This window comes from Leiobunum rupestre, chromosome 8 (assembly GCF_980474605.1).
Source record: "Leiobunum rupestre chromosome 8, qqLeiRupe1.1.hap1, whole genome shotgun sequence".
Classification (NCBI taxonomy): domain Eukaryota; kingdom Metazoa; phylum Arthropoda; class Arachnida; order Opiliones; family Sclerosomatidae; genus Leiobunum; species Leiobunum rupestre.
The window spans coordinates 60,696,701-60,768,789 of record NC_143391.1 but is presented as its reverse complement, the minus strand read 5'-3'; the positions used below and the strand labels follow the sequence as shown (position 1 = coordinate 60,768,789).

The window sequence follows — 72,089 nt, the reverse complement described above, 5'->3', positions numbered from 1 at the left end:
CAGCTAGTGTGAAATCCAGTAGTAGTTTGTCAACACTGCATTGCGGGATGAATTGCTTAATAGTATTAGTATTGAGTGGGTGACGTGTGTCACTATTCGGCAGCCGGACCGCTGGTGAGGGACCGGATGGAATATCTTTGTTGCTGCATTCTTTGTCACTGCGCATTGAAGATTGTTGTAGGAGATTATCTTCCATTTCATGAATATACTCAATTCTCCTTCCAGAAGCACTGAACCATCTTTAGCTTTGACTCCTTTAAATTTTGATGCTACTGTATACTATGTCCTTGGTTTCTTAATTTCTTAATATACGCCCAAATTTTCCTTCCCTGCACCTTGAATTTCCCTTTCAATTTTTTTACTAAAAGCTTTTGATTTAATATTAATAATAATAATAAATTTTACAGGTTTAAAAATGGCGGATGAAATTGAAATACGGGCGCGAAAGCGGGCTCTCCTATTAAATGAATTAGTTAATGACGATGATTAAGAAGATATTTTGGAAATAGGAATAAATTCACCTTCTAGATTTAAAGTAAAAAAAGAGCTGTAGTCGTTGGGAGAATGGCATGGTCCCTTTTTTAGAGTGCAAAAATGTAAAAAAACGCCTAATAGATTAACATGCTACATAGATAATGTTGTACCCAATTACACATTGAGTGACTTTAAATCCCATTTTAGATTAACTAGACAAGCTGCAGATGTAACATTAACATAGCTATTAGCGTTTTCCTTTTCCTCAGAGCGCTCATTCTTCGATTTTGTTCCCCTCGGGGGGAGCGATATTAAATTATTCAATATCAACACTAATAATATTCGCAAGGTAAAATTTACCTAGATTACAGGTTTCTCCATTTCACATCAATTTCATCTGCGCTAAACTTGTGCCCTTTTTTTGTAAAGCTTTAGAAATTTTCTTCCACACATCTTTCCTTCTAATCGTTCTTTCCATTTCTTCTTTAAATTCGTGGAACCATGAAATAAGTAAGATTACGGCTCGATCATTCCACCTTGAGCCTTTAAAATAATAAATTTATTATTATTAATATACAAGCAATTTTTCAAATATAACATAATCACTTTCTATGGGATCAATGGGTTCGATAGGTCTAACGGGCTCAATGGATTCAACGCCTCGTTCAACAGATTCTTTTGCATCATTTTCATTACCAAGTACTCCTATTTCTTCTTCATCGGGCTAAATACCCATCTCAATTGCCTGATTTATACAGGACATGCAAAATTCTTCATTTATGAAAGCAGTCTTTCCTTTAAATATCTTATTATTATAAGTATGCAAGTAGATAATTACCATTTAAACATCTTTCATAATCATTCCTTAAAACGCACGCAGTATAAGAGTTGCCATCATTGGCAATTAATTTGACACAAACTACATCGTTATTATCTAAAGATGCCATTGATATTGTCCAGCAGAATGATGTGTCAAAATGGAAGCTGAAATTAGAGCAGAAGCTTTCGTTGCAGTTTCAAACAAAATTAAGCGAAATAATCAGCCCTCGGAGACGATGAGTCCGATTACTCAGCGCTGACAATCGTGACGTCAGAACCGGAAGTTACAAAAGTCGTTCAACAACGTTTTTCGGCTCAGCGCTGTAAGCGCTGACTCTTTTTTAGAACTTACTGAACGCAGCCTTTATATCCTGTTATTCTTCACGCACTGCATTCCTCAATTTTATTTTATTGTCGCCATGACAGGGTGGCATCCATGGTTCATTGACAAAGAATCATGACAGGGAAAACTTCATTTCTTCGCTAGCGGATTAATCATTTATCATCTCGAGGTGATCTAAAGTCCAAGCAGAGGGAGCACGTAAACAATCGCGCTTGATAATTTTATTTTTTCTCGCGCGCAAAAATTGAACACGGCCTATATAACAATTAAAAGTAGGAGGCCACCAACGGTCAATATATAAGAATTAAACGACAAAACTGGTAATTTTAATTTTTCAAATCTTAGTCTTCTTTCAAATCTTGTACCGCCTTGAAGGCATATTTTGCCGAAGTACTGCGATTTATTTTTATTAAATATACGGTCTTTTTTACCAGTTTTGTCGTTTAATTCCTATATAACAATTAGCTAGTGGAGTTTTCCTTTGATATCGCTTTGGTGTATTACCTTTTTTGAATATAGTCAATAACCTCGTTTGTGTAACTTTACACTTTTCATGTTCATCCCTTTGGAAAATTTATATCATTTTTATTTAGATTTAGGAATATTTAATCCAATGTCATCTTTCATTTTGTTAACGAAAGAGGGGCTTTTCATTTTCATTTTTATTTTTATTTTATTTCTATTTCCGCCATGTTATCCATTTATTCATTTTAACTCTTACCATTTTATTTGGTAGGTATTCTTATCATAATTGGCCGGTTTCAGTTCATATTTGTTTAGGTTTCTTAATTGGTCATATTTGAGTTTACATTTGCTCAGGTTTCTATTCAAAATTGCTGGGACTATGTTCAAAGTAGATCACTTTTCCGTTCAATTTGGTGGGTTTAATGTTGAAAACGGGCACTAAAGTTGGTTTGTGTAATGTGCAAAGTTGAAAATTTAAATTTCTGTGCAAGTTAGCCCAAGTTAATAACTGTGCAGAATAGGTTTTGCGCAAAGTTGTAAAGTTTTTTTTAAGTGTGTACATAATTTACAATCAGCACTCCCCGTTACGGACACTTGGTTACGGAACACTCGTCATTTCGCAGGGACGTAAGTGCAGTATTTGCAAGCAGGGGGGGAAGGTATCCCTCTCATATTACCACCACTAGGGCTTCTAACGATGATCTGAATAAGTTAATCTGATTACTATTTATCATATAAGATATATCGCCGATAAAAAACCTGAATTCACTGGCTACCTGTTCCTTTTTTAATCTGACCTGCGGCAATCTAGTTTTGTTATCTCGTTTCGGTAACCGACGAGGCCACAGATATAGAAATCAGTTATTTTATCTGATAAGCGCGTAGATATCTGTCTGTATGATGTCTACTTTCCGACATCTAGTTGAATGTTTTTTATTCTTTTAAATTTTTGTATTGCAACAATAAAAATGGCTTAGTTCCAAGAAGTCAATATAAAGATATACTAAAAAAGTATATCCGCCGTTATCGCGGGTTAAAGATACAATTTAAAAAACAGATCAACCCGTGAGAGTCATTTAAGCTTGTCAGACAAGCGCAAAAGCGTATCCGCGTACTGCCGTTAGAGTAAAAAATCTGTTATCCGCTAAAGATATCGGATTAAAAATAATCCAGTTCATCTGCGAAAGCATCAGACACCAGATCAGCGTTAGAAGCCCTAGTTGAACTTGTACGCTCTCCCCTGGGAGTCTGTCTACAAACTCGAACTAGATCGCAAATGCTTTAGTTTGTAAATTTTAACCACCACTGCTTAGCAACTAATATAGTAAGCAGTGGTGGCATTCGAACGAACTCCTTCGCACTACCCGTTATGGAGCAGTCGCCATTTCGCAGGCACCCAGGCCCCGTATTTGCAGGTGGGGGGACTCCCTCTCATATTACCACCACTGCTTAGTAACTAATAAAGTAAGGTAGAAGGCGTTGGAAATAACAAAGTAGATAAACATTATTTATACAATTGATTATTAAATAGTATTAAAAACAAATTTCACGATAACAGAATGATCGGCCCACGTTAATAATTTTTACTTACCACATATCAAACAAATATTTTATAAATTGTGCATTTGTGAGTGATAACTTGTTTTTCTCCGTTGACCATCTCTCAAATCCTTCTCCTCCTATATATACCTTCCATTGTTTACTGTACTTCTTATTTGCCGCTACCAGGCATTAATGTATACCGGAGCTACCGCATTAAAAGTGAATTCACGCTCACTTCTTATTTAACACTTTTTTCTTTATTCAATATTCATTCAAGAATATGTAACAAAAACTCCAAAATATTCGCAATTTCCGCCCCTTCCTTAGAAGAATGCAGTGGCAATAGGATTAAAATTGTTTTTCTACCATTCACAGACCACGTGGAAGCAGCTGGTCAGTATAGAAGTACATTTTGAAATTTGTGGTGGCCAGTGTTTTGTTGAAACCCCCCCCCTCCCTAAAACATAAATGGACTCTACTATCTTATCTACGTATATTACATTACTAACCAGGTGCGAACAAAACTCTAAAAGGACCGTTTCTATACAGGCGCCATCTATTTAAAAAAATCAAACATCTAATTTTTTATATTGGTCGCGATATAGTGCCTTTAAGGCTTCACACGTTAAAAGAACTTTACGTGCTCATCAAATAAATGCTAGCGCTTTATTCATTTTAAGAAAACAAGACTTAGAAGAACGTCAAAATGCGAATGAGTTTTATTTATCGAAGTCCTTTGAAAAGTGGTGCAATTTGTGAGCTGACGCTCCTCCACAGTTTCATATTCGCAATTGACTTTAGATAAAGAAGTCAATTTTTTCATGGGATATTGTGGTGGTCGAAGGTTAGTAGAGTAGAACTAAATATGAACATGTAAATCCAAGTTGGCCGCCAAGATGGCCGCCATAACCCCCCCCCCCCCCAAACACCCCCCAAAATATTTTCCAAAAACAAAATTGTTGTCCTTGGAAAAATCGAAAAACATATTTTTGTTTTCAATCTCAAATTTCACCTTGAAGATGACCCTTGACCTCGACGTTCGAGCACTGTCTACCACCCCTAAGCCTCGGTCTATCACCCCAACAAGTTGGGACACGATCGGACAAGGTCGGCCCGAGATATCGGCGGTAATATGTGACCCCCCCGATTACGTCAACTTATTCACTTTTGGTGTCACTTTTTTCGTTTTTTTCGTTTTTTCGCCATTTGAAATGCTAATTAGTTATTTGCGAGATGGGGAAACCTTCGCTTTATAGCTTTGGCAACGTTTGGCCACACCCAATCACGTAATATCCAACTTACCCCTGTTGAAAGTTAAACTTTATTTACTTTTTGGAAATAAATAAATAAACAATCAATACACAGTTTGCATCCCTACGTCATCAATGACGCAGTTCCAAGTATAGATATAAGAACCAAGAAAAAATATTTAATTTGAGCTAGAATGAACGATTCTATGCCGCCATTTTGCCGGTGTAGATTTCTTAGTAAAACGGGAGGGTTAACAGTTTCAATCGTCTGTTTGCGGATTTTAATTATTTTCAAATGATTAAGAAATTAGTTTCACGTTAAAAATGGTTATCTGCCTGGTTAAAAATTGTTCGAGTAGTTCAATTACCAAGGGAGAGCGAAAATTGTTTATTTTATTTGATAGCGAAGGTAATTGTAAAAAAGATGACTGCAAAGGCCTAACTTTGATAAGCTTTGTCAACTTCTTTTCGTAGATATTTCTGTCGTAATTTGAAATTTTATTTAAATAACCCGACCTTAGAATCTTATCTGACTTTGTTTAGGGCCCGTTTAAAATTTGAAAGCATAAATCTAATTTTCGTGTGGTATGATCCTTGACCTCGAATTTTCTCTGACTATACACAGTGAACGAACGGGTGTTTAACGGTGACTAAATTAAAACAACATTAAGTTTAATAATTTTAATTATTTTTCAAATAAAATAATACTTACTTTAATTGATTTATAAGTTTATTTTTCTGATGAACAACGTTACCAGAAACACGCAAAGCCATCGTACAAGACACGGTATATGAAATTCTGCCGGATTGCGAGCTATATCTTTAAATTCATAAATTATAATTACATCTAGGATATAACTGGTTCAACATTCTATTGTATTAGCCTTGTAAAACTGATTTTATAACCACACCCTAATTATCGTCATGCGTAGAATTTATCAACTCATTACAACCTTGTAAAACTAGTTTGGATTTTATAACCATTGACTGTCACATTTTCAAACGCAAAAATCTTCATAAAAATCGATTTTACCCTTATCTTGTCAAATACATTGTAACACATCTCCGCGGTAAAACGATAAAATTATAAACACAGATCACGTTTGGCCAGGAGACATTCAACAGAGCCAGTGAGAAGAAAAAACTGGTTTTTACAAACAACCGCTAGATATTAATAAAATATCAATTAATAAATCCTCTAATTTGAAAAAAAATTGTAAATAAAAATGAATGGTTTTAAAAACAAAGCTTATTGACAATTTACTTTTTGAAGATACAATCGTTTATAATACTTTACAACTATTGATAATAATAATAATAATAATAATACTTCTTTCGCAAAAGACTAAATGTATTGGTTACCAGGATATTGCAATAAATAAGATAAAAGAATTTACACCAATAAAATTATTTTTTAAACAATTGCAAATTAAATTATATAAACAATAAAGATTAACAAAACAATCTCAAAATATGTACAAAATAGCCTATTTAATTAAGAGATAATTAGTAATATGAAAAAAATTAAAGGTTGTAAATATAGAAATATAAAAAACAAATTATAAGGACACAAATAAATATAGTTATATTTACCTGAATTCGTAGAAGATATTTCTTTACTACGAAATTAGGTATCAGGTTTGAAATTCGGGCTTAAACTTGTAATTGTTAATTAGTATATTAAATAAATATAATTATAAATATTAACTAACAAATTATTTGATTTTATGCTATTGTAATGTGTTTACGTTGATAAAAGAGCGGTTTTTATGCTGAATTCCCCTACACATTTGAACAACAGCATCATTGCTAATAATGGAATGGATTTGGTTTTGAATATAAAAATGTTTTTAAATTTTATTATTAAAAACGTAAAAATAAATAAAAACAGTATCATTTTTGTATTTTTATATTGAAAGCGTAGTTTCTATAAATCAATTATCTGTAAAAGTTTTTATTATAAATTAAGATAAAAAATATAAGAATCATTATTAAGATTTCACTAGAATAAAGTGAATTTTCTCAAAAATACTTTTATCTTATATTAATAAATAATAAGTGTAACCTGGTACACTATCGAATGTTAATTATAAAACAATTTAATTTTATCGTATATGTTTTTATATAGAGGGAATTATTTACGTGTTTAAACAGGCAACGTAATTTGTTGAACTTGTGTTCTTTTTCGAACGTACGGGCGCAACGATCTTAGGTTTTGTTATTCTAATAAAAAGATAAAAACTAAACATTAATTAACACAAATTATATTCTGTTTTCAATCCAAGGTATCAGATTATGAACAATTTAGCTTAAATTATTATTTACTAATTATACGACATGTTCTACAAACTGTATCATATAACTGTTTGATTTATGGAAACAGCTGACCAGTTATCGTATTCCAAATCACAAAGACAATTCAACTGATAAGTACACGTTTTTTAATTTTACATTAACTGTGGAATTCAAAATAGAAATATTAATTGCAGAAACATGTTCCTTAAAAAAGAGGATATTTAAATCGATTATTTTTTAATTTTAAACCTTAATTACCGTGTCATTATTAATTCTGTTACATTCACAATGCGCTTCTGATTTCACCTGTCTGTTATTAAAATTTAAATATTCGGTTTTTATGTTTGCAGAGCGAATTTTACATTTTCAACTAATGTTAAATATGTTAGGAATTCTATTTATAAAAATATTTTAAAAATTAATTTAAATTTTATTTTTAATATTTGTTAAAAAAAATTCAAAACAACCATTTACTTTCATTGAAGATATTCAATAATAATTATAATTTATATTAACCAAAACGAACTTTGCAGATAAAAAAAGGATGTTTATATATGTTGGTAAACAAGACAGCACAAACAAATATACTAAATTAATATTGAGTTAATTAAAAAATTAAATTAAATTAAACCAAAAACAAAAATAAGAATAATAATTTAATAGAAAAAATAATCAAAAGATTCATTAAAAATAAGTTTGAGCTCTAATTAAAGAAAAATTAATTAGTTTATAACAATTTAAATAACAATGTTATAACTTCCTCTATCCGTACATAATATTTGTATCTGTTGTCAAATAGTTGAGATTTAAATTAAAAAAAAATAAGTTTGATATTTTGAAACAAATGTTAGGTTCATGTTCTAAATAAAATAGCCTTTGTTGAATATTTCAATTTGAATTGATTATGATTTTCTTGTTTTTGATGTATAAAAATCATTGAACAATCGCTTATAAACCCAATATCATTTTTCTTTATATATGTGCACGGTAACTTTCCAACAACTATTTTAATTTCTATTACAAACATTGAAGATTTAAACAACATTAGCAATTGGTGGCTCAAGGTTTTAACATAAATAAATAATAATCAGCTAGGCTAATACCCAAGGTACCACCCTAGGCCTAAGTCATAGAGCGACTTTTAAAGCCTTTAATTCAGGTGGCCGGGTTACAATGCGTAGGAGGGTGGTGTCCCGCCCTTCACGCGAGCCAACAGCTCCCTACACTAACTATTACCGTTAACCTCAACATTACAACCATTTTTCGTTCCGAATACAAGATCTTTACGACGTTCTAATTCTATAATAAAGAAAATCTACAATTAACGTGGAAATTGTAGATATCCTTTCCAGTACCAAGATCCACATTTGGAAAAATTATAATTTTATTTAAAATCTATTTTTTTGGACAAATATTTCCGTCATAGTCCTACAAAACTGTTAAATGTACACATAAGACAAGAAAATTTACACTTATACGAAATGTGTATTATATTTTCTACAAAAGCATGTTTGGATGTATTATGTAATAATCGTATGATTAAATCTTATAAGAATTATCGCGATGTTTAGTGTTATTTAAAACTTTGAATGCTTGAATTAGTAAAATATTTCAAACCAGGCAAGAATAAGTTCCACTTAACCGAGAGAAGAGTATATGAATCGCAAAACACATTCTAGCCGGGGGCCACACTATTAATGGATAGGTAATTAACTTCTAGTCGTTTTACCTGTGGGCAAAAGTGATGAAAATGGAGTCAATCGAACCTGTAGTAAAACTGGGGTGTTATCATGTTGCCGAGCTTGTTCACCTTGGTATTAGGTATTATTTTTACGGTCTGTTATTGAACGTTCACAATTCACTTCTCTGTGATTCAATAGGATTTATTGACCATCGCCTTGATTAATGTGTATTGTATGTTACAATTATTACAATCAGTTTAATTTATTCCGATAGTTGGATTTACCACATACTATACAAATAATCCTTTAAAGTTGATCATAGCAAATTTAACATATTAATAATGGTGTCCTAGGTAAAATATTTACATGCCAAAAGAACATTATTAGATAAATAGACCAAGCTTAAAGACCATTTTCAATATAATAATATATCAAATGGGCTTTGAATTTTAAAATGTAAAATATATTATAACAGATTTGACATACTATGAATTACATTATTTTTGCGGTATTTATGAAGATTATAGTAGAATATCGCATTAGGATACATTTTCATAATTTTAGTTTTAATGTAGTATGCAATTGTCAATTTAAAAGTAACAGTCGCATCAGTTTGATATTTAAGAACATTTTGCAAATTATGTGATTATTAAATTTTAGAGTCATTCCAGGTGAGATAATATTAAATTATTTTAGAATAAAGTCTTTATCTTTCAAGATTTACTGGTTCTATTAAATAACATGGAACAATGACAACATTTTTATCATCAGAGTAAATCAATCCTATTTCTTTTGAAAGAAATTGTGCACCGTTTTTGCAAAATAGCGCAAATTAATGTATCTTTTGTTGCGATAAATTCTATATTATTAGTGATTTGAAGAAAAAACCCATGGGCAATTTCATATAAAATGGGTAAATTTGAATACATTTCGGCTAAATCAAATTAAATTGGGTAAGTTCTTATATTATTGGATTAACTGAAATTATTATGATTGACTTGATAATAAATTGAAAACTTTCGAATACATTTTGGTAAATGCTTGTATCTTGGGTTAATTGAAATAAATAAATTTAGTAGAAACAACATTGTCTACATTTATATAAATTTTAAGAAATTCAAATGTTATTTTTTATTTGAATAATTTTTGGTAAATTCCAATGATATTGCGTAATTAATATCATTTTGTTTAGTTTTTTAATTTTGACTAAGTTCAATTTACTAAGTGTAAAGTTCATTTACCATTGGGTGGTGCCTCAGGTATTAACTTAGGTGATTATTATTATTAATGGGAATAATATCGATACATTTATTATCTAATTAAAATAAATATTGGGTAAATTTATGTAATGTTTTTGTAAATAGATGAGTGCTTGCAACGAACAAATAGACCGAATTATTGAAGAAAAACTACGGATTTTATCGGAACATGAGGTATTTGGTGGCAGGTGTTTTGAAAACAAATGGCATAATTAAGAACTAGCTCAAAAACAGGTAGCTGATTTAAACAGCCCTATATTATTACAAATCTTTGTAAAACTTTAGTTTTGGGAAATACCGCTAGAAGACGCTAGTCACATTTAACCATCATGTGATACGAGTGACTACAGCAACTTTTTCTTGATTTTTATAATCATCCAGCATTTATCAACGAATCTTTTCCGATGACTGACAGTCAGTAAAATACGTATGAAATGCATTTTGAAAGTAAAAAGATAGAGTTTCAACTCAAATTTTAAGGCAACCCTTTTTAAATGTAAAAGAGTTGGCAGTTGTAGAAAGGGTGATCATCCTTTACTAATTCATATACAGCGGTATCCGAATTGCAAATTTGTTCAGGATGAATCTACAGAAAATGTTCCCGTGCTACGCATAACGAACAATCCTTGGAATTTAAGCCCAATGCGATCTGAATTGGTACGAATACAATCGTTTAAAAATTTTCCGATCGATCACATAGACGTAAGAGATTTGGCACAAGCCGGTTTTTACTACACAGATTTCAAAGATTGTGTGAAATGTTTCTCCTGCAATGGAAAGCTGCTATGCTGGAAAAAGAACGATATTCCTTTCGAAGAACATGCAAAATATTACCCGAGATGTAAATTTGTTTTAAAGCAGAACTGTGGTAATATACCGTGCGAGTATCGTTCAAATCAAAAACCCTATTCTAGCTTAAGCGATAAGGTTTTGGTCTATTGTTTAATTAATAATTTAATCAACAGTCTAGATCGAAAGAAATCTAAACCATTTTGTAGCATTTTATAATTAATTTTTTAGCAAAATATCGGTCGATCGAGTACTATAAAAAATATTATTTAGTTAACATTTAAATTAAAACAAAAGATAAAATAAATATTAAATTGTTTGTAATTTAGACTAAAAATATTACGTTGAATAATAAAAAAGTTAGTATGAGTTTGAAAGACTTTTATTTTTGAACATGTTTTCAATACTTATAATTGTGTCTAAAAGAAAAGTTAACTACCGAAAAACTCCTAAAATTAAAACAGTAAAAATGTTTCAAAGTTAAAAAACCAATGTTTCAAACTTTAAAAAAATGTGTGTGGAATATATAAACCTTACGAACCACCATACAAGTTACAAGCAAGTGTTTTGATAGGTCACAAAACGTCAAACATCAAAGAAATTGGTAAATTATATAAACGGCAAAACTGACAATCAAATATAGAATTATACAAATAATTTCAATCCTTATGTGCAAAGATTTATTGAAAAGTTACTCCATCGGATGATATTACTGAAAGCACCCGAATCCAATTTCTACAGGGTTATCATCCAAGGAAAAATTGTACGAATTTTTTACACAACGCTATCAACATAATGAAAAATTGAAATTATTTAGAAGTTTGTAACCTTTTGAAATTACTTTGAATTAATTTTTTTTTAAACCTTATCAAGCTGGCTTATTTCATATTTACTAAACATTTTGGCTGAGGCAAGGAGGTTTGTACTTTTTTACAAACAAAAATACATTTAAAAAATCGAGATTGTTAATTTTGTGCGACATTATCATTCGTCTAACTTGTTTTCCTCGAGAACGGTGTAAATGACTAAAAACTATGCAAAATTGGTGGTTTGAAATGTTTTTCGTGACAGTGTGCTCAATTTGTGTAAGACTGTTTTATAAAACTTGAAACTATTGCGAAAATATAAAATTTGTTAAGTAGTAAATTTACGAAATTTTCTTTTAATAAATATTTATTTAAATGTGATGACAGAGAATACATTATTTATTTACAAACTGAAAACACTTTTTAAATATTGTACGTCAAATGGGCAATAACCTATAAATTGATCCAAAAAATCTTCTTCCACTTGATAATCCTGTGAAATACGAAAGGCAGCGTATATTTCTACGAAATCACAGAGTGCTTCTCGCTATTATAAATCAAACAAATTAACGATGTTTCGAGTAATGAAATTGATTTCTTACTATTTTGTATGATCGCTTAAATGTATCGGCTCTTTCCGAAAAATTGATACTGTTACAACTAGTCGACTGTCCGACCTAAATTTTAAAGATACTACAACAACAAAAAACAATTTTAAAACAATATAAAATATTTTAAAAATACAAGTTTTAACGTACCCTTTTTAAAAACCATTGTGTATTTAATGAATTCTTCAAGATAAATAGAACCAAAAAATCCACTTTTTTGTGATCAAAATACACAATTTTTGCCGAGTTAATTAGAAATTCAACGTAACGGCTATAAAACACAGTAAATTTAGTTCTAGCTAGATCGAATAAAACGTGCAGGAATGTTTTAATAGAGCGCGGCGCGTTTCTCACCGTTCTTCCTTATCGTAAGGCTTTTTCTCCCGGTATACCCTGGAGTTGGTGAGCGTAACGTTTTCCCTCACGCTAAGATAGCCCGCCGGCTAAGACAGTTGGGGAAACTCCGCCATGATGAGGGTTGTTTTATCTGAGCGTTTAGTATGTAATAGTATTATGTAAATTTATAACGCTACCAAGTAAAAACGGTTTTAAATGTGCGGTAGATGGCCAAGTCAAATAGCGATTTAAAATACTCCTGTATTCATCCATACAACATATTATAAATATAACTATTAAAATATAACTTAACATTTTTAAAGACAATACAAAAGTAAATTAATTAAAATTTAAAAAATGCAGCCGATACATTTAAGCGATCGTACAAAATAGTAAGAAATCGATTACACGAAACATCGTTAATTTGTTTGATTTATAATACATTTTTAGACTCGCTTTTACTGTCTGCTACGTTTTACAGTCTGTGCGGTTGATATGTTAATTTTTGGGTTTTAGTTCTTAAACAATTAATCTAGTTTACATCTAAAAAGACTAACATATACCGCCAATGTCTTGCTTATTTGAATAAAATTGATAATAGAACTTTTTTTGCAAAACTTTATTTTTAACATAAAACTCAAAAATGAATAATACAATGTTATAAAATAATTTTCAACTCTGAACCTGAAATTAAATATGTTTGTAAAAAATTGTTATAATTTGTTTTTAAATTATCTTACATCCTTCTAGCTATCACACTCTGAAATAAAAACTCTGATTTAAAATTTAAAACTTTTATTAATATTTTACAACATTTTTTGTTGACACAAAGGAACTATCGTTAATAACATTTAACACGGTATCTATAAAAACCACTAAATCGTCTATCGCCTTTAAGAACCCAGTTTTTGGGGCTCCTTCCAAAAGCATTTCGTGAGAATTATGCTCTTTTTGAAAATATATCATTCTTTGCGCAATTAAATCCATTTTCAAGATTTCGATTCAGTTTTTTCAATTCTTTATTTAAATGTTTAATCAGTTCATAGTCCTTAAACGGTTCCTTATTTTCTTTATAAGTCATTATTCGCCAACAAAAATCAGAGCGAAACTAGTTTGTATAGAAAGCGATGTGGTTTGTTTTTTCTAACAGACCACGTAATATAAACTACATTAACAACCCGATTTTAAACAGGTTACACAAAAATATTTTATCGTTACACCTTGAAATAAAAATTATAAATAAAAATTTTTTTAAACTTTTTTTGTGATATTATTTTACATTTCCAATTTGGTAAGAATAAATGGACACAAATGAATCTGATTACCGTGAACTATTAATGGTACATTACAATCTTTCCGTCTTTCAACAATTAAACCGTAGAAAGGGCGAAAAAAGCCCCAGGTGGATAATTCATCTTAACTCAATAATCTTTTTTCTTCCGAAATCCTTTGCAAATATTCGTTAGATAGGTTCCTTTTGTATGAAAGGTAACAAACTTTTTAATGAGTATTCTCTCTGCTATATATTCCGCTTGAAGTTTTCGTTTCTGTTTTTTCAATTCTATAATTGTATGCTGTAGTGACAACAATTCATTATCATTACACAATTCTTTATTTTGTTCAGCACTCATTTTTTTCGACTGTCGTCAACAGATTTTATTCTGTTATGTGTCAAAAGTAATGAAATAGGCAAAAATCCATAAAAATCAAACTTTTTGGTATTTGTTCATAGAGTACCGGTTTTAAATAAAATTATTTTTTTAATCATCACACTAACATCATTATCGAAAGCACGTGCCAGTCCTATTATTCCCGCCCATTATTTCGTTTTCCATGAAACCTAACGATCGTTTTGTCGTTATAAAATACCAACTAGCTTGTGAAAATGATAATTTGACTAATCTAAGTTATATATATTATATTTGCTGTTGCCAATAACTAAGTCTTTAAATCAATCTTGTGACGTATACGCTAAAATGTAAAATAATAATAGATGGCTGTATGTATTAAAAATGCAATACATACATACATTTTTGTAACGAAATTTTCCATTATTTAATATTTGTACACAATTAAATTAATTATAAATATAATTAAAATGAAGCATAAGCAAGCGACAATAAAAACCATTGACTGTTCGTTTAATAAAGAAACCATTCAAATTAAAAATACAGCCCTCTAGAAATTATAATAGTGGTAATAATAAATGTAATTATAAATGTATTTCTTAGTTTACACATAATATAGGTTGTTTACATTAAAAGACGGGAGATAAATAACTACATATGTCATCTTCAAAACTTATTGTAGCCTATTGAACCAGAAAACGTACAAATACAATAAACAGACTAAGATACGATAAGAACGATTTATTCTTAATTTGTTACGTTTATTCGATACACGAAGAGAAACGTTCACGAATGCAAATTTTTTCACGCGGACAAATACATGAAATTAAGTTTTAATACGCTTATAGTACTTAAGATGCCTAAAATTTCCAGATAATAAGACGTACGTAAACTCTGGTACCTTACAATATTCATTTACCTAATTTTAAGTTTAATTTACGCTTAGATTTATCTTTGTTGTCAACTCATTTCAGAAAATTCAAACTGATCCCAGTTTTTTACAAACTCAGTGAAATATTTCATGCTTCACATTTATAATTTTTAAAGCTTTTAAATAATTTTGTGTGGCAATATAAATTTAGTTTGAGGTTGGTGCTATCAATTGTTAATAAAAATTATGCGTTATTGAGTTTTTATTACTAAACTTGGAGAGACTTATTTTATCAATAATTATATTCATCAAACAATCATAGTAGGGATGATCTGATTTAGAAAGAATTTGTCATATATACCCAGTTAATTTTTTAATCGGAATTGTATTTATACATTGTGGTTTTCTTGTAATAATATTATATTAACTCTATCTTAACAAATTCTATATATAATCATATATACCAATATTTGTTTATATAAAAATTAAATAAAACATTTTTTAACTGTTGGTTAAATATTTATTTAATTATTTTACATAAATTAAATTATAAATATTAAGTTGTGTTAGTTGGTTGAACCGAACCCATGACATCCTCTTTCCGTTTCTTTAAATTTCTGTTTAATAACAAGAAATAGTATATTATGTCAAAACTTTAGGTAAAGTCTTGGTTAAACATACTTCACACTCTACTACTGATGGATAAAATATTCTCTCACAAATCAATTGCGCTATTTTATCACCTCTTAAAATTTTATAATCAACTTTCCCATGATTGATTAAAACAATACCAATTGGTCCAGTATAGTCTATGTCAATAACTCCGGCTGAAACATCAATTCCGTAATGAAGGGCCAAACCACTGCGAGGAGCTTTTTAAACATGGTAAATTAAGAACTGATTTCTGAAATTTTTACAACATTATGAAAAATTTTACCAATACGACCATAGGTGTTTTCGGGAAGTAAATTTTTTAAATCTGTTTCTATTAACAATATGGCTTCAGAAACCAATATATAATCATATGCAGATTTTAAATCTAAGCCTGCTGAAAATTTGGTTGCGCGAACTGGATCGAAAGCATTCTTTGATATTTTCACAAATTTTATTTCCATTTAAATCTAGTTCACTTTTATGTAAGAAAAATGTTCAAACACTTGTCTTATTTGAACTACGTCCCCGGAACGAAACAAATTTGTCAGTCAGTGTGCTTTCCTACCATGGAAATGTCACCTTTTTATACAGAATGTGACTGTATGTGTAATACTATTAACCGTAATTTTTTTAATCTGACAACGCCCTATTTTTATACAAAAGAATACGCATATCTAAAAAAGATAATTAACATTTAACTATACTTAATGTATAATATATCCAAGGTTAGGTTTATAATTTAAAAAATAAGTATAGTTCATTTTTGTTTTAAATTTGAAATCACCCTTTTAATATGTTTAAAGGATATGTATTTACGAGAATGATGTATTATAATTTACGTTTGATATTAAGTTAGAAGGTTACACCTATTATTTATAATTATAATTAATTATTTTTGAGACATAGTTATTTGATTAATCATTTCTAGAAATGTTTTTTTAAATGTGACAGTATTAAAAAACTGTACCTTGACACAAATTTGATCAATATTTTTAACTCTCAGCATTCTAATTTAAATTCTTTACTAATTTATATATTTATATTGATCTCACAAAATAAATAAAAACTTGATAATTTATCTTCAATTAGTTAATAGCAAGATATTTTTGGTTAAAACAGTTAAGTAAATAGATATATTACCTCATTTGTAGTTAAGAAGAAAAACTTCTACGAAATAATGTAATTATAAATATTTTTAATTATATCGTTATAATATTTCTAGTTTTTTACAACCATTATTTTTATTCCTAATAATATCTTTATTGGATGGTTTATTTTGTAAAGATTTTTGGAATTGAATTATTTTTTTAAATCTTTATGAATTGTATAATTTATTTTCTAATTCTTCGCAAAAATGATTTTATTCGAGTAAAATTTTATTTATTTTAATCTTATTAAGTGGTTTGTACTAGGATGATATTCGTTACATATAGACTTTCTGTGGTCGCCTACAAATTTTGTCTTTGGCAAAATAAATATTATAAAAAATTGTATCTTCAAAAGTAAATTGTTATTGAATTTTACAAGTTTTTTCAAGATTTTGCAATACTTCAATAGAAGTTTCCGCATTGTTGGGGATTAAAATTTGATTATTTTTACAATATTCTTCAAAATAAATAAGAGCTTCCAGCTGATTATCGCTCGGCATTTTCAAATCGTTTGTAAGTACAGGGTTAGACTCCATTAAAGAATTCAACGTTTCTTCAGCCATGTTAAGAATATTCGAATCTATACTTTCTTCTTTACTAGTTGGTTCAACATTTGAGTTCGAAGGTTGAATCTTACCGTCGATTACTAAATCATCGTACCATTCTTGATTTTTTACGTTAAACTCGTTCAAATAATCAATAATTTGATCGTCTAATAGTTCATCTTCGAGTGTGTATTTCTGGTGTTTTGAATTTAAACAATCACACACTCTTTTATTAGTGAGTGTTTTATTCGAAAAACTACATGTTAAATGGTTCATTAAATGTTGCTTAAAAATTATCCTGTCTAGAAATAGATCTTGACAAATCCAACATTTTTCCTTAAAGGTAAATCCCTCCATACTTTGAAACGCGTGTTTTCGACATGTCATGTCCAAATAACACGAATTATCAACGAGTGAATCGCATTTAAATTCTGGTTTCCCCATAAATAACTTCATTTTTTTAACTTTTAAAGAGGGCGATTTTTGAGACATCTTGCGTTTTCCCATTTCAACTGTGATATAATAAAAAAAATTTACTCGCAATTAGGTTTTACAGTGATATTATACAGCTCAATCGGGCCCACTACCTGTTGAAAAAACAAGGTCAACAAATAACTTATATTTTGAAAAATATTAAATTCCTCAAGGTTAGCAGGTTTGTGTATTGATGGGGGAAAGCACATTCCAACAATACGAACACCCCTTTTAATATATAAAAAGTACATGTATTTACGATAAATTTGTATTATAATTAACGTTTAATAAGGATGAAAATAATTACAAAATATAAATTATTTTTAAGACATAATTATTTGATTAATCATTTCTAAAGGTGATTTTAAATATACTATATTATGAAAAAGATTTTACCTTGACTTATTTTTATATAACCTGAAATCTTCGGGGTTTTTAATTTATGATAATACTAATATCTACACATACATAATTTTGTATAAAAAACTAGAATTATACCTTTAATCATTAGAAATATATTCGCCGTGTAAACGAGAGAGTTGAATATTAAGAAATACAGTTTTTCTTCAATTTTGGAGATAAAACTATGTTATTTAGTAATTTTAATATTCTTTAATTATATTTTTTTAATTATTTCTTCATTTTATACAGTGGACGAGACTTCTTGCAAAATTTTGTTAGAAAGAGGTTCTGTTAAAGTACAAAAAGATGGTTTTAATTGTTGTCCTTATTGTTTTGGATATACTGAGTCGTTAGAAACCTATGGTGGACTCCTATATTATTGTTGGAAAAAACAATGTCGATTTTACTACCAACCTGTTGTGTTTAGACAAGGCAATTGTTTATCAATGAGAATTCCATCGGATGCATTATTAATCTTTCCTCAACATTTAATTTGTATAATATGTGGTATAAGAGGAAATAGAAGACGTTCGAGAGATACAGATTGTATAGAATCCGAATATAGTTCGGTATGTATTTATCCTCAATCTAAAAAAACACTGTGTATAAAATGAAATAAATCTTTTTTTATAAATATTTCTTGTATTATATAGAGAAAAGTTACATAAACAACAGAGCAATACAAAATAAAATTGAATTTTTAAAAAAAAACCGTTTTTTAATTCACATTAAATATATACAACGTTTGTTAGAGCAACCAGTTTTTTCTCTCTTTATAACGGGGCTCTGTGGAATGTCTCCTGGCAAAACGTGATCTGTGTTTATAATTTTATTGATTAATTCAATCTGGCGCGGAGATGCGAAAGTTGGGAAAAAATAGAGTAGGATCAATGATGCCAGATGTTAATAAACATTTTTGCGTTTATATGATATAATTAGTCAATTGTTGAAAAATCCAAACTAGTTTTACAAGGCTGTAACTGTAGTTGATAACGTTTACACGTGACGATAATTAAGGGTGGGTATCAAATTACTTCTACAAGGATAATGCAATTGAACCTGTTCTATCCTAGAGGTAATTTTTTAATTTATGAATTTAAAGATATATAGATATTTTTTATAGTTCACAATGCGGCAGAATTTCATAGAGCGTGCTTCAGGTAACGCTGTTCAGCAGAAAAATAAACTTATAAATCAAAGTAAGTAATGTTTAATTTTGAAAATAATTCAAATTAATAAACTTAATTTTGTTTTAATTTAGCCACCGTTAAACACCCGTTCGTTCACTGTGTATAGTCAGAGAAAATTCTATCTACAATGTTGCTATTTTTAATTTAAAAAAGTTAATTATTTTTTATTTATTTTAAATAAATGGTTTTGGAATTCTTATTGATTATGTAATTTAAAAATGTTTTTCCAACTTTAGAATATATTATTTTACTATTAAAAATTAACCAGACATCTATTTGGGTAAAATTATAGTCTTTCGAGTTGCAAAAGTTAGTGCTCGGCAGTCGATTAATTTTTTTCTATGAATAAAATAAGCTCGGCTATATTTCAATATTTATTTAAATAACTAATAGTTTAATAAAAATTTCAAAATGTTTAAATAATTGAAAGTGAATAAGCCTATTTTTTAAATAAAACAAACAATTACTTAAATAAATACCGCTTTTATTCATTGTAATTTGTTGTGTTTTTAAAATATGTATTGATTGTTTATTATGTCGTTATTGTATTATTTATTTATCTCCAAAAATAAATAAAGTTTCATTTCAACAGGGGTAAAACATAAGTTATTGGTCGGATATTTACCAATCAGGCCTATTGCAATTTGTTGTGTTTTAAAATATGTATTTTATTTCGACAGGGTAAGTTCAATTGTATTGTATTTCGACCGAGGTTATACATAAGGGCTTTATCTCGGGCGGATATTGACCAGCCCCATTGTAATTTGTTGTGTTTTTAAAATATGTATTGATTGTTTATTATTTATTTATCTCCAAAAGTAAATAAAGTTTCATTTCAACAGGGGTAAAACATAAGTTATTGGGCGGATATTGACCAATCAGGCCTATTGCAATTTGTTGTGTTTTAAAATATGTATTTTATTTCGAGAGGGTAAGTAAAATTGTATTTTATTTCGACCGGGGTTATACATAAGGGGCTATATCTCGGGCGGATATTGACCAGCCCCATTGTAATTTGTTGTGTTTTTAAAATATGTATTGATTGTTTATTATTTATTTATCTCCAAAAGTAAATTAAGTTTCATTTCAACAGGGGTAAAACATAAGTTATTGGGCGGATATTGACCAATCAGGCCTATTGCAATTTGTTGTGTTTTAAAATATGTATTTTATTTCGACAGGGTAAGTAAAATTGTATTTTATTTCGACCGGGGTTATACATAAGGGGCTATATCTCGGGCGGATATTGACCAGCCCCATTGTAATTTGTTGTGTTTTTAAAATATGTATTGATTGTTTATTATTTATTTATCTCCAAAAGTAAATTAAGTTTCATTTCAACAGGGGTAAAACATAAGTTATTGGGCGGATATTGACCAATCAGGCCTATTGCAATTTGTTGTGTTTTAAAATATGTATTTTATTTCGACAGGGTAAGTTAAATTGTATTTTATTTCGACCGGGGTTATACATAAGGGGCTATATCTTGGGCGGATAATGACCAGCCCCATTGTAATTTGTTTTAAAATGTGTATACATAGTTTGCACCGAAGGGAGGGGCCTATGGTCTCCAAGGAAAATGGGAGGGCGATCAAAAATTCAAACCATTTCGCGCGTAGCTACTAAGTAGGTAGCCATTTTGTTGGTAATCTCGTCAAAGCGACAAAACGTACGAAAATTAGATTTATGCTTTCAAATTTTAAATGGGCCCTAAACAAAGTCAGATAAGATTCTAAGGCCGGGTTATTTAAATAAAATATCAAATTACGACAGAAATATCTACGAAAAGAAGTTGACAAAGCTTATCAAAGTTAGGCCTTTGCAGTCATCTTTTTTACAATTACCTTCGCTATCAAATAAAATAAACAATTTTCGCTCTCCCTTGGTAATTGAACTACTCGAACAATTTTTAACCAGGCAGATAACCATTTTTAACGTGAAACTAATTTCTTAATCATTTGAAAATAATTAAAATCCGCAAACAGACGATTGAAACTGTTAACCCTCCCGTTTTACTAAGAAATCTACACCGGCAAAATGGCGGCATAGAATCGTTCATTCTAGCTCAAATTAAATATTTTTTCTTGGTTCTTATATCTATACTTGGAACTGCGTCATTGATGACGTAGGGATGCAAACTGTGTATTGATTGTTTATTTATTTATTTCCAAAAAGTAAATAAAGTTTAATTTTCAACAGGGGTAAGTTGGATATCACGTGATTGGGTGTGGCCAAACGTTGCCAAGGCTATAAAGCGAAGGTTTCCCCATCTCGCAAATAACTAATTAGCATTTTAAATGGCGAAAAAACGAAAAAAGTGACACCAAAATAAATAAGTTGACGTAATCGGGGAATTACATATTACCGCCCATATCTCGGGCCGACCTTGTCCGATCGTGTCCCAACTTGTTGGGGTGGTAGACAGATGTCAGGCGTCGAGGTCAAGGATCATCTTCAAGGTGAAATTTGAGATTGAAAACAAAAATATGTTTTTCGATTTTTCCAAGGACAAAAATTTTGTTTTTGGAAAATATTTTGGGGGTGTTTTTGGGGGGTTATGGCGGCCATCTTGTATTTACATGTTCATATTTAGTCCTACTCTACTAAGGTTATATTATGTCCTACGTAGAGACGCTATGGAGATTACACGTGGCTTACGCTCGAGCCGTTTGTGTTCATTTACAATGTTGATTTATCTTCAGGAATGACACCCTAAAATCTTCGACGAATTTTGCAAAGGCAAATTTGCAGTAAAATTCCACTGGATGAAAGTCATGAACAAAATGATGGAGGAGTAATCGGTCTATCAGAAAAATCTACGGCTCTTCGGAGTTTAATGGTAGTGGGACCAGAACTAGCAACAACGGAATTACAAGACTTATAGAAATGAAAAGATACTAATGGTTATTTGTTACCACACCACTAAGACACGCCTAGTAAACAGATACAATTTTGGGAGAACAAAAAATCTATGATTTTTGTTATCAACGACATGGGTAACCCATTTTCAGACCAAAGCAAGGACTTGTATTGGACACCCGAAAAATAGCTGCATCACTGAAAACCATAAAAGACGTAGGAGAAGCTCAATTTAAAGGTTTTTTTTTCAAACTCGGCTAGTTGAATGTAAGGTTGACGAATCCAAAGTCGTCAAGGAGAATAATTTACCACTCTTTAGTAGACCACCAGTAAAGGCAAAGTTAAAAAACCAGTTACCGTTAAAAGCTTTGAGGAAAAAACAAAGCTTTTTTCTGGGCTATATATAGCTTGCCAATTTCGAACGGGCAATATTCAGGAGTTATCAGTCATGAATACCACCTATTCCCTCCATCTCTCTCCGAAAACGGTGCTGTTAGAACTAGTACGAAGTCTGACTTGGCACAGGGTCTCGAAGCCCAATTTGAAGAAGGACATGACCGATCAAGGCCTTGGTCCTCATTGATGGTGCCGCAATGGTTAACATGATGAAACCCGGAACGTGTACTTCGTTTATTGATTATGCAGAAACAATCGTTAAATACATGAAACGACAATTTCAAAATTCAGTTTCACGCATAGACATTGTTTTCAACGTCTTTTTACAAAACAGCCTAAAAGCAAGTGCTAGACAAAAAAGGGTACCGGGAGCTAGAATGACGGTGGAAGGCCGAACGATATGCCTCGACATTGGCCACAATTCCTGAGGGTAGATGACAACAAAAAGGAACCTTTAGCCTTTTTTAAGTAAAAAAATTGGTTCTTCCAACTTTCCAATACTAGTGATTGTAGCAAACGAAGATGGGGCCCTTGGTTCCATTGAAATAACAAACATTGAAAATATTTCACCGTGCACTCACGAAGAACCTGACACAAGGTTTTTACTACACGCCTTTCATGCAGCTAAGTTAGGATTGAAAAAATCCTAATAACAACTGTTGATACTGATGTTTTTGTACTGAGTGTCAGTTTGGCCCACGTCATTCCCTGTGAGAAGTTATACCTAGCTTTTGGTACAGGAATCGATTTTCGGTACCTTGACGTCACGCTTGTCGCCTTGAAGTTAGGACGTGACAAGTGTCAAGCTTGGACCTCATTTCATGACCTCACAGCCGGGAAAGGAAAAAACGGAATGGTCTATATCGAATGCTTTTAACGATTTAAAGCCGTCACTGACAGATATGACCTTAGGAGTTTCGTCATCAAGTATTAGTAAAATTTTCCCATTAATCGAACGATTCGTGATTTTAATATACGACTGATTTAGTACCGACGAAGATGTTAATATGGCAGGCCAAACTCTTTTGATCCAAAAAACCAGGGCCGTGCATAGAGATGTATATTCCGGAGGGCCGCTACACTCAGTTTCGCCCATGCATTTCGCCCGGGGCCACGAGCGCTCCAAGAACGGCCCTGCCAAAAACAGAGATATTGAGAACATTCCTCCAACAATAGACGCATTAATGCAACACGTTTTAAGATTCGCTTACCAGGCTGGTCATGTCTGGGGTCAGTCACTGAAGAATAATCAACTTTTACCGGAATCAACTGTCTTTGGGTGGAAGAAAAATGAAAATATATCGGGGTGGGAAATTATTTCGACAACTCTACCTGCTGCACAAGCTTGCAGAGAAATTCTCAAATGTTGATGTATAAAAAGGTTGTAATGGGCATTGCACTTGTGTGAAGGCCGAATAACCATATACGGCTTTAAGCAAATGTGGAGGATGTGAAATAGATTATTAACTGAGTGGCATTTTTTAAACTTATCGATAAACCGCATTTGAAATATTTGTAATAAAATGTACCATTTGTTAATAAATTGAATTATTTCTGAATGATAATTTATATTAACTATATTTTAAAGTATTACTCTTACAAATTCACATATATATTAAGATTTTACTTCAGTAAAGCTTTTATTTAAAATAATGTTATAACTTTCTTTATGATCTAAATTATTTAATAACTAAATCGGCAATATAATAATATTTTAATTATTTCATATAAGCTTGGATTGATAAATAATACTTGATACTAAATATTTGGTATAGTAAATAATCTTAAAGATAAGCTTAAATATATAAAAATAGTTAATTCGTATAAAACAGAGTGAACCGATGACGTTATAATCTCAAGTGTACCAGATTACGGGGAGAAAGAAACAAACTAAAGCCTTTTGTGCCGACCCCCTAATCATGTTACTTGTTATGGTTTCATTAACAGATTCTGACTGTGATTTCAATAGTGAGGAGATATCAAAGTACTCTTTACCAAGAATGTTCAAAATCAAATGGTGATAGCATTATCTATTGTTTTATTTTTCCATCTTGTTATTTATCTATTTAAAATATAGTGAAAATACACCACCAAAGCCGAAGCAGAAAAAGAGAAGGATTAAGTCACCAAAGAAAATAGCACAACAAATTTTATTTGATGACCCACTCGGACAACTTCCAAAGAAAGAGAGGCTAAAGCCAAAGGCAGAAATAGTTAACGTTACGAGTTATAATTTAATGTTTACAAATGTAGCAATGGATCTGACCGAAAAAGAAGGTGAATTCTAAGTCTGGGGAATGCAATTGGAAAATGTAGAAATTATGAACGTGTTCCAAGATGAATTAAAGGAATTACTGACCCAAACACCTGAGGACAAATTTGTCTCTAAATCAGAAGACATCAAAAGCTCGAGGACATTCATGGAATCAATATTATTAACAACAATGGAGATACTTGTTAGGCAATTACTTAAAAAAATTCTCAAGCATTGTATATTTTAACTTTTTATATTTTATATCAGAAACCAAAGATCACCTTATTCAGTAAAAAAAGAGTCATTCAGTTTTTGTTGGGTGAAATATTTCTCAGAAGCCTAAGGTACAAAGGCCCACATGATTTTAAAGCCAGAATAACAGAGGAAGAAAGATAAGAAACCAGCGATGGAGCTCGGTATGTCGTAGGGGCAACTATTTGATTCCTAAAAGATATAACCATGAATCCATCTAGCTATGATTATCCAACCCTAGGATATAGCCCTTCCATCATGTCGATTTGATTTGGGTGGCAACTTTCGAGACCAGTGACGCGTTTTCAGCCAATCAGGAGACTGAAGGAAATGACGGCATGCTCCTAACTCGGTCGGAGCAGATGTGATTGATCACGTGACTAGATAAGCCCAACCCAAATTTTAGCGGGAGGTTAGAGAGGCTATTGCTATTGCACATTCATAGCTAGATATATTCATGATATAACGAATTCACGGGCCAACAAATCGACCCAGATTGTGTGGTAATATGAACTCGTAAGTGGACTGAATTACAGAACAGAGGAGGTTTAATTTACGCAAATAGGGATAAATTCAAAATTTTAAGAAAACTCCATGATATTGCTACAGAATTTTTAGCAAAAATTTGACAGAAAAGCAGAGGCAAAAAAGACTATATCAAATGATGATGAAGTTAAAACCTTTTGGATTAAAGCGTAAAAAATTGTGATTTGATGATACTATAGGTGATGCAGTATTTAATAAATGATAGATAAACTACTGAATACTGGTCACGTCAAAAATGAAAAGAACCATTTGCCTGTTCTTATGGCTAAAATCCTAATTTTTGATTATTCCCCAGATATAATAACTTTAACCAAAACCAGGTTTAGACACGTTTTCCATCTATTTTTACAAAATTATAGTTTTTATGGCATTGGAGATAGACGAGGGGGCGGGGTATGTTTTTACTGTAAGAACGTTTTATATATCGGTTATCTCGATCCTATATTTTTTTTGTAAATTATATGATTTGTTGTTATACATTCTTAAGAAAACGTTTTATCTATATTGACCTTTTTCTTTTATTAACTTGGTAAATTATTTAGCTGACATTGTATCATTAGAATCTTTACAGCTAAGCTAAGAAAACATGTCTCGGCCATCGAGCCGAAAATACGTTCTAGCGCATGAGCGAGATATAGCATTTTCACCCAATTGTGTGTTTCTTACTTTCCCGGAATGCTTTGCGAACATCCCAAGAACCGTTAAAAATTTTCAAACCAATTTATTTAACGGTGTATTTGATACAATGCGATGCTAATATTAGATAATATGGGTGTACAAAGCATTTCAACTCAGTAAAACATTTAGAACGCGCAATGTCTAGCATATTACTTCATAGCACATCACTTGTCGATAAATAAGTCCAGTTTATGGGAATATAACTACAGATCTTGCTCGTTATTTGATTTCACTTCTTTTATGGCCAAGAATAATATAGGACGTGACGTTTTGTTTAAAGGACCTTGCAATTTTTGGATGGATTTCACGACTTTTTGTTTATAACTATAAAAGTGAAGTTATAGCCCAGTCAAATTAGCATTTGACTCGGAAATAATTTACGACAAGCAACTCTCAACGGTTTTGGGTTCTAGATGGGGTACTTATTTTGCAAAAAAAAGTTTACCACTTTCTGCGTAGGGGAACATGTCTAAAAATGGCCGCCATTTTGTCTATTTTAGGTTTTTTCGGGTTCACGGGTAAACTATAGGAGATATAGCAAAACTTCCGGTAGGTGAGTTGTTCGGTGGGCGATTTGCTATGATTTGCTGTATTGTTTGCTTTTCTACCGCTAGCGCCACCTTCTGTACATAGATGGAATCAAGGCCGCCATTTTGTATTTTTTCGATTTTCTGGGTCACCGGTATGAGATAGGTTTAAACTATTTTGGGAATAGTTGTTCGGCAGATGATTTCCCGTCATTTGGCGTATTTTATGTCTATACAGCACCAACTCCACGTGCTGTGCATAGATGGACCTAAGGTCTCAAGTGAACGAAATTTTGAAATTTACATTGACTATTGAAAATTTTTATTTATATATATGTACTTGGACTTGTTTTATATTTTGATATTTACATAGACTTTAGTTATATATTTTGATATTTATATGGATTAAGTTATATATTTTGTAATTTACATGGACTAGTTAAGTGATGTATTTTGAAACTTACAAGCGCTATAGCAATATATTTGGAAATTTAAATAGAAAATTTTTGGTTAGGGACATTAGTAATTGTTTTGGTACTATTCTGCATCATGTATATCTTCAGTGTTTTCCTCAATTTCTTTATAAGCGTTGAGACAACCGATTCCGTTGCATTCACCACACATGGCCGAACAATTCATTCCATTTTTTCGACATGAACAAGATTTTGCACAATTACTTGCCTTACAACCACAGAATATAAGATTTAAAATTCTCTCAGGAGCCGGATCTTTTTCGCAGCGAATGGGTTAAATCTTTCCGATTAGAGTTGCTTTTATTGAATATCTTTGCTTTTTGGATCAAGTCCGGGTGATCGGCGAAAAGTTTTAGGACTGTGTTTTTGCCTTTCTTGTCACAACCGGAAAAGGCATGAATAAAAGGCAAAACCGTTGCTCTATCTTTTAGTTTGTTTTTCAAACTGTAGATATCTGTTATTTTGTCACACGAAGAACCCTTTCCATGCCTTATCATGAAAATTCCTTTTTTACAATGGTAAAGTAGCAAAACCATTATATCGGTGTCGTCTGCAACGACAAATATGTTGTTGTTTCTACGTTTCATATCTAAAGAAGTGGTTACGACTAGAGTATCCGCTTCAGAGGGTGCGTGTATAACTCGGATGTTTACATTTATCAATTCTTTAGATAGTTCTTTTATAAGTGATTTTTTGTTTTTCAAGTTCGAGAGAAAATCACTTTGAGGTACAGAACAGAATAATCCAGGTTGAATAACTATATCTGGAATATTTTTTGATCGTCTTAAATGTTCTTCCGATTTGGTACTTTTGTATTCTAGATCATAACCGTTGAATACAACTGTTATATTCGAATTACATTTGTAGTGATATTTCAGGTGTTGAACGTACTGATCGATGATATTTGAGTAGGTCGAAGGCCGGTGCCATACGACTTTGTACAATAAATGTCCTCCGTCAACTACGAACATGTTTTCGGCGTTCTGGGGAATTGTGTTAGTTGGAGTCTCAATTTTATCTAGTTCTTTTAAAAGGTTAGACTTAGTAGTTTTACGCAGGAATCCATCTAGAAATATCGAGGGAGGGTATGAAGCCAGTTCATACTCGAAACATTCTTTTAAGTCTTCTGTGGAGGTATTAGTACAAATAATGGGATTGAAAAGTTGCGCGGGGTTGATGGGGATAAGGTTCTCTTTAATCTTAATCGCCTTTTTATTTGTGAGCGCCAGCTTTCTCACTTGATCATTGCGTTTTAACTTGAGCTCCCCGAATGTTTTGCCCTCTATCTTTTTTAATAAACCTTCGCCAACTTCTCTGACTTTTTCGCAGTTGATGTTATCATCAGCAACGATACCGTTTGACAAAGAAACTAGGCTGGATCCAAGGTCCGAAGAAAAAGGTGAATGATCGTCGAACCAGGTCATCAAACGATCCAAATCTTGTTGATCCCGTTTACGCCTCGACTCTCTAAGATCGACGTGTTGTTCACTAGTGGTTGAATGAAATCCACAAAAGACTTCAACAGCATTGCTAATCTCCGTACAGAAAGGCATTGCCGCGATCCATCTCGCCAATGAACTATCTCCGAAACCTCTCCCCTGGCTTAAACCACCTTTGACCTTCATTGACCGCATTAAGTCTTGTTCTACAACCATATCAGTCCATGTTCCACTAAAATAATTTTCGCTACGACGTATAGTAAACATTCCCTTTTCCGTTAGATTTTCGTAATCCCCGGATTTCATTGTTAAGCGCATCTTTTTAATTTGCTGTTGATTTAGTAAAGATGATTTAGCGTAATTCAAATGCCCCGTGGCAAGGAAGATAGGAATCATTTTTCTTTGGGCATACAAGTGAAGTTCCCAATTTCCACTTCTTTCAGCAAAAATGAACATCTTCACTACGTTTATCAAATCCCAATACAACATCCAAAGCTTGCCCGTTCTTCCTAAATTTCGAAGTTCGTCCAAAGCGGCTTCAAATTTCAACTGAATATTTTTCAGTTTCTCGCTATCTAAAATTTCCGCTTTAGGGTGTTCATATGCTTCGGGTAGGTTCCAATCTTCAAATTCCGTTACTTCTAGGTTACAACGTTTTAAAATTGCGTAGGACAGAGCCTTTTGAGTCAAAAAATGGGCCCTTAAAGATCTTGAATACGCGTGGCCACTCATCATGTGCACTACGGTATTTTTGGCGTAAATAGTTTCCCATAAATCTTCAATACCACTACAACTCATTATGAATCCAATAGATCCAAGGAAGGACATTAACTGGTGAAACTCTCCTAGACGAACAATTATGTCCGCAATTTGACTTTCCGGATTAGCAGATTCAACCATGGTTACGGCTTTTAAAAAAAGCGGTTGATCAAAAGTGACTAAGCAGTGGGACTGTTTTTGGTCTTTACATTTCATTTAAGCATACGTAAGAGCTGTATTAATCGTACTTAAATTACTAGGGTCCAAGTTAATGAAAGGTGATGGAAAAACTCTTGATTTGCAGTACTCTCGTGGTGATGTTGCTCCAGACATATATCCATTCCATGACACCTTAGGGACTATCTCGAAAAATTGACAACAGATCCAAAATGTATTTAGTCTTTTAAACCGTTCTAAACACGTTGGATCTTTCGCAATGTTAGGGTCTAATTCTATTTTGATGTTTGAGATCCCATTTTTTTGAGGTTTTACATACGGAAAAACTTTAAGGTTTCCATATTTTTCAATTTCGTTTGATTTAATAGTTACCGTCGGTCTTGGTATATTTAATGATATTCTAGCCATAGTATCTGGTGTCACACAACAAATTCCTCCCATAGAATGGAACGTGCCGTGCCCATCTAAAGTTCTGATGTTAAAATCGGCATTGTCGAAAACAAATTGACAAAATGCCCCTTCGTCAAATTCAATTTTGGAATTTAAAATTGCGGACGACTCAAATTTTAGAGCTTCATTGTATGACGAGGAAAAACCAAATTTAAAGAGAATGTTAATGAGGTCTTTAGAACCATATTTTCTGTGCATGTACACTGCCAGTCCACACAAAAGGGGAGATACGTATGATCTTGATCTTACTGAAGTCATTATGGTATTAGCTAAAGCTAAAGTTTTAATACCTGGTTTTTGCCCTTCCTTCTCGTTTAATATAATCTTGAGAAACTCTATAAGAGTTTCTGGAAAATCTTTAATCCCACCGTTTAGTATATCTTTAGGAGACGGATATCTATCACAGGAGCATACCTGTAATCTAATGTCTTCAACTATAACCTTGGCCGCTGTTGTAACAATTCTCTTTCTTTCATCTTTTTCGTTAGTTTTTATTTCTTCATACCACTTTTTAGTTATGATTTTATCTACAGTACCTTTGAAACAAACGATACTGGATTGTCCAGGGATACTCGTTATTACAATACTTTCTCCAAAAAAGTTCTGTACTTTGTTCCGAAAATGTTTTTATCCCCAACCATCTTCTTCCTCGTCTAGGTAGGATTTAAATTGGGTATAAAGTTCCTCTTATGAAAACTGGCATTGATCTAGAGAGTTTATAATAAATGAGCACAGTTTCTGAAAGGCATTTTCGCAGTTTTCAAACAAGGGTCTACCCTTGTTTCCACTTCTTACCGGATTATTGAATTCCGTGTAGCATGCAGTGTGATACCTGGCCTCGGCAGCTATCAGATCATACACTGAACATATCCTCTTAAATACCTCGTTCGCCCACTGGTCATTGCGCTTCTGGCAAATTCTTTCTATTTTTGGTTTTATTTCTACCGTTTCCACTTTTCGTAAAGACAATTTTTTTCGTTTTTTATTAAAAACGCATGTTTTTCCACAAAACAAGCAATCCGTTTTGAAATCAAAATTATGTGCTGAATCTCTAGTTGAGGTTCCAGCAGGCTCTTCAAAACTTGTAGATTTGGCTTTTATATACTGCGCTATATACTTTTTGTTCGTATAGTTCGCTCGACAGTCGCTGTGGACATTTAATATATTTAGATCGCGAATGTGTTTCCATTTTGAATCGCCACGAGATTTACTAGCTTCAATAATACTTTTAATACCAATTTTCTTAACGGTAGAGAAAGGTTTAAAACATAAAGGCTCCCCGCAAATTAAGCACTCCATTGCTCACCAAATCGAACTACGTATTATTTTCCTGTAAAATACGGTACCCAATTTACTTTGCCCGGGAGGATATTGTTTGACGACCAAAGTCCGAAAGTCCCTCGTTTATTGCCCTTGACCTACGTGGAGAGGTTATAGTTGAGGCCGTTTTGTCTGTGCGTGTGCACTCTGAATACTAAGCAGAGGAGAAAGGAAATACAGATACATCTTGTTTCTATAAAGCGGGTTTTTTTTCGAAAATAGCGCAAAAATTCAAACAAACTTTGTTGAGACCTTAGGTCCATCTATGCACAGCACGTGGAGTTGGTGATGTATACCGGTGACCCAGAAAAACGACAAAATACAAAATGGCGGCATTGATTCCATCTATGTACAGAAGGTGGCGCTAGCGGTAGAAAAGCAAACAATACAGCAAATGATAGAAAATCGCCCACCGAACAACTCACCTACCGGAAGTTTTGCTATATCTCCTATAGTTTACCCGTGAACCCGAAAAAACCTAAAATAGACAAAATGGCGGCCATTTTTAGACATGTTCCCCTACGCAGAAAGTGGTAAACTTTTTTTTTGCACAATAAGCACCCCATCTAGAACCCAAAACCGTTGAGAGTTGCTTGTCGTAAATTATTTCCGAACTCGGCCCTTTTTATTTTAAGTTGACTGGGCTATTAGACTGGTTGGTAGTTTTACTTCTTCATACTTCCCATTTGTAATATTAATATACGTATTAAAAAACTCTATACAAGGATTACACGAATGGGACAGATTTTCTGCGTCAGAATGATCATGCAAGGGGTGAGCTATGGCATTTGATTTATCTCTGACCATAATATTCGGAGTGGTTGAAACCACTGTGTGGAATATAGTTTCCGGAACATTCATGAAGTCCTTGAGCTTTCAGGTATTCAATCATCTCTTTATGACTGTCGTATTGCTTCACATTAAAAGTGTTATTACTCTCATTATTTTGCTTTAAGTGTAATGAAACTTCATCACCATGTTTTGGCTTTTTTAAAGTAATATTTTTAATCACCGTAGGTTCAAAATTCCTTTTGGTTCCCATATAGCTTCTTTACCTTTGGAAGCTACACCAACAAAGCCCTTTCGATTTGCCATTTCTATATTCCAAAGAAGCAAACCCATACAAGAACAGCCACCTCTCACAATATCACCATTTTCCGTATGCAAACCCAAGCATAATAAATCAGCTAGGCCTATACCTAAGGCAGCAGCTGAGGCCTAAGTCATCAAGCGACTTTTGAAGCCATTAATTCGGGTGGCCGGGTTACAATGCGTAGGATGGTGGTGGCAAGCCCTGCATGCAACGCGATCGAGCCAACAGCTCCCTACACTACCTATTACCGTTAACCTCAACAAGGTTTAATGGCAGGGGGAACTGAAGAGCTCGGGGGAAAACCCATTGTGAGGTGGATTAGACAGAGCTTGGGAAGGTGTCTTCAAATACATAAAATTTTCCATATTGATGTATATATAGACAGTTTACACCCATCCACTTCCAATTTATTCTCCGATTGGAGGCTCGTATAAGATTTTATATCCCGTAAGTCACACCCTTTAGAATGCACTAAATAATAAACAATATGTGGTTGGTCTAGCTTTGGCCATAGTTTCATATTGTCTTTAAACAGCGTTTCACTTATTTTATAAGGTGTGGGAGAACTGTTTGATGATCTTAAAATAACTAAAATCGCCTTAAGTATGCTATTTGGTAACCAAGGCTTACAAATGTAAAGGTTTTTCTTACTAAGAACTATATCTTCCAAGTCACTTTGGTTTTTAGCCATTTTTTAGAAGCGTGTCACATTACATTACTATAAAATTAAATCTAATAGCTGCTAATTTGTAAAAATAAAATAAAATAAACTTTGCCGATCAGAAGCATTAAAAAGCTTGTAAAAATATAATTTATAATACTAAAACAAAGCGATAGATGGCGATAACGTGCGTGTAGTAATAAAATGACGGGTCTCACGACGAATATGGCTGCAACCATGCAAATTCCAAAATAAAAGAGACTATATTAAATAGTCCTGAACAGCATCAATTTTGAGCCTTGCGCGCCTTGCTCTTTGTAGGGAACCATCTTTTGAGAAATATTCTTTCACAGCCAGCCGAAGTGGTCGGGGTAGACAAATGTCATTTAGCTAGAGGAACTATCGGTCCATATTTTTGGTTATTTTCTTTCCAATACGCTGAAGAGCACACTTAATCGGGATTGCCTTGAACTTGAGTAACGTAGTTATTAATTATTTATCCTAAAGACCCTGGTTCTACTATGCACCTCTTTTATGCATAATAGCAAAGCAGCTGGAACTTTGCTTCAGTAATTCTGTTTCATGGTCCTGGCTAGGTGGGACCCAAAATTCGGAAGCATAGGTTGTAAGCATTTCAATGGCGTCTATCTTGCTTGGCGTTTTCAAGTGCAAGTAGTTATGCGCCCAAGGTGGAGAGCTGAAGTCCTCTATAAATATAGAAAATGTATACTAAAGACAACTTTGTGTAAATGAGAACGGTTTCCGTAAACAATAGTTACCTTAAAAAATAAACAATCTTTGTCTCGGGTCCACCATTGCTGGTATCAATTAAAAGGGTTCAGATAAGTGGCCAGCGAATCTCGATTCCAAATCTTTCACAATATTATCCCTTGAGTGCAACGAACTTCGTAGCGGTGTTGGCGAAAATATTTACAAAACTTCAAGCAAATCTTGCAAACAATCTGTGGTGACTCTCAGTGGGTTTAACAAATTCTAAAAATCTTTAATTTTTGGAAATAATCCTGGTTATGGTGCACTTGTTATGCCATCTTTGGAACAATGAATTGTCCTTGGTGTTTATAGCTTCCATTAAGGTCTTTGTAAATGCGATCTAATTACCGGCTTGAAAAGATATAACGAGCCGTATGTAAGAAAGGATGCGAAAAATTGTTACGAAATCCAACCAGACAAGGCGTCCGGTCGACGAAGGGAAGGAATAAACCAGGGCGGGGATTTGGACGGAAAATGGTGAACGAGAATGTCCAAATATGATTGGTCATGAAATTCCCCTCGCGCTGCAAGCGGGTCTATCATGTTTAGACGTTTTACGTACGCCATTTAAAAAACCCATTTCGGTTTTTTCTGGACCTCGACCGAACGCCTGCTACGGTCGAGGACTTGGGCCGACGGATCTGGGACAACTTTTCGCATCCTTTCTAAACTAATCCGTGTAACAATAATAGAAATAGCAGATTACTACCGGAAACGTAGTGAAACGTTCCATTGCGAAGCAAAAAGAGTTCCAACGTGTTTGCACTGGGCACACTAAATCCAGGCCACCCGACTTCGAACACAATACCTCAGTCCACCTTGTTGATGACGCCGTAGACATAATCACACACTGGGCTCGAAGATGAATCATTTTTAAGATTGTTTACGACGACTAGATGGAGTGTGTGGGCTACGCAGATTAACCTATTCCACTTGTCTTTAGCAATTGTATCCTGTACAATTATCCAACTGTTGTCACTCCATGCTATAAATACACGATTAACCGAAATTCAAAATTATGTAAATTTTCATAAAATTTTTACAAGTAAATACCAATATTTAATTGGTCGGCGGAATCATCGTCTTCCCAAGGTTCAGCATACAGCACTTTTAAATTAAAAGCTTTTATCATATAACTTACGTTGTCCGAACAGACTGTGACAACCTATTTTTAGATTAATGAATAAAATCACTTTATACAGGGTGTCTAAATTTGATTGGCCCAGGTGTTTTTCTCAAAAACTATAGTTGCTAGAAATATGAAATTATCTTTTGGAATTTTTAGAAAAAAAAGTTTTTAAATTTTTATTTTTGGAACGAAAGGTGGTAGACGAAAATTTTCAATCAACAATTTGTAGAGCGTACTCGAAAACCTTTAATGAAATTGATTTTGTCAAAAACGGACAAATTTTACATTGAAATACAACATCATGATAAAAAAACAAGTTGGTACCACCCAAAAGGTTAACGTCTCACGAAAAAGAGAGTTAGAGAAACCTATCTAATTTGAAATGATCGTATGATTGTAAAGAACTTTTTAAACCGAATCATTTTTTGAGAAAATACAATTTACATAGTAGAATTCCAGAATTATTTTAAATGAGGTTCAATAATTCCACCGTCCGCTGCAATACAAATCCATGCGCGATGAACCATCTCGAGAGTTAAGAGTCGAAACACTGCGATGATTATCTGCCGTAGATCTTCTTCGTTAGTGACAGGCGTTTTATACACTTCCTCCTTGACGAATACCCACAGGAAAAAGTCCAGCGGTGCGAAATCTGGGAACCTCGGAGGTCATCGTACTGGTCCGTTTTTGCCTATCCATCGCCCAGGAAACCCGTTGTTGTCTTTCTTGTTGGGCAGGTCCACCGTCAGGCTGGAACCAAAGGCGTGGGACGTCGACTAATTGCACATCTTCCAACTCGTCTGCGAAAGGCCAGGTAGTTCTGCCCATTCAGTCGACGCGGAAGAAAAAATGGCCTAATAACGCGATCTCCTAGAATACCAGCCCAGACGTTTAAACGTAATTGTATATGATTGTGGTGAGGAAATCCCAACTGCGGATTTTCATCACTCTAAATGTGGTTATTTTGGCTGTTAAACGGGCCTTCTCTCCCAAAGGAGGAAATCTTCGTTTCCGTCGGCCATAGTAAAAACCATTTACAAAAATCCAGCCGAAGTCGCTGATCACCATCGTAAAGTGATTGGTGGAGCGTGGTACGCAATGGGTGATAGTTATGACGGTCAAGGGCACTCCAAACGTAGTATTTTGACTTGTCCAAATCAGAGCAGGCGATGACTGTGTCTTCCATATTGAAAATTTCATTGCCAGGTCCGCGGGATCTGTGATTCACGTTGCCTTCGTTTTCAAAGTCACGGACAGCACGGAGTACAGTGTGGTGATTTGGACGACTGTCAGGTTCCAACAGCCCCCAATGGGTTAGAGTTTGCAATAACTGGTGGCTTTACCGGGGAGTCGGGATCCGGTGGAGTACTGGGAGATGTTAGCTCTGATCAAATGGTACTATCTCCACTTCCGACTTCGGTCAGGTTTGGGCTGGATACTGAGCCTCGGCTCAGGCTCACGGAGAGGGTCCGTACAAATTGGCCGCCTCGGCGGATTGAATAGCCTGCTATGGGGTGGCGGGCCTCCGTAGGAGGGCACGGCGGTCCTGTTTATGGCCTTTTTAGAAGTACGCTTATCGCTGGCACTCTTTTTTGTTAATAATCATACAATTAATTTTGTCATACGCGTTGCAAGTGTACTGGCCAATAGATATATAGTTATCTTTAGACGTTACGCCGGAAAACGCTACCGCTGCCCGTTAATGAAACGTTTCTCCCTCCTCGACCTCTATGCTCTTTGTAATATTACACAACTTAAGATCTATGCCAACATCCAAATCCGACTTCAATTCGAACTGCAATGCCAAATCCGTTAACTCCACAAAAACGTGATGGATCTTGTACCTTTTTGACAATGGCTACAATGTTTTGTCTCTTTGTAATTGAAGTACACCTTAACCTTTATTTCTAGAATGTGTATCGAGGCTTTTGGGAAATTTAGAGTTGTTATAGGACTGTAAGATTGAAATTATTTTTGTTCGCAAGATGGGTTTCTGCAAAAGTCTCTTATTTGCAAGTTGTAATTATTTCAGTTTTTATATTAACTCTGAGGCGACAAAATCGCATCGAAATTTCGTGACATTGAAAGGATACGCTTCTTCATCTCCGCAGATGGATCTCAAAATTTTGTCTCTTCCTCGGTTCAGGCCGGCAGTGACGCCTTTTGCCATTAACCATTTTACAAATTCATATATTTCGAGTTTGGTCAATTTGGTTTTTCATTAAGTGGGATTCGCAATACGCGACACATAAAGATTAAGCAATCGCGTCAAAAGCGCACGTGTTGCTTATTGAATAGCGAATTTTGTAGATTTCTAAGAATGGATTTTATATTAACGTTTTCTAAAAAACCGATAATTCAAATGTCGTGGTTTTTTTTAATCAATTCTTCTTATTTCCGGTAACGTATCTAAGTATGACTTTCGTGGCCTTAGTTTCGAAGAGCTTTTCCCCATGTTTCGCCAGTTTTCCTTAGCGGTTCTTTCGTCCGCTCTTTTATTCTCCTCCGTGGATTTTCTTTGGCATAGCCTACAAATTCGTTATCCTTACCATTCGTTTTCTTCGTCTATTTGTAAAGAAGATGAACTTTAATCTATAAAATATATGTTAGGTCAATAAATTAGGTGGCTTATACTAAAGTCCAAAATCTTAAAGAAACACATGAAAATAAACAACGTTTTTTATGTCCAAAATGTACTAACATTACATCTATTATCAAAGGGATCAACAGCCGGTGAACACGGCTTAGACGTTCTCTTTATGGAAATTGCAGTTGAAGGCGATTAAATTAAAGTGGAATGGCTTTGCATTCCAAATTATTAAAAACCATTTGTTGCTATAATTATTCAATATTAATTAGTTAAACGTACCTTTCAATTATTGTATCGATGCTTTTACAAGTTTCATTCCACCATCTTTAACCTTTGTGTGTTTTGATAAAAAGAGTCAACTCTAAAAGGTTATATCTCGTGGGAGAACACAATTTTTTTCAATTGTTGAAACTACTTTCCACGGAATCGCTGCTGGCCACAATTTTTCTACGTTTGAAGAAAGGTCTCATAATTGCAGTCCAAAGTGGAATGAACCGCGATAGCTTAAATAAGTCTTTTAATAATAATGGAAGAACTTACTGGTTTCCACGATTTCCTTCTTCACGGGGATCTTTTTATTCCTCGGTACTTTCCTCGATAACTTCCTGTACCCATTTCTCAAAAGGAGATCTCCTTAAGGAAGAGGTATCATAGCCTACTACTGGTGATTCTTCGGCGGATGCTTCGCCGAAGTTTGAAACCAGTTGATCGAGCTCTTCTTGGGTGGTGGAACCTGACTGGTTTTTCCTTTCACATTTGGTAATTAATCCGGTCTCTTCATTTTGCCATTCAGTTTCGCTCAGTGAAACCATTATTATTGCAACAAGAAAAAAACTCGGTTGCTTAATACTCTGGCACTGAATTGCCTGCCCAATTCCGAGTTCTCACTCTACCGGCAATACCTTTAAGTTGCAAAGATTTCCACCCCAAGATCAATTTTATGGTGTGTGCCACATCACACAAACAAATAAACATTCAGAGTTCCCCATACAGTACACAGTACTGATGAGCCCCAAAAGGGCGAAACCGGTCTACTGTTGAAATCTCTGGCCTAAATTTTAACTTTTGATATATAATAAGTCAACAAGAATTATTTACCTTTCAATCTACGGGAAACTTTCGTAAAAGCCTTATGCCATTTCGTGGGTTATTCGGAAATTTCGACGAAATTGTTGATTATCAAGCTCCCAAGCCCGGTAGTAATGGTTACGTGTGGGAGCCGATTTAGAGCGTAGCTCGCTGTGCCACGTAACGCAATGATTTTTCTGGGATCATTTGGCGATGGAAGATAACTCTTTTCCGATGGTCTTGGCAACATGCTACCGATCGTTCGAAGTGTGCGTGGTAGTGCTTTCTTCGCGCATAATTTTTATTACCGAAAGGTTCCGGTCGTCCCCGCAAACACAAATCGTCCCTGGGACGTCCCAGCATGGTCCATAGAGCCCAGCATGGTCCCGTCCAAAATTCGTCCTACGGGACGAATAACGGACGTCCCATTTTAGTCCTCGTAGTACCAATTTCGTGACATCCGATATTCAGCCCAATCGACGTCGCATGGATCTCCACTATTCGTCCGAAATGTTTCGTCCATCAATGCTATCTAGAGGCGCGTTTATCGGCAATTAATTTTAATTTGTTTCACCTGTATTTGTATTTGAGCTGATAATGATTAATGAACCACAAAATATTAATTTTATTAAGAATATTATTATTTAAATTTACCAGTTTATTTAACGTGAATTAATGAAATTACATGTTAAATCAAAACTACATAATTATTTCATTAATATAATCTGTTCTTAATTTTTTTTCCATTATTTCTACAATCACAGCCAATTACTGCGAAAAAGCTGATCTAAGTTGGCCGAGCTAAAGTCCTTTTAAAATATCTGGTAGCCCAGTTTGTAGTTTGTTTTGTACGACGCCATTACTCGATAGTTTGGAATCGGTCACCGTAAAGTCCATAATGCGTTCTACAGAAACGTTAAAGATTATAACATAGTAATCTCTAGTATTGCTGATAATATATCATAAGAGTAAGCATTTTATTAAAAAACTGTTTGATTTTTTAAATAATTTTAACTCGATTTTTTAATGTGTCTTTTACAGAGGTACAAGAAAATGTTTGATCAAAGTCTATTCATTTTGGACCTGTACATTTTTCAATTTACCTTTTTCAGTTTATTATTCATTACTCTCACTGAACGGTTCGCCTAAAGCTTTATTTCATACTGTTATATTTTATATATTGAATTTGGAATTCCAAAAGTAAGATTTTCAGTGTATTCTCCGAAAGTTAAGGAAGGTTCGCTGTGTTTAAAGTTCATTTTGGACCTGTACATGTTTCAATTTAACTTTTTAAGTTTATTATTCATTACTCTCACTGAACGGTTCGCCTAAAGCTTTATTTTATAGTGTGATATTTTATATAGTTAAATTGTTATTCCCAAAGTAAGATTTGGATAGATATTAAATTTAAGCTTCGAGAAACAGCAATTTCTAGAGTACATTTTTCATCCGATAGTCTTAATTTTTTAAGGAATAGTATTAAATGGCTTAGTTTTATTTTGCTTCTGATTTAAAAATTATTATTTTTTTTTACATTTGTATAAGGAAGGTTATTTAATTTTTATTAGTTTCGTTCAAAATTTATTTTGTTATATAAAAATTAAATAACTATATAAGTTTTGTAATTTATATGTTAACTGCTAATACTTGAGTTTCCAATTTTCGAAAACCTATCGTTAAAATTTAATAACCTTATATAATAAATTTAAATTCTTCATTTTTATACAGAGTTCGTGTTATTACAATCAAATTGTACACTTGTTGCTGGATTTTTTCCATTATCTTGAATTTTAATGTTTTGAATAAAATTTTAATATCAAGTTTGGCTTTTTAAATTATTTGTTCAGAATACGATATCCAATGAACGTCCTAATTTCATCCCTATTGAGCCATGATTGAACCAAATTAAAGGCCGAAAGACATCCAGGGGACGACCGCCGTAATCGCCGTTGGACGTCCGAAATCTCGTCCCCGGGACGTACTACGGCTATAGACAAAAAGGACATTTGGACGTAGTTTAACGTCCAACCGACGTCAACCCCGGATTTTGGGATGTCCTACGGACGAAGGCAAGATCCGAGTGTGACGTCTATCGGATGTCCAAAGGACGTTTTTGTGTTTGCTGGGGTGGGCATGCTTTGCCACAGGGACGTTGAGTTTGTCAAAATGCTCGTAAATTTGACGCGTCCCGATAAGTTCCTGACGTTGACTACACGAATCGTCTGATTTACAAACATTTTGTAGGTTCAGCATTTAATGGGTTCTCATAAACAAGGTCCCTGTGGTAAGAGATCTTACGTTCCGCTTGTGTCGAGCGTCCGTCTCTATTCGCATGCCATCGCTTTCAGGACCCAACGCCTTTTCTACGTGAAGGGCTTCCGAAGTTGACATTAGAAGTTCGACATCAATAGTGGCCTTGTTGTTTGGAAATGACTGGAACTCGGAACAATAAGTTTTACCAATTTTTCCAATTTTGGTCAATTTGGTGTACTGCGCATCTAACATAGCACTCGCAACGTCGACCATATTCATTCTATAATTTGCGGCGTAAAATCTCGTGATTATTTTCACAGCGTAAAATAAACTCTAGCACGTGACCCTTGTATTTAGTTTTCAAAATGGCCATAGAGCTGTCACACTAACTAAATCACAAATAGAAGACACTTGGCCAATGAAAAATGTTGATGCATCCGACTCGTTCAATTTTTCGCTTCGCTTCAAAAATGAGGTTTCGTCGAGGTTTTCGTTTTCCATTTCAACTGTGCTTTGGTTAGTTTACTGGTCGTCCTTGGAAACGCACGACGATTTTTCAGTGTAAATACAAATCTTGGTAGAATTTTCTAGGGAACTTGTTTCGTTCGAATTTTCTATAAAACTTTATCTTCAGAATTTTCTTTGTTTTCTAATACTAGAAAAGTTGCGTCTGGTTGTGCATCATAGGGAAAATAATATATAACAGTGTCAGAAGTATCTTTGTTTTCTAAAATACGGTCTATTCAAATGTTTTATCCCGTGTTGGAAAATGTCACTTACGGGATATTTGTCTTGGAGAAGCAATTTGGCGTTGCTATATGGTTCTTCAAATGTTTTCAGCTCAATGCCATTTTTGAATGACACAGACAGAACTAATTTGCTTCGAGACGTAGTTTTAAATTGTGAACTATTTTCACGATACTCGAAGCAAATGGGATCTTCTTGTTATAAAATATTCAGCTTTTCCAAAATTATGTCACTAGCTGGTACGTCTTTTTTCATTAATTTCGCGCCAGTCCACTGCCTTTGAAAGAGTGACTTTTCGTTAGCTGTTCGAACAGATAATTTAATGTTTTTTCCGTGGATACCTTTGCACGTATAATCCTTTATTTCTGCCGTTGAACTTCTCTTTTGAGATCACAACTAGGGATTGCAATTATTGCTGGATCCCTCATCCAGCGATCCAGCGCATTTTTCGGTCTGCAGGATCCAGCACGTGGTGCTGGATCCAGCGATGCGGATTCGCAAGTAATTAACGTTGCCGCTTTGCTATGTGCGCTACGGCCCGGCGTGAGACAAGACCTTCAATTCCATTTGTTTCTTAAGATTTTACTTCCAGAAAAGTAAAAAAGGCTCTTATATTAATGTATGTGGTTTAATATTTAATAAAATGTAGCTAGTTGTCAGTATTTACAATACAGTCTGGTTTATTTGGAATTGTCTCTCTTATTCTTCCAAGATGTCAACAATAATCTCCTTAACTAATAGGTGTACAAACTGTACATAGATAACCCAACCCACGTGCGTTACAAATTATACAAAGGTGATCGATTTAATCCTTTAAAATACTTCAAGACTAGTATTATATAACTCCTCCTTCTAACAAGACTTTACCATAAGAGAGTTCCCTAGGAGGGATTTTACAATTTGTTTGGAGTGTCTGTTAACAAAATGTATTCACCGCGTTGGCAGTTTCATGACCTTTGGAAAAGGTTCATCGGGGCAAAACCGATCTTTTACAGCTGATCCAATGACTGCCACGTCTACTAATTGAAAATAAATAATATCGTAGACATACCGTGGAGGAATAACAGGAGAAGTTTAAATTTGTCACGCTATTTAGTACAGTACGACCGCCACGTGACGCTAGTATCGCCTTTCATAAAAACTCTTGTTAGTTATCCATGGAAAACTTCCGAGGAGAGGTATATTTTGGCGTGCATTTTTGATAAAATTCTTTTGTTTTTTGAAAAATATATAAAATGATGGATTGATGTCGGTCCAGCAAAAATCCTGCTGGATTGCAATCCTTAATCACAACTAAATACAAAATTTGAATGAAAACAAACCGAAAAACAAATTCCAAATCCAAAATTAATTCATCTAGCCTCTAACTCGAAAGAAAGCGGAATATATTCTTTCCCTGCCTTTAACACAAGACCTCTCTATTTCTGGGAATTAGCTTTCTCCCTCCCCTTACTCGATACTGGTTCCCAAATACTAACAATGGTCAGAAATACCCGAGTAGATTCCTCAAGAGTGACTCACAATTACAGACGTCATGTAGCCGCTGCTTACTTATGAAGGGAGGGTAACGTGTCTTCGGAGGCCGTAGAGCGACTACACAATAAATAACCACTCCCAAACCAAACCATAGGCTTTAGAGATAATATAAAACAATACGATACTTGTGATATAACAAAGGTGTCGTTCCGGACAGTTGATGAGGATGTAACCATGAGATATCAATTCTTGCTAACTGACTAACTCGGGACCAAAACAGAGACAGAAAAACCGAGGCAATGTGCGCCTGCTAATAATAACGTTGAGCAGTGCTGCCAAACACGCCAGAACAAATCAGGGACTGGAAACGGCTACAGTCGTAGGGAAGGTTTTGTCTATCAAAAATTTCCGGTTCATTCAAGAAGTTTAATTATGAAAAATTTTAATTACATGCCCACGGAAAACGAAGAAGGAAAGTTAACACATTTTACGTTTGTCGCCATTGTTTATACAGTTTTGAAAATGTAACAAATAAATCTTATAATTTATTTCCTTCTGTCGTTACTGTTTGCAAAATCCGTGTATTACACGGCGGCCGAACGATTGGCTAGGAATTGGTCGACCACCCAGCGCTCGAAATAGCAGAACAAGAAGAACCATGTATGGTTTCTTTTGGAAGGCCTTAGATGACGTGCAATATTTCAGCAACCCACGCTACTTGGTCATCAAAAGAAGAGAACTAAGAAAAGCTAATTTACAAACTGTATATCCCACTACATATACGCTTGTGACACGTATTTTGTAGGGTTATTCAACAATACCTCTCTCATTTACGTTGACAAAAGAGTCCGTTACGGCGTGAGCAATTACCGAATGAGAACCGCTCTCGCCGTATTAAACTGGAATAACGCTTATGTCAACCCAGCAAACACAAACACGTCCTATGGACATCCGATAGACGTCACACTCAGATCTTGCCTTCGTCCGTAGGACATCCCAAAATCCGGGGTTGACGTCAGTTGGACGTTAAAGGACGTCCAAATGTCCGGTTTGTCTATAGCCGTAGTACGTCCCGGGGACGGGTTTTCGGACGTCCGACGGCGATTACGGCGGTTGTTCCCTGGTTGTCTTTCTATAATACCTAGAGATGTCTTTAGGCCTTTAATTTGGTTCAATCATGGCTCAATAGGGATGAAACTAGGACGTTCATTGGATATCGTATTCTAAACAAATAATTTAAAAACCAAACTTGATATTAAAATTTTATTCAAAACATTAAAAATCCAGCAACAAGTACAATTTGATTGTAATAACACGAACTCTGCAAGTATTAGTAGTTAACATATAAATTACAAAACTTATATAGTTATTTAATTTTTATATAACAAAATAAATTTCGAACTAAACTATTAAAAATTAAATAACCTTCCTTATACAAGTGTAAAAAAAACCAATAAAATTAATTTTTAAATCAGAAGCAAAATAAAACTAAGCCATTTAATACTATTCCTTAAAAAAAATTAAGACTATTGGATGAAAAATGTACTCTAGAAATTACTGTTTCTCGAAGCTTAATTTTAATATCTATCCAAATCTTACTTTTGTAACTACAATTTAACTATATAAAATATCACAGTATAAAATAAAGCTTTAGGGGAACCATTCAGTGAGAGTAATGAATAATAAACTTAAAAAGTTAAATTGAAACATCTACAGGTTCAAAATGAACTTTAAAAACAGCGAACCGACGGCGATTACGGCGGTTGTTCCCTGGTTGTCTTTCTATAATACCTAGAGATGTCTTTAGGCCTTTAATTTGGTTCAATCATGGCTCAATAGGGATGAAACTAGGACGTTCATTGGATATCGTATTCTAAACAAATAATTTAAAAAGCCAAACTTGATATTAAAATTTTATTCAAAACATTAAAAATCCAGCAACAAGTACAATTTGATTGTAATAACACGAACTCTGCAAGTATTAGTAGTTAACATATAAATTACAAAACTTATATAGTTATTTAATTTTTATATAACAAAATAAATTTCGAACTAAACTATTAAAAATTAAATAACCTTGCTTATACAAGTGTAAAAAAACAATAAAATTAATTTTTAAATCAGAAGCAAAATAAAACTAAGCCATTTAATACTATTCCTTAAAAAAAAATTAAGACTATTGGATGAAAAATGTACTCTAGAAATTACTGTTTCTCGAAGCTTAATTTTAATATCTATCCAAATCTTACTTTTGGAATTCCAAATTCAATATATAAAATATAACATAATGAAATAAAGCTTTAAGCGAATCGTTCAGTGAGAGTAATGAATAATAAACTTAATGAGTTGAATTGAAACATGTACAGGACCAAAATGAACTTTAAAAACAGCGAACCTTCCCTAACTTACGGAGAATTCAACGCAAATCTTACTTTTGGAACTCCAAATTCAATATATAAAATATAACAGTATGAAATAAAGTTTTAGGCGAACCGTTCAGTGAGAGTAATGAATAATAAACTTAAAAAGTTAAATTGAAACGTACAGGTCCAAAATGAATAGACTTTGATCAAACATATTTTCTTCCTACCTCTGTAAAAGATACATTAAAAAATCGCGTTAAAATCATTTAAAAAATCAAACAGTTTTTTAATAAAATACTTACTCTTAGGAATCTCTAGTATTGCTGATAATATATCATATGTTATAATCTTTAACGTTTGTGTAGAACGCATTATGGACTTTACGGTGACCGATTCCAAACTATCGAGTAATGGCGTCGTTCAAAAGAAACTACAAACTGGGCTACCAGATATTTTAAAAGGACTTTAGCTCGGGCAACTTAGATCAGCTTTTTCGCAGTAATTGGCTGTGATTGTAGAAATAATTCATCAAATGGAAATAAAAATTAAGAAAATAATAATATAAAAAATATAAAAATTAAGAACAGATAAAATTAATAAAATAATTAAGTATTTTTGATTTAACACGCAATTTCATTAATTCACGTTAAATAAACTGGTAAATTTAAATAATAATATTCTTAATATAATTAATATTTTGTGGTTCATGAATCATTATCAGCTCAAATACAAATACAAGTGAAACAAATTAAAATTAATTGCTGATAAACGCGCCTCTAGATAGCATTGATGGAAGAAACATTTCGGACGAATAGTGGAGATCCAACCGACGTCGATTGAGCTGAATATCGGATGTCGCGAAATTGGTTCTACGAGGACTAAAATGGAACGTCCGTTATTCGTCCCGCAGGACCATGCTGGGACGTCTCAGGGACGATTTGTGTTTACTGGGAAATAAGATGTTAATGTAAATAAGAAAAAACCGCACATCAACAAGAAATTCGATTCTTTGCAAAATAATTTGGAAAACTATTGTTGACTCAATAATGTGATTTGAAAGACAAATTGAAAGGTAAAATATTTACGAATAATATTGAAATACGAATTTAAATATGAAAGTAATTGTATAACGAGTAATATAAAATGTTTGAATAAAAATAAACTAAAAAAAGCTAAATATTCGGTTTATTTCCTATTCATTTCACTTTTCGGCTTATTGATTACATTCACAATTTATAAAGTTATATTAGACTAATTATTATAATTAATATTACTAATTATATTAATAATAATAAAGGTTTCTTCAGCATTCCGAATCCATCCCAGATTACGCGAAAATTGTCAAAATAGTACATGAATTCTGGACCAAATATGAGTTAATGTTACCTAGTAGCGGAGGCGACGGTTGTAAAGCTTTATCCCGTTGTAACAGGAGGTACGAGTTCAATAACTTAAACTCTACGAATTAGGCGTTTTACACTTGGCAGTAAGGCGAAGGCAGTAGTATTTAAATCGCGGGCTGACGGGCGAAAAGAATAGCCGAGTGATCATCCCCCACCAGCCCCCTCAAAACCATGCGGGCTCACAAAAGAAAGGCATTAAATGACCTGGTCGGGGAAGCAGATCTCTCAATCTTGTTCAAAATCAAGTTTTGCGGTAAGCGGAAATGCACGGGGCGCGTTACAGGTAAGTAATCCCAGGCATGTACGTTGGTACCTTAATTGCGATCAGGTTTAAAATGTTTTGGCGAATATTTTTCTACTGGATAACTTAGAACGCGTTGGAGGTTATATTCCTTTTAAAGGTTCTTCCATGAGACCTCTTTAGTTTATTTAAAATACGTCAATCGGTCGCTACTCGTTCTGAAATCAGAGTTACGACAGAATGACGTGTTTCAAATCATTTAAGTCTCTATTGAAATTCACTTTAACCGGCTATGTAAAATTCATTCATATACTTAACGTCATTATTATCATTATTTATGCGAGACGCAACAAACACGTAGAAGGGATATAAACGACAGTGGTTAGGGTGGTCCCAAGGCTAGACAAAAAGTAGAGACGAAACAGGCCCACTTTATTTTAGAATCGACCTGACCCGAAACATTTTAAAATAAATTTTGACTGACCCGAAATCCCCGGTGATAACCAGCCCCACGTGCGAAACCGCCGCCTGTTGTGCCTCCCAGGCGTGGTCCACTACCACCTGATAAATAAAGGCAGGGATTAGGAGGATCCCCGTGGTCCATTGATAAAAGAAGCATCGAGTCCGGCAAATTCTGGGCGGACTCTAAGGCACCCTGAAATATAGCGGGGATGCCAATTAATGCCGCTACACAAATTGGGGTGATGTTTCAAGCCGTTTTAACACTATTTGTACACTTATTCATGAGTCGAAATTTGACACTGTTGGGGGTGTTTTTTACCACCTTCACGATATATTTCTTAAAAATACGGGGTAGAAAATGAGATTATAAACTTCTTTTCTACACTATTTGAACACTTTTTAAACATTCTTTGTTTGTGCCCCATAATATTTCCAAAAACTGTTAATAAAGGGCGTATTAACACTTTAAAAGGTGTGATTAAACGTTTGAAAGATGCGTCATAACTGTTTAAAAGTGCGTTTACATGTTAGAAGATATAATGTTTCACAAACTGGGGAGTGCTTAAAACGGGTTTAAATGTTTGGTTTAGGTGTTGAATCTGGGTTCGACTCATCAATTTGAGTGTAAATGGTGTTCGAAAGGTGTGAAACAAACAATTGTAAAGTGTTAAGTCACACTATTTTTACACCTTTAAAAAGTAACTCCGTTTTAGAAGTGTTAAAACGGTGTGAACGAGGTGTTACACTTTCTCAACACCTTTAAAACACCCCTATTTCTTATTATAAAACCTACTACGTGCTAGAAACCCCTACCTAGTTCCCAACTACTTGAGGCCAGGTACGACAAAATCCTACATATATAAGAATGAGTTATAGATTTCTCCTTCATAGTAAGTTTTATAGTAACGAAAAGGCAAACAAGATGTACAGAGACAACATGAAGTAGCTATTTCAATAAATATTTTTAAACGTGATAAAACTTGATATATCTTAAAAACTTGGAGGTAATGGGTGCTCGGCTTTTTTTAAAGTTATCCTACGGGAACGGTTCTACAAGACTGATATTTTTTTGCAACAACTTATTTTGGATTAAAAGCCTTAAAAAAAAATCCGTATTTTGGTCAAAATTGCCCCTTGGATTGCATTTTACAGAAGATCTGTTCAACCGTATTTCACCAAACTTTAAATTTATGTAAAATATAATTCTTTTCACGCTTTTCAAAAAGAAATCGTTTTGTCTCTCTGGTGGCAGCTAGCGAAATATATATACATCGCGCACTACCCTCAAGAACACAGTCTCAACACGTTGAGCTATTTGGCCTACACGTTTATAAAGTTATAAGCTCAACATATAATATTTAACTTGGAGCTAGGACTTATGGCTCTCGGGCAACTGAGTGCCTATTAAAACATTTGGGTTTGTTTTGTTATCTAGACTAGATAAATTAAAATAGAAATTTAAGCACTATTTTAATATCACAATGTTATAATACAAATTGGTATTTCCCTTTTTAATATCAATTTTCAATTTACATGAGCACGGCACTGCGATCCCTGCTGAATCTCTTTGGGGCCGCTACAACTAGATCTGGCTGAACGAGTTTTAGGTCTATGAAAAAAATTAATTAAAATTTTATTTCAATAAAACCCCCGAATATATTACCGTTTACTCCTTGCTGATTTAAATATGTTGCTTTTCCTGCACAAGGGTGGTTCTAAATATGTGAATTTTGAGAAGGGTTGCAAATTTAGTACAATCAAAGTAAAGCCCAAGGAGGGGGAGTCTGGACCTCGAAAACCCCCTTTTCTACGGCACTGAATAATAAATGATATATTATCATTATGTCTTGTATAGATTAAGTAAACCGGATATAAATTAATGTATTATCAAATTATAATATAAAATATAAACATTTCTATTCACATTATACGAGATTCGAACTTGCTTTCCCACAACCGTATGTAGTGCAGATTTCTCACATTTAACCATTCGACCATGCACGGATATCAAAATGTAAAGTACAAAAATTGTAAGCCAAGGCTTAGTATATTATTTTTGATGATAGAGTAGAGAAATAATCAATAGACGCTTCACAACCAAGGTTTAAATATTTAGAGCTGTAGTTTTATCGACATCTGGTGTTATCAATTTTTACAAGAACGTTCTTAAATAATTTTTTTAAAGACTAATTAAGTAATTAATTAAATAAAATATACAAAAGCACAAAACATACTCTTAAACGAAGATTCCTTTAATTTTTTTAAACAATCGTATAAACCGTTTTTAAGTTAAAACTGCCTAAAAATATAGTATAGGGCATATTGATTTTGCCATAGCGTGAAGCCCATTAGAAAGTCCCATAGTATTTGGTGGAAAACGGGTTAATTTTTCCATAGCGTTACGGTGGGGGAAGGATGAGGTTTAAATGTTAAACTCGAGACTACTTATTTATACACGCAGACGGTCGTCTGTGTGTCTTATATCGGGATGAACTGATTTTCACCCCCGCCGACTGAAATATATTGACACTACAGCGAATTGCAAGAACTTTAGAGAGACTATGAAAGGTTGCGTCGTGTTTCGGGAAAGTGTCCCGAATCTCGAAGATTATCCCGGGGAAGAAGGCAAACACGTTCTCTTCATCGCCGATGATATAATGAATGAGAACAATGGTCAAATCGGGGGATTCTTCACGAAAGGCGCTCATCATAGAAATATTAGTTTTGAGTTTAATACCCAAAATATGTTCTTAAAATGTAAAGACGCGCGCGACGTTTCAAGTAACGCGAATTACATCATCATATTAAAAAACCCTCACGATCAACTTCAACCCCGGTTATTATTCCGTGAACTTCGAGGCTCTAATTACAGATTTGCTTTCGAGGCGTATCTCGAGGCTACCAAACAACCCCATGGGTATATCCTTATAGACAATCGTTAACAATGCCCCGACGAGTATAGATTCAGAACGGATATTTTCCCTGGTGAAACCGAAATGGTTTATCTCCCAACGAAAAAAGGCGGGAAATTAATATTTATAAAGTTGGACGAGAAAGACGCGCAGGTGACACGTACACAATATTGTTTGCCTTGACTAAAACAAAAGAATGTTAAAAGAAGAAGCCTTTAAATCGGAATTGGGACGGTTTTCGGTCACCCTGGAGCAAACTAGCGTGGAAAGTGCGAAATCTACGCTTCTATCAACCGCTTTCTAAACTAAGAGATGATTCCCAAATCGAATTTTGCACCCCAAAAAGCCCGGAATATACCGATCGCGCCATAATTCTCCTTCACGTCAAAAGTCAAGTAACGCGGGAGAACGGGGCTTATTTAGACTTGGTCGATAAATTATCGACTTGCAATAATTTGATGCATAGTCACTTCGACCAATTAGAAATTTACTTGAACGGTAATTTTATCACATCCTCGGCTAACCGATATTCTTACCGGGCCTATCTCGAATCGCTTTTGAACTATTCTTTACGCCAAAGACGTCGCCGGGAAGTTTGACGACCTAATAACCAGAGAATTACACCGGGGCAAAGATAAGCAGTTTATGGATACCTAGCCTATCCATATTTGGCACCCTTCTCATTTTTATAAACTCGTAATGTTTAGAGCCATTTTATCCGTATTACCATGGCGTCACTGGATACATAATGTAGGTAAATGTGTTTTGGAAAAATAGCAATACATTTTTTTTCTTACTCAATTTATTATTATTCTTTTTAGTTGATTTAGGAAGATTGGTTCTAGAATTTTTCTTATTGTAGCGATTTTTCTTTTAAAATGAAATTTTTTAATTTGAAAATAGCTTTTTCGATCTTCTTCATCGAGGAAAAAGAAAGCTACCGGGACAGCATCGATTTTGACGGTTTGACGAAAACCTCCCGGGAATACATTTTTGAAATATGTTGCAACAGTTCTCCCATGTTCCCGAAACGCGTAGTTTTCGGTCACAGTCTTGTATCTCACCGCCGCAATTAAAAAAATTCAAGCAGTCCGAAAAGTTAGTGAAAAAACCCGGGTTAACGAGATCCTCGGGGGACGGCTTAGTTAACGGGAAACCGACGGCAAATGACTTCAGCCTCTCCGATGAATATCGCATCGGTCTTAATTGTGCGTCGTATTTCTCCTGAAGACGGGCGTACCCCAGCTTGACGTAGTCACAATGGGGAAAAGCGATTATGTGCAAGTGTATAGGGTTGGGACCCATCTCCCAATTCGGCATCAGGTCAACGCACCAGAAACATAGTTATTGCCTTGTGGCCGACGTCGAAAAATCACGCCTGAGCTAGCTCGACGGAGTGCATAATCTCAGCCGGAAAGTTTTTAAAACTTGCCATTCGTCTAGCCTCATTATTCTTTTTTTATTTTAAAGGAAGCTAAAAAACGTTTCCTATCACCTTTCGAACTAATTTCCTCCAAACTCCCCTACCACCTGGAAAATCGCTACCCCCAGAGATAACCCCACCACCACCATGAACAAAGGAATACCTCAAACCGTGAGAAACTGAACTCCTAAATAAGAGAAAGAGATAGATTTCCACGGCCTCAAAATCTATAATCCAATGGTAAAAAAGGTCAAGACTCCTGTCGCTTCTTTCCCAACTCTAGAGTGTTTAAAAAACAGTACATGATGCCTTTCTCGGCGGTCGACAAATAAGGTGACTCATCAGCAATAAAATTACTTATATTACCGCATTCGTTGCCTAATAGAAATTTACAATGAGGGAAATATTTAACGTGTTCACCGCAAGGGCTGTCATCCTTTCACCAAGCCATAAGTTCCCCTCACAAGCGAAACATTTAACTTAATCCTTGTAATTAGTGTAATAAAACCCCGCCCGATCTAAGACTCTACCCTCTTCAATATTTACCAGAAACCCTTTATTGAAAGATCGAATTTAAGCGATCTCGTATCGCATAGGATTTCGCTCTACCAATTCAATATTTACATCGTCTTTCGCCCGTTCGAGAACAGGGACATTCGCGGTATTCTTTTCAATAACTAATTTGCATAAGCAAACATAAATTCGAGGAAATCATTATTTCGATATATGAGCTCTGGTCGTTCACGATGTCCTAGGCCTTGGGACAGCCGATTTTCCCGAGTTCGAGCACCAGTGGGGGGATGCTTTTTCTAAGGAATGGCATTTCTCCTGTCCCTTGCTGTAAAAAATGGGCCCGTCTTCGGTTAACGCTCTGAGACAGTGTTGTTACCATTGATATTGGTTAAGACCCACAGATTTAGTCGGGTTACGTGATGAGAGAGATCGCTGCCGTGGTACGGAGGTTTTAAAAATAAACTTTTCACACGGCTACTTTGTTGAAGACCGGCTTGTATTTCGCGCCTAGAAAGAATTCAAAATTGACAACTAACTTCGGTCCTTCCATGTTTCCTGTTTCATTTCGGCGATACCCCCTACGACTAAAGCTAGGTTAAGTCCGCTTCTCCGCACGAATGTCATTTCTCTATTGGTTCCTCGTAAAACCTATCAGTGAAGGAGGTCAAACTTCTCCCCCTATTTCGATTTTTCAGGTAGAGCACGCAGTACACTGAGAGAAATTTCTTTACTTTCTACAGAGTTTTTGTACAGTATTAATGTGTGCGAAATTTTTGCAGTACGTTTCTGTAAGCAAGTAAAAAAGTTCAGTCATTTTATTTTTGTACAATATCCTTATGTATATTTTAGTTACAGAACTATAGAGATTACAGAACTATTTCTGTAATCTATGATCAACGATTTTGGCTGTTAAAATGACCAAATATGTTTATTTGTGGCACTGTAATTTTCACCAAAAACTGCAAAAATTACAGATCTCGTCTTGTAATGTAAGTTTAAGAATCGCCATCGGTCTTCGCTTGGGTGCCCATATCTGCGTTCCGCGCATCTGCAACAGTGGTGCACATGAGTGGTGTCGTGAATAGCGAAATAATAGACGCGTTCCTTGCCAATAAAACAGTAAACCTTTAATTATAACGGAATTTTATGGAGCATCAAAAATCTACACTTCTTATTTGAAAGATAAACATTTTGTCTCTTTTAAAAACTAAAAAACGTTAGCCAAAAATACACGCGATTTTATCCTCGCATTTTTAAAACGTGCGTGATATAAATGTAAGATCGCGCGGTGGATAAAAATACGAAAACTTTAGGTACATGTGTTTGGAGATTATAAAGTTATATATACAATACTAAACATTCCGCCCGCCTTGAAATAATTGATTTCAATTTACAAAAATGTTTAAGAAAAGATTTTGTCTAGGGGCAATTGACATAATTTTACGACGGGCCTTTTTAATATTTTGTCAGCTGTTCTGACTGAAACTACTCGAACGTGGTTGTCTTCTCCGGGATGAAGTTGCGTTATTCTTCCCATTCTCCACTTGGTAGGAGGAAGGTCTTCATCCTTAAGCAGCACTAGTTCATCGACGCGTAGATTTGGCTTAGGTGTTGTCCATTTCGGTCTTTGTTGAAGGCGCGACAAATATTCACTTCTCCAGCGTTTCCAGAAGTGTTGTAGGATTTGTTGGCCCAACTGCCAACGCGAAAGACGATTGACCTTTTCTGAAGTCAAGTCGGGTTCTGGGATGGCGGTAAGCGCATCTCCGATTAAGAAATGTCCGGGTGTTAAAGCGGCGAAGTCGGATGGGTCCGAGCTTAACGCCGTCAATGGACGCGAATTTAGGCAAGCTTCTATTTGGCATAGAAGCGTTTGCATTTCTTCAAAGTTAAGAATTGTAGTGCCAAGAACTCGTTTAAAGTGATACTTCACTGACTTCACTCCTGCTTCCCAAAGACCTCCAAAATGGGGAGCGGTAGGCGGGTTGAAGTGCCAGCTCGTACCTTCGTCAGCGAGCCATCTTGACACTTGTTCGTTGTTGTTCGCGGAGACGATGAATTTAATGAATGCTTTCATCTCTCGGTCTGCTCCAACGAAATTTGTTCCGCAGTCGCTGTAGATATCCGAGCATTTCCCTCGTCGAGCGACAAAGCGTTTTAAGGCTGCGAGAAATGCGTCGGTGGTCATGTCGCTGACCAATTCCAAATGAATCGCTCGCGTGGTAAAGCAGACGAAAACCGCAATGTAGCCCTTAAACCGGAGATGGCTTCGTCCTTTCATGAGTTTAAGGGTGAATGGGCCTGCGTAGTCAACGCCGCACTTCAAAAAGGCTCGTGCTGGATTTACCCTGGCCTGGGGTAGATCACCCATTAGTTGTTTCGCCGTGATGGTCTGTTGACGAACGCACGGAATACATCTTCGAATGTGGAAACGTATGGCATCGCGAAGTCCAACGATCCAAAAACGCTTTTGCAAGGTAGTTGCTAGCAACTGAGCACCTCCGTGAAAATGTTTCTCGTGCTCGTGTTGAATTAGGAGGTCGGTCAATTTGCTGTGTCTTGGTAGCATTGCTGGGTGCATTTGTTCATACGATAGGTTGGAGTGACGCAGTCGGCCACCAACACGTAGAATTCCTTTCTCGTTGAGGTATGGTTGTAACGATAGAATTTTGCTTTTCGTTGGTAGTTTCTTGTTTTGTTTGAGGCGGCTTATCTCTTCGCCAAAGCTGTTGTTTTGAACGACTCTAATCCAATGAAATAAGGCCTTTTCGTTTTCTTCTCTTGATAGAGCACCAGAAATTCGTTCTTCTTTCACGTGGAAACAATTGAAAATGAACCGCAGTATGTAAGCGGTGACGTGAAGGAGTTTGCTTAGCGACGAATATTTTGTTAGTAAGGTTGATTCCATTTGACAATGCGTCACCGACGCGACTACTCGTCTTTCTTCTGATAAGCAGTTCATTGGCTCTTGTTGGTTATCGTTCTGTTCTCTTGTTGTTAGAAGAGAATCCAAGTCGTCAGGTCCATGCCACCACAACTCATTTTGAGCAAGCTCGTTAGCGGAGATTCCTCGTGAGGCACAGTCAGCTGGGTTTTTGTCTCCGGCAATGTGATGCCATTGAGCCTTCGGTATCTTTTCGTGTATTTCGGAAACCCGATTAGCCACGAATGTTTTCCAACGTTGAGGTGCAGACTTCAACCATGCTAGGACGATTGTTGAGTCCGACCAACAATGAACGTCAGTAATTTCCATTTTCAGAGACTCTCTGACAAGTTGCATCAGAGAGGCGAGAAGTGATGCTCCACAAAGTTCCAACCTCGGCAGGGTGATTTGTTTTAACGGAGCGACCTTTGTTTTTGCAGCGATTATTTGCACCTTGACGCTTCCTTGGGCGTTTAAGGTCTTCAGATAAACCGTCGCTGCGTAGGCCTTCTCCGAAGCGTCACAAAATCCATGTAAGCTAGCTTGTGTAGCGTTCGCTTGTGAAATGTGTCGTTGTACGGTTATGTTTTCGATTTTTGGTAAATCTGTTCGAAATGACCTCCATTTATTTTCGAGTGATTGGGGAAGAGGTTCGTCCCTATTTAATTTGATCTGCCACATTTCCTGTAGGAGAAGTTTGGCTCGAATTGTAACTGGAGTGAGTAGTCCCAGAGGATCAAATACTCTGGCCGTATCCGATAGAATTGTTCGCTTGGTGATTGAACTTCTTGATTGAGGAGAAGTAACCACGAACGAAAAGTGGTCAGTAGAAGGAGTCCAAAAGAGACCAAGGGTCTTCACTGTTTCGTCGTTCTCGATTGATAGTGGTTTTTGAAGCTCTTTTAGGTTTGCGGGGAATGGATCCAATAATGCCGCTTCATTGGATGCCCATTTACGTATCTCAAAACCACCTTGAGACGTAGCTTGAATGATTTCAGCTTGAAGTTTCAAGGCCTTTTGCATTGTTTCTTTACCGGACATCAAATCATCCATGTAAAAGTCATTTTCCAAAGCTGAAGACGCCAGTGGGAGTTCGTCCTTAATGTACTGACTGAGTTGCTTTAAGACTTTCGTTGCCAAGTATGGCGCTGATGTGGTTCCATATGTGACTGTTAGCAACCGATAATCTTGCAAAGGTTCGTTGGGGTTAGTTCGCCATACAATTCTCTGGTAATCCCTGTCATCCGGGTGTACCCAAATTTGCCGAAACATCTTGGTAAGATCCGCTTTCATGGCAATACGATGTTGACGAAATCGAATTAGCAGATTGACCAGGTCATCTTGAAGTTTCGGTCCGACCAGAAGCGTGTCGTTTAATGAAACGCCCGATGTAGATTTGGCTGATGCGTCGAACACGACTCGGACTTTTGTGGTGGTACTATCTTCTTTGAATACCGCGTGATGTGGTAAGTAGTACGGTTGATTTGTGATTCTGTTTTTGACATCGTCTGGAATGATTTCCATGTGTCCCAGAGCCAGGTATTCTCCCATGAACTTGCGGTACTCATCATAGAGGCCTGCGTTGAATTGTAAACGTCGTTCTGTTTGTAAGAACCGACGAACGGCAATGTGCCTGGATTCCCCTAGAATTGGAGGGTTCTTCTTCATTGGCAATCGTACGGTGAATCTTCCTGTCGAGTCACGCGTATGCGATTCTTCGAAATGCTGTTCGCATTGGGTTTCAGTTGGTGTTAACATTCTTCGAGGGTGGATGTCTTCCAGCTCCCAAAGATTCTTCAATTCATCTTCCAATTTGCAATGGTGGACCTTTATCGTCGGACTTCTTCCTTTTATGAGTAGTGGACCGGAAATTGCCCATCCGAAACGAGTGTTAAAGGCACCGGGAAGATCTTCTTTGCCCTTGCAAATTCCATCTTGCAAGAGACTTAGGTACACGTCCGCACCTAGTAGAATATCCACGTGTCCGGGGATATGAAACGTCGGGTCTGCGAGATTCAAGCCCTTTAAATGCTCGCAGGTTCTCGGGTCGAACGGACTGTTCGGTAGCTTGTCCGTGATCTTGTTCAGAATGATTGCCTCGACCGTCACCTCCGATGTGTTGCTGAGGTTTGAGCTGATGTTCAATATGATACTGCCTCGAGAGGTGTTCACTCCGGTTGCACCAATTCCGTCAACTGAAGCGTTGAAGCGTGTTCGTTTCAGCTGTAGTTGCTGCGTGAATTGTTCCGTTATGAAACTGGCTTGCGATCCTGAGTCCAGCAATGCTCGGGCTGGAAATAGTTGATCACCGAAACCCTTGACTTGGACTATTGCCGTTGCCAAAATCACTTGAGAGGTTCCGTTTAGGTCTCGAGAAGGGCATGAAACGATGCCAGAGATAGCCTTCGTTTTTGGCGGTTCCTTCTCTTGTACGTCTGGATGTAAAAGCGTATTATGTCTGAATTTACACTTTCTACAATGGCCAGATTTGCATTCGTTGCTTTGATGGTCAGTTCGTAAGCAGTTGAAACACATGGAATTATTCTTGACCATGTTCCAGCGCTCGGCTGAAGATGCGTTCAGAAATTTTGTACATCGGTACGTTGAATGGTTTTCGTTACAAAAGTTGCAAGACTCACTCAGAGTACCATGATGAGCTTTTGTACTCGGCCTCTGATGTATTGGAGCCTTGGATTTGGTGATTGCGATATTCGTAGGTGCTGGCGGGGCTGCTGCCAACGCTCTGGCCCGTTGATCCAGGAATGTTACGAGTTCATCGAAATTTGGCATTCCGTTCCCCCTCAGGGATAGTTCCCATTGTCGGCGAGATTCTGAATCGAGTTTTTCTTTTATAAGGTGTAGTAGGATGGCGTCCCAATGTTGAACTGGTTCTTGTAGAACCTTGAGTGCTCTTATGCATTCGGCTGTGGTGTCAATGAGTGTTCTCAAGGCTGACGATGATTCTTGTGAGACGTTAGGTTGATTGAAAACACGTCTTACGTGTGCGTCGATGATTTCTCGTTTGTTGTTAAAACGATTGTCCAAGATATCCCAAGCTTCCAAGTAATTAGCGTCAGTTACCGGGATAGATTGAATGAGGAGTGCTGCTTCGTTTCGTAATGATGACTTCAAGTATTGAAACTTCTGAGCTCCCGTTAGCGATTCGTTGTTGTGTACGGTTGCCGTAAAAAGATCGTGGAACGGTAACCAATCGATGAAACCTCCGCTGAAGGTAGGAAGCTCCAACTTCGGTAATCGAACTTCGCTAACTGGCCTGCCTGGCCTAACTGGTGCATTGGCTGCTCTTGTGTTGGCTTCAGTGACCAACAAGACATTTAATTGCTCAACCCGAGCGACAATGGCGTTGTACTCGGTTTCGTGAGGATCGAAGTCACCTGCTGGATCAATGGTTTTAGCTATGCCTTCGTGAGATTCGTCCAAATCTTTCGAAAACTTCTCCACTCTATCCACGTACAGCTTCAATGCAACATCAGATAAATGGTCCGCTGTTTGACCTACTGCATTCTCAATTCTTGTGACTTGACCTTTGACAGCTTGTCTTTTTCTCACATGAGCATCCATAATGTTGAAACTCCAAAAAAATCGTTATTTACGTTGTTGGTTTTAGAGAGCTTGAAAGGCGAATCCTCGTCCGTACTTCACTATAGCCCACGGAAATGTTTTGTCGATTCGACGATTAGTTCGATGGTGTAAACTAGTTGGCGACGATCCGGCTCGACGGACCAAAAAATGTCGTGAATAGCGAAATAATAGACGCGTTCCTTGCCAATAAAACAGTAAACCTTTAATTATAACGGAATTTTATGGAGAATCAAAAATCTACACTTCTTATTTGAAAGATAAACATTTTGTCTCTTTTAAAAACTAAAAAACGTTAGCCAAAAATACACGCGATTTTATCCTCGCATTTTTAAAACGTGCGTGATATAAATGTAAGATCGCGCGGTGGATAAAAATACGAAAACTTTAGGTACATGTGTTTGGAGATTATAAAGTTATATATACAATACTAAACAAGTGGCGTAGCCAGAAATTCGTCAAGGGGGGTCTAAGTATGTGAATGTGAAGAGGGGGTCGAGAAGGGGGTGGAAATTTAGTACAGTCAAAGGTAGACCCAAGAGGGGGTTTGGACACGGAACCACCCCCCCTGTCTACGCCCCTGGTGCTCATGTCGACACGTTCGGGACCCATGGTTAAGTTGCCAAAGCACTGGTCGTCTGTCCCGCCACGCCGCCGTCAACGACATCGCACGGCGCGCTCTCGTGACATGTCCGCCTGTGTGCCCTCCGTCCTCGAGCCCCCTCAGTTTGTCGAGGGACGACAGCAAACTCCCAGATGGCATGACCCTTGTCCCTTGGTCCGGTGGTAAATAATTACTATGGGATTTCACATGCTCGGACCCCATAGCGCCTTCGTATTTGGCTTCGTCTTCTACAGCCCCTCTCTGGGTCGCCATTCAGGCGGAATTGAAGAAAAACGCCAAATATATGTCGGTCTCGGTCATCGCTTCCAGTTCTGTGCTTTGGCTGTTGAAGCTCTTGGCTTGGCCCTGGAACACGCGACTGGCCGGAAAACTCGCGAAGTAACCGGGTAGCCGCGTTCCGTGGAATACATCAGCCAACGCATAGCCATTGCCGTGCAGCGGGGCAACGCGGCCGCCGTCCTGAACACGTTCCCACCAGACTTCTCTCTTTACGGAAATCCAGTATTTTAGTTAGCCGCTGGAAGGTTCTATGGTAACCAAATGTCTTATTTTTAAAATTAAAGTTTAGCAACTTGCGCAAAAATTACTAAAATTAAAATAACGTAGACCACGAAGTTTTCTAGTGCACAAGATTTATTTAAAACATAAATATTTAATTTGTGTAATTAAATATTTATGTGTATGTTTTGAGCGCCCCTAGCAGATTATTTTTTATAATAGTTTTTACTTTGAAGCCAATATAAAAACGAGCGTGGCTCTGAACACTTTATAGTACAGTTTATAGGGGGAAAATCCTTGCTCGCGGAATTTCGACGAATGTGTTGGACCCATTAATTCGAAGAGTTTTTGGTTCACTTATGTATTTATGATATTTCTCGCGACGATTTGTTTTTTTCCGTATATCATCATATTGTGTTCAGGCCAACTTGTTCAGTTATCTCCGCTTATCACGAGTGACACTTGAACGTATATCTTATCGCGTTTTATCATACGGAATAAGTTGAAATGATGTAAAAAGTCATAACCTGGGTGGCGCGCGTGCGTGGATTTCCCGGGGGGCGCGGCGCGGTTAATTTAAATTCAAATGAAAACATAGATTTAAGTGTTTTGCGCGGTTAATTGGAATTTGAAACATGGATTTGAGTTTTTTGACATCATAGAATATTCGTTGTTAAAGTAACGTAGAATGGAAATATTTTTAAACTTTATTAAAGTAAAAAACCGATAGGTTTACTGTTTATTCTTATTCTCGACTCCTGCCTTCTACAAGCTCCCCCGTTCTACAATGCAATCTGTTCCGGATCGCCTGGCTTTGGTCTATGCTGAAACCGTAAGCCCCGAAATTTCGACTGAAAACTTTCTTAACATGCATTTCTTGTTATTTTTATATCTGTAAAACTATTGGTCCTAGGCGAAATCTAAAACCACCACTGGATTCCTGACGTCGGAAACATGTGCCGTTTACATGTTTAGATATAATGGGTTTTTTAAGTGCTTAATCATTAGTTTAAATAAATGCGATTTTTTCGGCGACGCTCTTAACAAATTCCAGTTTCGCGGTACCGGCTGCTTGGGAAGCGACAACGGGGGAGACAGTCGATTCACAGAGACGGGAAAGGCGTCGGGGCATAGCGGAGTGAACCAGGAAACCAAAATAAAAAGAGTGGAATTTCATATTTTTAACAATAGTTTTGGAAATACTACCGTAATTAAATACAATTATAAATAACTATAAGTGAAAAATACAGCAATTCCAAAATTTTTAGTAATTTTTTGTAACGAGATGGCGTTGGGAGCCCAAAATGAATTAAAATGACAAGATAATGAACTCGAGGAATTGAAGTTATAAATTATTTGATATAAAAAGTAGAGAAAATGTTCAAACTGAAAGTAAAATTAAAATGAATAAGAGATATATGCGGAAACGAGATTCGAACTCACGCCTGTACGCTTTAAGCGTGCGTCCTTAACCATTTACCGGCCTCTTCGCTGTGAGAATAGTTCAAAAACCAAAATGCGTATATAAATAAAAGCGTCCCAGTCTTAATGATTAATTGAGAACGAAATAGCCAGAAATAACAAAATTACAATTACATACAGGTCAAATCGCTAATTATTTTATTGCACAAACTCAATTTGCAACTAGATTTTGTATTATTTATGAATTTTCTTTAAAAATGACTAGAAATTAAACCCGTTTTGCCTGAATGATCGTATTTTCTCGACGTCGTTCGGCCATATTTTTTAAATTTCATTTCTAGCCGGGAAGGCGAAAAACGCATGCGCCCACTGGTGAAACGAATATACTTCAACCTGTGTTGCCACGTCAATTGGCCGTATGTTGTATAGCGCTCTTGATGATTTACACAACGCAGACTAAGATGAATTTCCACCGCTGGCTACGTTTTTTCGCGTTCCCAATCATACCCGATCACACACATGGACGACACTAAAGTACACGATTCATAAAAATCTAATAACGTCGTTTTTTTAGTTTCAGTTTTGTCCGTCCTGGCATATACGCTTAGCTGTCGCTTCATTTTAATGAAATAATTAGTTTTAAATTCGGTAATTCACTTAACTTTCGTTTTACTTCATTAAAAGGATACCCCAGTTCAATTAAACAAGGTAATAAAATTTAAGCCAAGTAAAAACACTAAATACGCTTCCAATTCCAAACTAAAATACTTCGTTAAGTCTTAGCTGTTCTAAACAGTATTTCCATATGAAACCTAAATAAATATTACGTTCCATTTAATCTTTTTTCTCCTTCTGAAAAAGGGACATACATTATACAAAAACCAGTTCTTCGAACTGAAAAAATAGTGTTTATTCTTGTAAGTGTTACGGCTAAGAAGGGACAGACATTAAAATAAATTTAGAATTAATGTTTTTACGAAACATCATAACGTGCGATTCGAATCGCTCTTCATAATTATTTTTCCACTCTTTAATTTGGTATTTAATCTCTTAAAATTTGTAGAGTTTATTCTGGATAAACTTTGCGTACATTTTTTTGTTATGATGTTTTGTAAAAACATTAATTCTAAATTTATTTTAATGTCTGTCCCTTCTTAGCCGTAACACTTACAAGAATAAACACTATTTTTTCAGTTCGAAGAACTGGTTTTTGTATAATTTTATTATCATTGTAGTACTTAAATATGCTTGGCATTTGAATCTATATCACGAGTATTTCTTAAAACGAATATACATCTAAACTCTACTTTTAATGCAACAACATACAATTCCGATATTCAAATATTTAAAAATACTTAAATGATAAAAACAACTAACCTATATTTTAAATACGGTAAATTAAAAATACCTAATTAATGTACTAAGTTACTTTTAAAACAACCTTTTGTAACAATTCCAATATGTAAATATAGGTATAAAATACGATAAAAACCACTTACCTATATTTTAATTAAGGTAAAATACAATTGTTATACACGAATATAGTCGGAAAGATACTATTATATATTTCAGATATTCAAATACATAGAAAAACAGTACAAACACATCTAAATTCTACTTTTAATGCAACAAAATACAATTCCGATATTCAAATATTAAAAAATACTTAATTAATGTACTAAGTTAAGTTTAAAAAATGTAACCTATCTCACGAGTATTTCTCCTAGGTGAGAGATAGCGCGCGCGTGCGCGGAATTCATATTTTTTTCAAACTTAGAAGTTAGTTTCTATGAAATACTTACTAATACAAGAAAAATAGACTTTAGAGTGGATAAGATTTGTAAATATCATTTCGAAACTAATAATTTTCACGCTTTATTTAAGTCAAGCAATTACAATTTAAAAAATGAAAGAAGTTAAACAATATAAAAATTTGTAAATATTTTTGGGCAAAAAAGAAATCGAGAAATGTTTGAATTAAAATATCTTTTATTTTCAACAATAGTGCGTTTAACAAAAAATTGTCTTATATATGTTAAAAATAATAGCATGTTTCTTAAATATTTTAATTATTAGTAAAAAATGTATGTTAGATTTACAGGTATAGCGATTCACGATTAGAATTTTATTATCAATGATCGTTATCTAGTTATCTAATCTCATTGTATGCCATTTCTTATCTTGATAAGTTAACGTTTCACGGATATTTAAAATATCAATCTGTCAAAACCCGTATAATACATGGGAACGTAGAATTTCTTAGTGCCGAAAATTCTCGATACGGGTAGCCATTATCACGTTACAACGAGATTCTTGTTATGGAACTAATGACAATAAGGTATAAACTTGGCTTATCTTTGATAAAAACGTCTCTTATTCCAAAGAACTTGTATATTTATCAAGAATGTACTTGCCCTTTTAGTTATTTTGAAGGAAAAGGCCCCCTGAAATTTATGCTTATTTACTTAAATATTCCATTTCAATCTATCCTTAACCTAAGCAGTGTTTATCCTTTATATTTAAATATAGCATATGATGTTTTTTATATTGACAACATTCAGATAAATCAGAAGCGATGATATAAGATAAAGGTTTTGTTGGAATATCCATTTCAGAAGATCAACGCCCGTGAATAAATTAGACTAAATTTGGAATGATGTGATGAATAAGGGAATTGTACATAGCATAAAACTGAATTGTAGGAAGATACAAGGTTATATCAAATTAATCTGAAAAAAGGGATGGAAGGTGCGGAATAAGTAAACGTTATCTGAAACACTTAACTTGGAAGAAAATCAAAATAGGGCTGATATTATTTCTACCCTCAGAACACACATTTTAAACTTTATATACGGAGATCCCCCAAAAATCGAGAACAGTTTATGAATAGACTCGGTTCGAGTAAAACGTACGTGTTTGTCTCCTTTGAATATATTTCAAATGGGTAGAAAGAAATATATTCAGTGTCCAAGTTGCGAGAAACGAATACGTAGCTATAGATTAAGAACCCATAAATGTAATCGTACATCGTGTACAACGTGCAATAAATCGTTTAAATCACAACTGAGTCGACATATTAGACGTTGCAGTCTAAACCCTCACAAATTAAACTTAGGCAAAGTAGAAGCGGAAATTAATAAACAACGAGTCCGCGCAGAAGCCGTTGCTCGATCTGGACTACCATCGTATCTCTTTGGAAATTTGACAAGTGCTTGGGTGGAACAAATGAAAACCCCTAAACGAATAAACAAAGATATAGAACTTAGACCATGGCAGAAAAGTTTATTGGAACATTTAATTCTCTCAGACCGAAAAATAATATTTGTAATAGGAAAAGATGGAAATGAAGGAAAATCGTGGATGTTAAATTACCTGAAATCCCGTAAGCCCAATTTTACACATTGTCAGCAAGTGACAGTTTCGGGGGATGAAATGCTTTTTCAATTAAAAAAGGTTTCCTCTGGTGTGAACCACTTTTTCTTTAACACCTTGAGAAGTACAAAAATAAGCGACGAACACTTGGCAGTATTTGAAAGTTTAAAAGATGGTGAAATTGTTAGAACGAAATATAATTGTGTGAGTATAAATATTAGTACTCCAAATGTAGTTTGTGTATTTGGAAATTATATGCCTGAATCTTCCGGTTTAAATTCTGATAGAATTGTACGATTTTATATAAAAAATAATTATTTATGTAAATATTAATTATGAAATATGTATAGTATAGTAGAAATGTTAATACAAAAATTGCATAATTGAGGACGTGTGAATATAAAAATAGTAAACTTAAGGTTGTTTTTGTTTAATTCCCGATTTTTTAGGTATATGTTCATATTATAGCCGTCCTCGGGTTATCTATAGAAAAATAAATTGTTTTTTAAAAAATGATAAGAAATAATAATAAAATTGTTGATTTAAAACAGAAAAGGTATGTCTGTCTAATGTTTGAGTTTTCTTCAATTTATATCATATACATTTCTACATGGTTTTATTTAATTGTAAAAAAGTCTCTAACACTTATGAATAGATAATTTTATAATATGCAATTAAGTTAAAAATATAGACACAATGCATCTTATTTAATTATTTTTAACTGAATTGAAAACCTTTATATATTTTTTTTAAACTGTGTTTTTATGTTATACAATTTCAAATACAGGTATTGTTTACAGTACAGTACAAATACATAATTTAATGAAGCCATTCTAATTGTAATACTTATATTTAATGAAATAGGAAAGATGTATTTCTAAAACCCTATTTTGTAACTCAAAAGGAACTTAAAGAAACTGAAAGAGTTTCACATGGAATTGGGACTAGAGGGTAGCCATTATCACGTAACAATGTCTTTTTGTTATGGAACCAATGACAATAAACTATAAACTTGGCTTATCTTTGATAAAAAAACGTCTCTTATTCCCCAAGAACATGTATATTTATCGAGAATGTACTAGCTCTATTAGATATTTTGGAGGAAGGGCGAACTAAAATTTATGCTTGTTTACGAAATTAATTAGCGTATTTAAAAAAACTATTTTTAAATATTTGAATATCGGAATTGTATTTTGTTGCATTAAAAGTAGAATTTAGATGTGTTCCGACTATATTCGTCTATAAGAATTGTATTTTACCGTATTTTTATACCTATATTTACATATTGGAATTGTTACAAAAGTTACTTTTAAACGTAACTTAGTACATTCATTAAGTATTTTTAAATATTTTAATATCGGAATTGTATTTCGTTGCATTAAACGTAGAGTATATACATATTTATTTGTACATCAGAATGTAATTTAACGTTTTCGTATAGCCATTTGAAATAAGCTAGTCGAGAGCTTTTTTATTTTCATTAACCCCTCACACGTCTTGAACCAAAAATGTACCAAAATGGACCGGAAGTACCCTTAAAGCGACCAAAGTCACCATAACGGGCCCTATTTCGGACCATAAGTACCCTAACTGGACCTATTAGCTTTATTGCAATGTTAAACTTCCATAGAGATTCACCTAAAATAAAAAAACTTGCGGTCCAATTTTGGGTACATGAACCACTTGCGCGCTAATGATATTAAAATGAAGTTTAAAATTTTATTTTTCTTGTACCACCTTATAATATTTTTTGTGCGTAAAAAATAATTTCATTTGTAATATGTCATCTTATAAAAGTTTGTGTAAAAAAATAAATATTTTATTATCTTATAAATCCGACTCGTTATTTCTCATTGCTCGCGTAATTTTTTGAGATTACGTAATTAATAGTTCATTTTCGTCAAATTCCATTGTGTCCATTCATTCGAGGATGCCAAGTTGGAAATGTAAAAAATTTTTGTGCGTAAAAAATAATTTCATTTGTAATATGTCATCTTATAAAAGTTTGTGTAAAAAAATAAATATTTTATTATCTTATAAATCCGACTCGTTATTTCTCATTGCTCGCGTAATTTTTTGAGATTACGTAATTAATAGTTCATTTTCGTCAAATTCCATTGTGTCCATTCATTCGAGGATGCCAAGTTGGAAATGTAAAAATATTACACAAGTCGTAAACATATTTTAGAATTTTAATTTCAAAGTGTAACGAAAAATATTATAATAAAGTATCAATTTTCCAATGTAAAAAAATATGTATCCGAGTTTTTTTAATGCCACCTTTACATTATTTTCGCGTATTACATTTTCTGTAAAAAATCATTGTGTTTACTCTAACTACAAAGTACTTTATACGGCCACCCTTAAAATGTTATTAAAAAAGAACAATGTATTCAATATAAAAACGTTTATTCACATTTTCTTTACAACGGTTTTAATATTAGGAATTTGATTAGTTTTACAATATTCTTGAAAAAAATCAGAGCATCCATTTCCTTTTAATTCGGCTGGCAGGTTAGATGAAGTTGACTCGGTTGACTCCATTGTGTCACCGCGCTTTTTACATGCCACAATAAGTTCGTTAAGATAATCGATAATTTTATCGTCTGACATTTCCTCGTCCTCCGTGTAATGGAGAGATTCACTCGCCTCTCAATCACACGCAAGATCCGATTTTTCTTTTAATGTATTACAAGATAAATGTGTCATTAAATGTTGTTTGAAACCTCTCCCTGACCGGTATATTTCAGCGCATATCCAGCATTTCTTTGGTACCCTATGCGGACCCACAACCAGCCCTGCCGAGGGACACGGTGACGAAATCTTAACTCTTACCGTCAAACGCCTCGAGGTAGAACATTTAATGAAAATGCTCGTAAAAACACTCATTTCAGATGGTTCGTTTCGCCCCTTTGAGTGAACTTCGCTATATACCTTACGAAGATCGACGTAATTACCATGATATAAATAAAATACATTTCCAAAGACGTATATTCAATGTAAATCGTATTATACAACCTGTACTTGAAAAATATATAAATAAAACCTTATAATTTGTATACACTTGGCTTTTTTTCACACCACTTTTAGCGAGGACCACCCGCTGTGCCTATTTTACGGGGTAAGCTACCCTTTACCCCTTAGGGCGATATAAGACGCACGCGCAAAGTGTTTGAAATGGAAAATGTTTGTCGGCGAAAACATCAAAGGCTCGACCCCTAGGGGGACATGACGGATAGGTTTTGACAAGTTGATGAGGGACCTATTGACCTATATTACTCGGGTTTATAGCTGTTTGCATAACATCGTGTCAGATAAATCATCTGACCTTTTGACCTAGCGAAAATGTTCGCAAATGGGGGGACTGCTTACCCCCAAAGGGACTCAGGGATCGGTATACGCACTCACTTATCTCTCGTAACGTTGAAAATTTCCTTGAAACCCCCCCCCCCCCTTACTTTTCGCTGAAACGATAAAACTACGTTTAAGAATATACGCTAATCCCCGACAGGTTACAATATTGAGTCTAGAACCCCTAAAACCATGTTAAACCGATGCTCCCCAATAATTCCTCTAATACCAAGTTGAAGTGTTTGGTCAATATCCTGTCTCGAGAACGAGAAAAGCCCCGTGTCATACCCCTTTATTCCAACCCGTATAAAAACCAAGCCCCCAAACCAAAAAATATCCTAACTGATTTCTACCGCCCCCACGCCAGTCTTAATTTTAGTTATTCTCCCTGATAAATTTTTAAAATATCCAGTAAATTTAAGCGCTTAACGCAAGTTTTTCTATCTTTCTTTAGTTTCTTTATCGCCCCCATTTTTTAGTGTTATTACCATTATCATGGCTGCCAGGTAGCCCGAGGATACATCCGATTTACGTAAGAGATCCCATTTTTTATTTTTGTGTTATTATTATATGTGAATAAAAGCATTTCAATCGAGAATTTCATTGAGTATCCTAATTACTGTCCGTTATCATCATCTTTCTTTTACTAATTGTCATCGACGCACTGCTACGTATCGTAAATAATAATCGATATATACGCGGGAGCGAAGGGGTAATAACGGCCCTCACTGGGCTGGATAAATTAGCCGAAACTTTTACTACGGGAAAATGTCGTCCGAATTAGCTGGTTGCTGATGGACGACTATTCCGGCAGAAACTTTCGGTTTGGAAAATTTCGGCCGGAATAGCCTGCAACAATTCGTCAGCTATTCCGGCCGTACGTTTCGGCCGTTTTAGCCACATTTTAGTTGAAAGCTATTCCGGCCGGAATAGCCACTCCGTTTTAATTAATTACCAATGATGACGTGTTCAACTTTAAGTTTTTGAAAGCTGTACTTCCCATTCATGCCAACCCAGTTGAACTTGAGAATTAAACCATGTGCGAAAGTAAATTTCTGCAGCACTGTGTCACTTTTCTTCCTCCATATGATGCAAACTTATTAGTCTTGTTGGAAAATGTTATTAATTTGCTTAACTGTGTAATGGCTATCCATATTACCAAGATTGAATCATTTGAATGAACATTAACTGGGAATATGAAGGTCCTGTTCACCCTCGTCCTATTCGGAATAAAAAATACGCCGTATCTAAAGGGGGAAGACGGTTTATAGGGGTTGACTGAGATGTCCAATGAAAACTTTTATCTGATGCCACTTTTTTAAAGAATTATTTGAACCTGTGATTGCAAAAACCTTTTTTAAAAAATGGAGGAAAATAATCCCAATTATCTTTCAAGAATTTACTACTTATTACGCAACCCATTGTTTGAATAAAGGTGTGTTACCCAAGTGAGGGTAAAGCTTCGGGAATACTCTTTCTGCTTGGTAATGCCAGATTTCTTGTTCCCAGAAACCAGCTTAAAAAACTACTAAAGTAACTGTAAGCGCAAGGAGAAAATTAGATCAAAAGCTGAAAATAATTTAAAAACTAGTTCCTGTCTCAGATGTTTCTAATACTTTCGATAACCAAAAGTTAGCGAACCAGAGCAAGATATACCCTTTGACTTGAGATCACTTACCACTGTATATGAATAACTAGCTTTAATATATGAATTTGATCTGTTTTTTTACGTAAGAAAGGTAAAGGCTGTAGCAAAAACGTAACATGCGTAGCTAAAAGCTTGAATTTCGGAAAAATCCCAACTAAACTTCCACTTCTATGAATTCCTTTTCTTTCACACTAACTCCCCTTCTACGAATTTCAAATTTACCCGTTAATAAAGTTTAGAGGTCAAGACGGGCGCAAATAACTCAATAGAGGAAACTAGCCGGGCGACGTTATCAACCAATAACGGCCTGACAACGCGACATATACATAATATATTGATCTAGTACTGTCCCGGCTTCTAATGCCGTATTCGGACATCCAGAGCTTCTTACCCAATCTAGCTCAGCGAAAAACCTCGCTTACCCTAGATCAGTAACTTGCGAACTTATGATGCCTTTCCTGTCGAAAGGCAACTCCCCGCCTTGGAAGAGTTTTCTCCCTCCGTGGAGTCAGAAGAGTTTTTATCTGAAACCACCAACGTCACCATCACTTCTCCCCGACCATTCTCGGAATCGAGAGGGGCCCTGGATAAAGCATCCACTACAATTTTCAATTTCCCTGGTCGGTATCGCACCTCAAAATTATACGACTGTGGTTCCAAGGCCCAGCGGGGAAGTCTGCCCACCGGCTAATTAAGGTGTCGTCACCACTTCAACGCTTGGTGATCGGTTTCGATCACAAAGTCTGTACCCTCGACGGACATTTGGAAATTCTTGAGGGCGTATACCACAGCAAGACATTCCAATTCCGTGGTCGAGTCCCCGGTTTACAAAGGCTATAGGGTTTATTCCTTTCCCTGCTTTCTACTCTAACCCAGCGCATTAGCCCTTTAAACTCGCATCGCAGTTAATAAGAAAATTCCCATTCAAATCTGGGAGCGCCAACTCCACCGTGTTTAAACCTGACTACTTAGTTCCCGCAATGCCTTTTTGCATCGTTTATCAGCAAATCATACAACGGCCTGGCAGTTGCCGCCATATTCGGGATGAACTGCCGATAAAAACCGGTCATTCCGAGGAATTGCTGCAACTCCGTTACATTATAGAACTGAGGGTATTCCTCTATTGCCCTAAATTTATCCGGATTTGACTTGCAGTACTCCGGTACAACCTCATAGCCCAGAAGTGACAACTCGCCAGCGCAGAGTTGCACCTTGTCCAGGTTTACTGTTAGTCCCGCTTCCCCTTAACACTCTAGGGCCCTTCGAATGATCCTCAAACGATTCGGAATACACGGCGAAATCGTCGTAATATACCTAAACAAATTACCATTTGTAATGAGCAAAACGGAATCCACCAGACGCATGAACGTCCTCGGTGCGTTTTGAATTCCAAAAGGCATCTTTTTGAATGGAAAACACCCCTATTGACAGATGAAGGCGGTCTTCGGTCTGTCACACTCCCTTACGTTGACTTAATTCGAGCCTTTCAAAGGGTCAAACCTGGTGAAATACTACGCATTTCCCCGATACGCCAAAATATTTGGGATTGAAGAAATGGGGTTACTGTCGGACTCCGTTACACCGTTTATACCTTTAAAGTTAACGGAGAGCCGTTTGGTACCGGCCATCTTGCTGGCTAGTACAATAGGCGCAGTACAAGGCGAGACAATGGGTTATATCAAATCTAGATCCAACTACTCATCAAACGCCTGGTAAATCTCCTCTCGCTATCTTTTACTAGCTGGAGGGGGGTGAACTAATCTAGGCTTGGCATCGCCCGTTGCTATCGCGTGCTCAATGATAGAAGTTTCGCCGGTCGTTTTGTAAACACTTCT

The 72,089-nt window shown here is 35.0% G+C and overlaps 1 protein-coding gene across 1 annotated transcript; it reads right to left on the bottom strand.

Annotated features, from left to right (window-relative positions):
- Positions 1–47,735: 47,735 nt before the first annotated feature.
- On the bottom strand, positions 47,736–59,320 carry LOC149933823 (uncharacterized). The gene is made up of 5 exons (XM_090157450.1): positions 58,916–59,320; positions 54,820–58,864; positions 54,305–54,696; positions 47,990–48,160; positions 47,736–47,795 (listed from the first exon to the last, which is right to left on the bottom strand). The coding sequence occupies exons 1-5, from the start codon at positions 59,318–59,320 to the stop codon at positions 47,736–47,738; spliced, it is 5,073 nt and encodes a 1,690-aa protein (XP_090013576.1).
- Positions 59,321–72,089: the final 12,769 nt, after the last annotated feature.

Excerpts from the sequence above, each read along its gene's own strand:
- LOC149933823 (XM_090157450.1), bottom strand. The coding sequence starts at position 59,320 with ATGGATGCTCATGTGAGAAAAAGACAAGCTGTCAAAGGTCAAGTCACA. Across the intron at positions 58,865-58,915 it reads ACGATCTTTTTACGGCAACC|TCATCATTACGAAACGAAGC; the intron begins GTACACAACAAC and ends CAATACTTGAAG. Across the intron at positions 48,161-54,304 it reads GAGAAGACAACCACGTTCGA|GGTGCCTTAGAGTCCGCCCA; the intron begins GTAGTTTCAGTC and ends GCTATATTTCAG.